The sequence below is a fragment of the Macaca thibetana genome, chromosome 12 (assembly GCF_024542745.1).
Source record: "Macaca thibetana thibetana isolate TM-01 chromosome 12, ASM2454274v1, whole genome shotgun sequence".
Classification (NCBI taxonomy): Eukaryota; Metazoa; Chordata; class Mammalia; order Primates; family Cercopithecidae; genus Macaca; species Macaca thibetana.
Genome location: NC_065589.1, coordinates 36,230,857 through 36,296,145, shown reverse-complemented (window position 1 = coordinate 36,296,145; position 65,289 = coordinate 36,230,857). Strand labels below are relative to the sequence as shown.

At 40.5% G+C, this 65,289-nt stretch overlaps 1 protein-coding gene across 1 annotated transcript; it reads left to right on the top strand.

Annotated features, from left to right (window-relative positions):
* Window positions 1-38,991: 38,991 nt before the first annotated feature.
* Window positions 38,992-40,342, top strand: LOC126932271 (PRELI domain containing protein 3B-like). Its single transcript, XM_050751019.1, is given in 2 exon segments — window positions 38,992-39,067; window positions 39,069-40,342. Coding segments are annotated over 2 exon segments (582 nt in total). The 5' UTR covers window positions 38,992-39,020; the 3' UTR covers window positions 39,604-40,342.
* The last annotated feature ends 24,947 nt before the right edge of the window (window positions 40,343-65,289 follow it).

The window sequence follows — 65,289 nt, the reverse complement described above, 5'->3', positions numbered from 1 at the left end:
TATTTAGGTGAGTGAGTGAGGTAGCTTTGATGCCTTAATAGAACCAGAGAAACCACTTGGCCATAATAACTGATAGTTTTCGGGTTTTCATACTGTGCTTACTACTTAACACATCTGTAACCTAGCAGAGCTGCAACGTTCCTCTTCTTTTTGTTCCTACAGAGAAAGGATCTCAAGTCTAACTTAGAATGTGGCATAACAATGTGTGACAGTCTTTTGAGGAACAAATCACAGTAATCCCAAATTGCCCAGGGTAATCGATAGCAACTGCCAGATTGCATTTGGAGCCAGGACATTTCTTTGGCTATACTGGATGATCATGTAAGATCTGGAAGAACATGAGGATGGTTATAAGTGGCTGGATAAAAACAAAATGAAAATATATGAGTTCCTGTTGCGCTAAAGATGTTGATGAGAATTATTCTGAAGAAAAATGGCCACTACATTTTAAGTGCTAATTTAAGAATGGCTGCTGCTGCTTAGAGATTGTTGAGTATACTGATTCTAAATTACGTAGTTTAAGTTGTGTAAATTTAAATTCTGGAGTAGGTTTTTTTTTTTTAATACCATATCCATCATAAAACAGCTGTTTTCACTTGCCATAGGTGAAACTATGGGCAAACATTTATGTGCAGGTGTGTTGTAGCAACAGATCTTGTTAACAGTGTAAGTGCTTAAGGAATTTTTAGTACAGATTCTGTGAGTTAAAATTACAGTATGGAATGGTCATGAAGCCTGATTCCCTTCCTCAGCCCCACTGTCCAGTAGAAAAACAATCCTGATTTAGTCTTCAGTATGTAATCTATCTTCTTCTTGGACATACAGAAGGGTTTGTATTATATAGTATTTAGGGCTTAACATCTTGTGCCAAGTAATTTTGGTTTTCTTCTGAATCACAGTAAAACTATGTGGAAATCAATTCAAGAAAAATTTGCTTGATGCTAGTGCATGACGGTAAGTGGGGGCATTGGGAGTTCATCCTGAGTAAAGGAAGAGAGCCTGTTCCTTAAGCAGAGTCCATTCTGCCAGTGAATTGCCCACATCTCCAAATGAACATAATGCAGTTGGGTCGGGGAGAATGACACAGGAGGCTCAGCATCATTTCTGTCTCCTCACTTTTCTTGGCACCATATCCTAACACAAAGTTTTATTGAATATTTACCTAAAATTTCTCCCACATTGGTTATTTTCACTTCTGTGGTTTGACACTGTGATAACAGATGGAACAAACAAGAGCCTGGTCAAAACTTCAAACAAAAAATCTGGGGAACAAGCTGTCCACAGGGTCTTTGAAAAGCTCTGATACATTCCCGGGGATCTAAAAGGTTGCATAAATGTGCAAAGCTGTGGGCATGCCTGGGAAAGACCTGAGAGGGCCCTACTCTTTCACCTCTGGCTGATTGGAGTTTCTGTGCAAGTAGGAAGTGAAGGCTAAGGCAGAGTTCTAAGCTGCCTGAATGTTGAGGGCATGTCTTAACACACATACATACATCTAGAGCTTCTCAGCAAATAATGGAATATTTATTGGTTCACAGAATTTAAGGAAATGTCTGTCAAATCATTGGCTGACCACTAAGTTAACTGAGCAGAGACTTCAGTTGCTGTACAGTACAGGGAGTAAAGACTATTGAATTAGTCCCGGAAGGTCACTATGCTAACAAATAGCAGCAGCAGAAACAACAAAACAGCAATTACAACAAACCCTAAGGGTGGGGGAAATCTGATTTCCAGAGTTTCTACATTATATTATCTAAAATACTTAGTTTTCAATTAAAAATATTGAAATATGCAAAGAAATAGGAAAGTATGACCTATGCACAGGAAAAGAACTGTCAATAGAAACCATTCCTGAGAGGTCTTATTGTTGGACTTACAAATACTTTAAATGAGCTATTAAATATATGTATTATTTATAGGATAAATATAAAAATATTATAGACCAGGTGCAGTGACTCATGCCTATAATCCCAGCACTTTGGGAGGCTGAGATGGGTGGATTGCTTTGAGCCTAGAAGTTCAAGACCAGCCTGGGCAACATGGTGAAAGCCCATCATGCATGCCTGTGGTCCCAGCTACTCTGGTGGCTGAGGTGGGAGGATCGTTTGAGCCTAGGAAGTTGAGGCTGCAGTGAGCTGTGATTGCACCACTGCACTCCAACCTGCACAACAGAGTGGGATCCTGTCTCAAAAAATATTTTTAAATATTAATATATACATAAAAATGAAGTCTAAAGGAAACCATGTCTAAATAATTAAAATACGAGAACAATGCTTAACCAAATAGATAATATCAATAAAGAAAAACTGGAAAAAAGAACTAAATTATAAAGTTGGAAAACTTTTTAAAATATATTTCTTGATAAAAATGTGTAAACCTTGTCCTCTTCACTAGGTTATGTAGACTTCTTAAAGGTGTTAACAGTTATTGTGTACATTACATTTTTGTGTCGGTCAATATGCCTACTGTAATAAAAGGTTTTCCTTCTTTCCACCTAGCATCACTTGTGTATATATATTTATTGTGTATATATATTATATTTATTATGTGCCTGTCTTCCCTACTAACTTGATGAGAATGGGGCCTTGTTTACTCACCAATTTCTATCCAGCATGTGTGTATTAGTCCATTTTCACACTGCTATAAAGACACACTTGAGACTGGGTTGTTTATAAAGAAAAGAGATTTAATTGACTCACAGTTCTTCATGACTGGGGAGGCCCCAGGAAACTTACAATCATGGTGGAAGGGGAAGCAGGCACATCTTACATGGTGGCAGGTGAAAGAGCATGCAAGAGCAGGGAAAACTGCCGTATGAAATCATCGGATCTCGTCAGAACTCACTATCACAAGAACAGCATGGGGGGAACCACCCCCATGATCCAATCACCTCCCTCCCTTGACACGTGGGGAGTCGACACAATTCAAGATGAGATTTGGGTGGGGATACAGAGGCAAGCCGTATCAGTGTGATTCAATATCTGGATGATAGTAAGTTTTCAAAACATATATGTGCAATCAAGAAATTACAAAATAAACATGGTATAAAATATTAAAAATATGGTATAAAATATAAAAAATAGTACACTTGTATAGGGCTCTTAGCATAAATGGAACTTGCAGTTTAGACGTTGCTCTGGGTGAGAGTGAGTGATGAGTGAATGTGAAGGCTATGACATTACTGTATAATACTGTAGACTTTAAAAACACCCTACATTTAGCTACACTAAATTTATGTAAAAATATTTTTCTTTGATAATAATCTTAGCTTAGTGTAACATTTTTACTTTCTAAGCTTTTACATTTTTAAACCTTTTTTGATGTTATAATAACACTTATTAAATACTTTGTGTAGCTGTATAAAAATATTTTTTTATATTCATACTCTATAAGCTTTTTTCTATTTCCTTTTTTTTTTTTTTTTAACTTTTAAACTATTTTGGTAAAAACTAAGACACAAACACATACATTAGCCTGGGCCTACACAGGGTCAGGATCATCAATATCACTGTCTGCCACCTCCACATCTTGTCCCAATGGAAGGTCTTCAGGGACAGTAACAAGCATGGAGCTGTCATCCCCTGTGATAAAAATGCCTTCTTCTCAAACACCTTCTAAAGAACCTGCCTGAGGCTGTTTTATAGTTAACCTTTTAACAAACAAAAGGAGCCAGGTGCAGTGGCTCAAGCCTATAATCCCAGCACTTTGGGAGGCTGAGGCGGGCAGAGCCCTTGAGGTCAGGAGTTTGAGACCAGCCTGGCTGACATGGTGAACTCCCGCCTCTACTAAAAATACAAAAATTAGCTGGGTGTGGTGGTGTGCACCTGTAATCCCAGCTACTCAGGAGGCTGAGGCAGGAGAATCTCTTGAACCCAGGAGGCAGAGGTTGCAGTGAGCCAAGATCACGCCACTGCACTCCAGCCTGGGTGACAGAGTGAAACTACGTCTCAAAAAAGAAAAAAAAAAAAAAACAGAAACAAAAATAACCTAAGTAAAAGGAGTATATTCTATTAAAATAACAATAAAAAGTATAGCACAATAAATACATGAACCAGTAGCATAGTTGCTTATTACCACTATCGGGTATTATGTACTGTACATAATTGTATGTGCTATAGTTTTATGTGACTGGCAGCACGATCGGTTTGTTTTACATGAGCATCATCACAAACACAAAATGTTATGTCGCATTACAACATTGAGGTGGCTATGACATCACTAGATGATAGGAATTTTTCAGCTCCATCATAATCTTACGGGACAACCATCATATATGCAGTCTCTTCTTGACCAAAACGTTGTTCTGTGGCACATGACTGTATTATTAGATGTCAAAATTCCTGTAACCTCAGCACTAATTTCCTTATCTTGGAAGTGGGAAAGAATATTAATTAAACTGGCACTATGTGCAGTTTAACAATCATATGGTCTCTAGATCAGGAATTCTTAGCCTCCCTGGCTGTCCCTACTGAGTATGATTGGTTGAACAATAGGTGTCCTCCTGTCCTTTGCAAGAAAGCACGCACAGAACTCCAAAAGTTATTGTCTTTACATGAGATTCCCAATGATAGACTCCCTGTGGGGTCGCTAGGGGAATGGGCTCCACTATGGCACACTGGGTGATCTTGGACATATCCACATAGGCTGTGCAGGCAAAGGCTGGAACCACAGCTAACCTGAGTCTTGGCGGAAGCACCTTATTATTCTCCCAGCACATGACAGAATGTGAGGTCCATGATTAGTGCCTCCAAGGCCATCTCTCAGGAGTCTTTCATGCCTCCTGGGTTCTGGTGAGGTATGAAGTTTTCTGCCTTAGAATACAGCTGCAGACTCTAAAACTGCCTACCTGCAGTTTAGAATGGGCTTCTCAGCAATGCGATGGCCCACAGCTCACATGGCAATCATCTGGCCCCCTTTGTTTTGGGTCATCCTTTTTGTTGTATGAGACAAGGATCACAGGGAGCTGGAACTTTTGGCTACCTTCTGTCTAGGTAAGTAATACATTGTCTAAGTCTAAAAAGGATTCGTGTGTCTCCTCTGATTGAATCTGTCCACCAGGCCTTGGTCTTGGCCCTGCTTGCTGCTCTGTGCTTTACGGGGCCCTGATCCCAGTGTGGGAGGCCTCTCAACCCAGACCTGGGGGGCCACTCTCTCACCTGGCTGCGTCTCCCCTCCTCTGTGGGATTAGCCCACAGAATTTTAAGTCCAGATCCTGGTTCTTTCTCCTAGGTAGCTTTTAATCTTCCATACTTTGTTGTAGGGGATGAGTTTTGTTTTGTTGTTTTTTCCCCTAATTTTCAAAGTTGGACAGAAGAAGGTCCTGAGATTCACGGAGGGCCATAGACTTGGTGTGGCAGCTGGCTTCTTTTTTCTTTATAATTGGCCTTGAAAAAAATTTATACATGTATAAAATTATGTATATAATTGACCTATATTAAAATTCAAATACCTAACACTGGGATTCTGGAAGGGTTAATTTCTATCATGCTACAACATGAATGAAGAAATCATGATGCTCAGTGAAAGAAACCAGACCAAAAAGCAACATTTTGTATGACTGCATTTCTATGAATGGTTCAGAGCAGGCACATTCAAGACATGGAGCAGTGATTGCTAGGAAACAGTGAAAGGGGAGATGGACAGTGACTGCTAATGGGTTTTTTTGGGGGATTAATAAAAATATTCTGGTATTAGATAGTGGTAATGGTTGTACAACTTGTGACTACATTAAAAATTACTTATTATACAGTTTAAAAGGGTGAATTTTGTATGTAAATGATGTCTGAGTTTTTTAAATTACATAAGATAAATTATAAACTTGGTGTATTAGTTTCCATGGCTGCTGTAACAAACAACCATCAACTTGGAACTTGTGGCGTAAAACAACAGAAATCTACCCTCTCACAATTCTGAGGCCAAATGTCTGAAATCAAGTTGTCGGCAGGCCTCTTCTACCTCTGGAAGCTCTATGAGAGAATCTGTTCCTTGCCTGACAGCTTTGGTGGCTGCCGGCATACCTTGGTCACATTACTCTAATCTGCCTCTGTCCTCACATTGCCTTCTCGTGTGTGTGTGTGTGTGTGTGTGTGTGTCCTCTCCCTCTGACTCTGTGGTGTCAATTCCCACACAGCTTTTGCTTCTTATTATGCAGAAGAGGGTTTGTTTCATTGAATTTCATTTAAAAATACTCTCTAATAACTTTCCATTTTAGTCAGTCTACCAAAAAAAAATGCAACAGAGATTTTACATATGGTTCTTTCTTCTATTTGTTCATAATAAAAAGCCAAGGCTGATGTTTGCACTGTCACACTGTGAAAGGCAAATCCATTGAGGAATAAAAAGCAATATGCATCTTTCTGCTGTTTTTTTTTTTTTTTTTTTTTTGAGACTGGGTCTCCCTCTGTCTCCCAGGCTGAAATGCAGTAGTGCCGTCATAGCTCACTGCAGCCTTCATCTACCAGGCTCAAGCAATCCTCCCACCTCAGCCTCCCGAGTAACTAGCACTAGGGGCGCCCACCAACATGCCTGGCTATTTTTTATTTTTGCTTTTTGTAGAGAAGGGGTCTCTTTATGATTCCCAGGCTCTTCCCGAACTCCTGGACGCAAGTGATCCTCCTGCCTTGGCCTCTCAAAGTGCTGGGATTTCAGGCATGAGTCACCGCATTCGGTCTGGTCAATTTTTAATTGTCTGTCTGCCTGTCTCATTAGAATATAAGTTTCATGAAGATAAGAACTTTTTTCTGTTTTGGTTCCTGTTGTATTCCCATTGCATACCAGAGTATCTAGAATAGAGTAGATACTTCATAAATAATTGTTGAATGAATGAATTAGTGACTTTAGGTTTATTACAGGTGCTGTAGCTAACAGTACAAATTGAGATCCTTAATGAGTACTTCAGTGTGTGCTGTTATTTAGAGGCCCATTGGTGGGGTGATGGTGAAGTAAGAAATATAAGTTAATGTTATTAGATTGGCTGGTAAGAAAAATCGATCACATGTGTCAGTTTAGGCCCTCCAGGAAGGAGACACTGGGGTGAGTTAGACATGCAACAGCTGTACTGTGAAAGACACCTGTCAAAACTGCCTGGGAATTAGAAAGAAGGCGGAGCAAGAGGAGGTGGAGGAAGTCTTCAGATGCAGTGCAAGTCTGATGCCTATGTAAGGAGATGGGGGAAAGAAAGAGGGTTGTGTGGGAACAGCCACAGACAATAGTGCCTGTCTGAGAAAGTCTCAGCCAGCCCACCAGAAAGCTCCGGTATAAAGATTTCCCATAGATGAGTTCCAACCCGGGCAGCAATGGCTCAGTCGTTAGCTGGGGGCTATCCAGGAGGATCATGGACTGAGCCCAAATACTTCAGGTTCTTGAAGGGAGATCCACGAGGTGCACTTCGTGGTTACCACGGTCCTCCCATGCCATGCAGATCCACTTCTCCACACACAATTGGGGAGCAACTTTTTCAGGGTTTGCTACAGTGTTGCCTCTCAGCTTGGGTCTTGGCAGGTCATCTCACCAGCCAGCCAGATCTAGAAGCCTGGTTGCATTTTGGATGGCATTGTGTCTGGTATAACCAGAGGATCCCATGGTCATGGACCCACTACTCTACTTCCTTTGCTATCAAGTAGGTCGACGCTATGTTGTGTGTGAGTTCATGCCTGCAGATTAGCTACTTTAAGCTCCCAGATCATGGTGCTGGCAAGAAAGGTGTAAGTAGGAAAGACAAGCCCTTACTTGAAGTAAGTGTTTATTCCTGAGAGAATAAATCATTGGTCCTTCCATAACATAAGAGGTCCAATGTAGTCAACTTGACCAGAAATGGCTAGTTGGTCCCCTTGAGGAACAGTGCCATCTCATGGGTTCAGTATTGGTCTCTATTGTTGGCAGATTAGACACTCAGTGGTAACAGTACCTAGATGAGCACTGGCAAGTAAATGCTGTTGTCTACACTGTTGGGTCCATATGTTTCCCCATCTTTGCCAGGGTAACTACTCCATTTGCATGCCATTCGTTTCAGTTGTATTTTATTTTATTTTTTGAGATGGAGTCTCACTTTGTTGCTCATGCTAGAGTGCAGTGGCCTGATCTTGGCTCACTGCAACCTCCGCCTCCAGGTTCAAGTGACTCTCCTGCCTCAGCTTCCTGATGAGCTGGGACTACAGGCATGCGCCACCACGCCTGGCTAATTTTTGTACTTTTAGTAGAGATGGGGTTTCACCATGTTAGTTAGACTGGTCTCGATCTCCTGACCTCAGATGATCTGCCCGCCTTGGCCTCTCAAAGTCCTGGGATTACAGGTGTGAGCCACCGCACCCAGCCCTTTCCAGTTCTTAAGTGATGGATAATGAAGACTGGCTAATGTCAGTTGGCTAAGCCATTTTATCTACTTGGTTGCTTATTGCCTCTTCTCTGGTACATGCTTTCTGGTGGGCATTAATGTGTGATACAACAATTTACACTTTGTGCTTATCTCCATATGTCCACCCACTTGTCCCTACTCCAGAATTCTTTACATCAGTCTCTCAGAATTTGCTTTCTAGGCTCTTGACCAGCCTCCCGGGCCATTAATTACTGCCTGTGATTCCATATGTATTCTTATGTCAGACCACCTCTCCTTCCACACAAAGTGAATGACCAAGTGTACCTGGTGAAGCTTCTGTCATTGGAAAGATTGTATCTCGCTACTGTTTTTCAAGGGCAGTCCTGAAGGGGACTGTAAAGCAGCCTCCATTTATTTTCAGCTTTTATCCACAAACAAAGCCAACACATTTATAAATGAAGCTCAGATTGTCTCTTCTGACTTCAGCTGGTCATGTGGGACCCTCTGTATACCCAGTAGGTATAAGCTAAAGAAGGAGCATTGAAGTGGGAGCCTGCACTACCGCCTCAGGCAGGTCACAGTGCTACTTGTTCTGCCTGGTCTAATCCTAGGTGTACCCTTTTCTATCCTTATGGGGGACTTCTGCTGGGCAGTTTTCTACCACCACCTGGCCTCTACTCATTGTCACCACTGCTATTAGCAAGCTACTCTCTGAGACTTCTTCTCCTTTAGTCAGCCCTGGACTATGGAAGAGGACCACTCCTGAATTCCTTAGTTATGTTGGTACTTCTCTAACCACTGCATTTCTGATGGCCTTTAGGTGTCTTCTAGGTTCTCCTATGAAGCATAATCCTCTGATTGGTTTTCTGGCCCTACATAATACATACATTCCAGCATGCCTATTTCCCTGCCTTGTCATTATTTCACCCCTACTTGATAGTAATTCATGCATTTCAAGTTCACTCAGTATGGGCCATCACTTTCTCCAGGTTTTTAAAACCACCCTTAGGCCAGGTGTGATGGCTCATACCTGTAATCCCAGCACTTTGGGAGGCCGAGACAGGTGGATCACTTGAGGTCAGGCGTTTGAGACCTGCCTGGCCAATATGGTGAAAATTAGCTGGACATGGTGGTGCATACCTGAAATCCCAGACACTCAGGAGGCTGAGGCAGGAAAATCTCTTGAACCCGGGAGGCAGAGATTGCAGTGAGTCGAGATTGCACCATTGCACTCCAGCCTGGGCAACTAAAGTGAAACTCCGTCTCAAAAAATAAAATAAAACCACCGTTTCAGTTAGTTTGTCCCATCCCCTTCCTAGGGTGTTAAATCCCGTGTTCTAAGAAAGTGCTCCTAAGTCAATAAACTCTTAAACAAACAGCAGTTGATCAGGCATACTCAAAATCCAATCCCATGGTTTCTGCTAGTATATCCTAGCTAATCCTTACAGCATCTGTCTTATCATTGCCAGTATGTGCCCAGTTGTTTTAGTTGAGATTTAACCCTAGTTATCAATCTGGCAGCCAGGTGAGAAGAGGGGTCAGCTTCTGAAGGGAAATCAGTTGTCTTGCAGAGGAGGGGTCTTTTCACATAGGGGAAATGCTAACTCAAATAGGGTCTCATGGAAGAATCACTAACTCTGAATATGGAGGGGTAGGGAACCTCAGCATGCTCTGAGAGCCAAAGTCTTTGAGGATTCATCCACGTCCCATGATTCAGGGTCCCATAGTTTCTAAACAAAGCCTCGATCTTAGCATAACAGACTTGCCTTGGCTGAGTATTCATTGTCTTTGAAGTTTGGCTACCCTGAATTTGCTCCACAGCTGTGTCTGTTCTCTCACTGCAGGAGATAAAGGCCTCTTTGTAAGCTGCCAGAGAGGTCCTTTGGCTCTCATACTTAGTTTTTAAATGTTTGTTAACTGCCTTCAATTTCTCATTATCCTATTGTATGGCATCAATACAAATTAATAACCAGCCAATTCCATTGTCCTTGTATGCATCATTCACCCTCAACTGCCTGAATTATCACACTGGCCAGAGAAGTTGCCTCTACCAGAATACTGTTCTGAGTCACCATTGGTAAAAGTTTAGCAAACAGACCCCTACATTTTGCCAGAGACTAGCCATGCCACCAGGGTATGGGGTCATCATTTCTAGCAGGGAAGTGAGTTACCTAATCCCCGAGGTCCATCTTGCTATCTGCTGTCTTGGACCACTCTCAGTTATCAATGGATTAAGTCTGGTTTCTCTAAGGGAGAGGACCCCAAACCCAAGTTGGCAATGCGAGAGATTCATGAAAGTGACCCTGTGAAATGTAAAAGGAAGAAGAAATAGGAATGGGTAGGTAAGGAGAAGAAGAAGAGAGGTAGATTAAGGAGGAAGAGCTAAATCTCAGGCAAGCCAATGGGGAGCTCTGGCATAAAGACTGCCAGGAGGTGAATTCCATGCTGGGCGAATGAGTAGCTTCTCATATATCGCCAGACTCAGTTACTGGCTTGGGACTGCTTGAGAAGAACGTAGCTTCAGCTCAAATGATGTGGCATATCCTGAAGGTAATATAGCTGGAGGCTGCCAGCTAATATACAGCTTCATGCTGACTGGCAAGTTCTTTCTTTCTTTTTCCTTTTTTATTTTACTTTAAGTTCTGGGATACATGTACCGAACATGCAGATTTGTTACATAGATATACACGTGCCATGGTGGTTTGTTGCACCTATCAACCTGTTGTCTAGGTTTTAAGCCCCGCATGAATTAGGTATTTGTCCTAATGGTCTCCCCCACCTTGCCCCCCACCCCCCGACAAGCCCCAGTATGTGATGTTCCCCTCCCTGTGTCCGTGTGTTCTCATTGTTCATCTCCCACTTATGAGTGAGAGGCAAGTTCTTTCTTGAAGGAAAATTCAAGTGGCACACATGAATGGCTGCCATACCACATCAGTTATTTATCTATAAACCCAGGTGTGGTAGGTTGATAATGACTCTCAAAGATATGTCCACTTCAGAATCACCAGAACCTGTGAATATTTGGAAAATGGGTCTTTGCAGATATGATTAAGTTGAGAACCTTGAGATGAGATGATCTTGATGGACCCTAAATGCTACAAGTGTTTTTACTAGAAAGAGGCAGAGGCAAAGGGGACACAGACACACAAACACACACACACACACACACACACATGCACAAGAAGGCAATGTGAGGACAGAGGCAGAGATTGGAGTAATGTGACCAAGGAATGCCAGCAGCCACCAAAGCTGTCAGGCAAGGAATAGAATATCTCATAGAGCTTCCAGAGGGAGTGGAGCCCTGCCGACACCTTGATTTCAGACTTTTGGCCTCAGAACTGTGAGAGAATATATTTCTGTTGTTTTAAGCCACAGGTTATACCTTTAGAGTTGTTTGTTACAGCAGCCATGGAAACTAATACACCAAGTTTATAAGTTATTTTATGTAATTTTTAAAGCTCAGACATCATTTACATAGCATTAAATTCATCACTTTAAAGTGTATAATTGATTTTTAGTGTAGTTACAAGTTGTACAACCATTACCACTATCTAATTCCAGAACATTTTCATCACCCCTAAAAGAAACTCCATCCCCCATAGCAATCCCTCAGCATCTCCTCTCACTCTGCTTCCTAGCAATCACGAATCCATGTTAAGTCTCTATGTATTTGCCTGTTCTGACCTTTCATATAAAGGCAATTGGCTGGGCGCGGTGGCTCACGCCTTTAATCCCAGCACTTTGGGAGGCTGAGGCAGGTGGATCACCTGAGGTCAGGAGCTTGAGACCAGCCGGGCCAATGTGGTGAAACCCCGTCTCTACTAAAAATACAAAAATGGCCAGGCGTGGTGGTAGGCACCTCTAATCCCAGCTATTAGGGAGGCTGAGGCAAGAGAATTGCTTGAATCTGGGAGGCGGAGGTTGCAGTGAGCGGAAATTGCACCACTAACCTGAGCAACAGAGTGAGACTCCATCTCCATAGATAGATAGATAGATAGATAGATAGATAGATAGATAGATCAATAAATAATGGCAATCATACAATATGTTGCTTTTTGGCCCAGTTTCTTTCATGTATCATTATGTTTTCAAAGTTCATCCATGAATGTTGTGGCATGAATCAGTACTTCATTCTTTTTCATGGTCAAATAATATTCCAATGTACAGCTATACCCCCTTTGGTTTGTCCATCAGTGATGGACTTTTGGGCATAATTTCTTGAAATCAAATTTCTATAGGTAAAAAATTTTTATTTGAACCATGTGTTACCCAGATGTCAATTTGAATCATTGTTCCTCTTAATATTTTGAATAAATCTCAATTCTGAATCTGGTAGAAAGTCCAAAATGCTCTCAATATATTTCCAGCAAGTCCAAGTTTGTTCTGCCTGTGAGCAGTAAATCAATCACTGTGACACGAGTTTTAGAAAAGAGAAAAGACTTATTTGCAAGGGCACTGATTGAAGAGACAGGAGAACAGCTCTTGAATGCACCTCCCCAAAGATAAGGCTTAGGGATGTTTACGCATCAGGGAAGTGGGTGGTCTAAGGTGTGGGGAAAGGTGATTGGTAGTGGGGAAAAATGAAGCAACAGGTTCATTCTGTGCAAATATAGCTGAAGTTCATGGCATTTTGGAGGACATAGGTACAGAAAATGATGGTGCTACCATAATCTAAGGATGAAGTTTTTGGCCCTCTGATGTCAAAAAACCACCCCTCAGGCACTTGCACAGGCCCGATTCAAGGGCTGGTGGTCTCCACTAGTTTGAACCGGACAGGAGCTAGCCCAGGTTTCTGAAAAACAACTGAAGTGACCATTCCTATGGTGATCTATGAATGTTATCTCTAAAGTAGCCAGTGAAGGTTAAGTTTTGACGTCCAGTGGCAAGGCCTCCAGCTTCGTGGAAAAAGAAAACAAAAAAACAAAACAAAACAAAAACACCCAAAACACAAAAAGCAAGTGAACACAAGCAAGAAGGGCAGGCAGACCTGATCAAATTGACCTCTTGGTTTCCAATGTTTTTATAGATCCTTAAGTTGGGAGAGCAAGGAAGGCTTAAATTATCACAATCACCTCTGGTTCCTATAGTTTGCATTCACTGAATTCTTGTTGTTTGTTCTGAATATTGAGGCTGATTCTTTATCTTGGCATTGGAATGTTCCCAAACTTGGAACTCAGCTCCTTTCCTCTTCTCCTATATCAGTTTTGATTTTTGTTGCAAATGGCAAAAAACTGCCTCAAACTGGCTTGGGCAAAATAAGTACATGAGCATCTCGAGTAGCAGTTCTCAAGCTTTCTGAGCTCAGGATGTCTCACACTCTTCAAAATTACTAAGGATCCCAAAGAACTTTTGGGTTACATCTATTGTTATGTATTGCATTAGAAATTAAAACTAAGAAAGGTTTAACATTTTTACTCATTAATTCAATTAAAAACAGCAATAATAATCCTAGTATATGCTACCACAAATAACACATTTTAAATAAAAGAGAATTATATTTTCCAAAACAAAAAATTAGTGTGAAGAGTGACATTGACATTTAAAAAATATTTTAGTGCTTAATTTAATAGAAGACTGCTGGATTCTTATATCTTCTTCTGCATTCAATCTGTTGTAAAATGTGGCTTCTAGATAACTATAAAGAAAATTTGGCTTCTTAGAGATATAAATTAGAATGAACAAGGAGTATTTTAATAGCTTGTCAGATAATTATTGATCTTGTTCTTTGAAATTTCACCAAAATTTGATAAGTGGTAGTTTCTTAAAGATTAGTTGCAATGTGGAATGTAAAACCATACCAGTGATTTTTTTTTTTTTTTTTTTTTTTGAGAGGCAGTCTCGCTCTGCTGCCCAGGCTACAGTGCAGTGGTGCAATCTCGGCTCACTGCAACCTCCGCCTTCCAGGTTCAAGCAATTATCCTGCCTCAGCCTCCCAAGTAGCTGGGATTATGGGTGCTCGCCACCATGCCCAGCTAACTTTTGTCTTTTTAGTAGAGACGGGGTTTCACCATTTTGGCCTGGCTGGTCTTGAACTCCTGACCTCACATGATCCACCTGCCTAGGCCTCCCAAAGTACTGGATTACAGGCATGAGCCACTGCACCTGGCCCATACCGGTGATCTTTTTATACTTTCTTACATTCAAATCCATTGCTCTAATTTGCACTTTGAACGGATCTTTTACCCATGCATGATTTTGTAACATTATGAATTAGTTGTCTGGAAAGTATCGTTTCCCTGAGTTATGTAGATATTTCAAATGTTGGCACATTTCATTATACAATATCAAAAAAAGCACATTTGTTATATTATTACCAATTTAATCATAAAAGCCGTTAAGTATGGGTAAACTGTTATGTACTCAGTGTTGGATACAAGTTTTCCGAAATCTTAAGTGTTTACTTGAAAGCTAGCATTTTATCATTAGGAACAAAATTGTCAGCTGCTTTCTTTGAAGTTAAAGTCTCACTGTGTTCATTTTCAATAAAATGTCTGCCAAATACCCATATCTGAATTAGCATTGTGCCTGTCAGTTGTTCTTTCTAGTGAAATAGTGTTACATGAAAAAGCAGCTAGTTCAGCTCATGAATCAACTTCACAAATGCTTTCCTAGAGACAAAACTATTTTATTTTAGCATGCCGTAGAAGTTCCTTATGCATGTTTTCCATTTCATCTTACAGAATATTTTAAAATACATGTTCCCAACAGTTCAAATTTAAGAAAATTAACATTTTTTTTGTGTGCTTTATGCAGGGCAGTATTAAGTGAAACTGACCTTTTCCCCCTCCAGGAAGTACATGTTGGTAAAGAATAAGAGGACCACTAGCATGGTTTGGTGCCACTATATTAAAATGTACCGAGGGGCAGCAGTTTTCTTCACTATTGCCTTGTGATATCAATAGAAACGTTAACATGGTGAGAGGCAGAAGCAGAACCCCCAAATTATGTCTTAGTAATATTATAAAATTAATTTTTTGTCTCACGGACTCCCTGAAAGGGTCTTCCAGATTCCCAACAGTCCGTGGGTCATCGTTTGGGAGCTGGTGACTTGCAGCATGCTGTTCTCGTAGGATTAAGCCTTCATCATCTCAGTCAAGGAACCCTGAGACAGGAGGCTGGGAGCTGCAAACATCACAATTTTGCATTGAAATTAGGCTTGGACAAAGAGTATTTAAATTGTTTGATCTACCAATTATCTGTTTATCATGTGACATGTTTACTTATGTACTTATATCACTTAGTTCGTACGGTTTATCTTATAAGTTAGAGCAACGAATTAATCAGTGGAATTTTATAAATATTTTATAGTTAGTAAGAAATAGTTTGATGAGATAAAAGGTAATCTTTCAGCTTGAAAAATGAAGTTATTCAGTTACTGTAGAACTCTAGATGTTCCAAGGACATAAGTCACCTATAAGAATAGAGAAAAAGGCAGAAATCAATGATAGTATTTCATACGGGGAAAGTGCATTTTCACATTCCAAAATTAATCATTATTGTATTGGAATCTAAAAGGAGAACATTTTCAATACGAATTCTGTTTCTATTACTTGCTATTGGAAATGGGTAACATTTATTGATAAGCAACTTTATAGAACACAGCAAGTTTTATATATATACACACACACACATATATACACATATATACACATATATATACACATATATATGCATACACACACACATACACACATATATTTTTTTTGAGATGGAGTCTTGCTCTGTTGCCCAGGCTGGAGTGCAGTGGCATGATCTCAGCTCACTGCAACCTCTGCCTCCCAGGTTCAAGTGATTCTCCTGCCTCAGCCTCCTGAGTAGCTGGGATTACAGGTGCACGCCACCACGCCTGGCTGATTTTTTATTTTTAGTAGAGACGGGGTTTCACCATGTTGGTCAGGATGGTCTCAAACTCTTGATCTCATGATCCACCTGCATCGGCCTCCCAAAGTGCTGGGATTACAGGCGTGAGCCACCGCGCCTGGCCAAGTTCTATATTTTTTAAGGACACGTTTTGATTGAGGCCAGTTTCAGTTTAAGCAACAACAAGATTAAGAAGTTGTTATGTGAGTGGAGAGTTATACTAAAAGGTTTTTAAAATGGTCATGAGGATATGCAAAAAGAGAATTCCAGTGTGTCTTCAGGTGATAAGAAAGGACTCGCCTTACACATTAGTAGTAGCCAGTGAGAAAAAAATAGAAATCCATAGATACTACTGCTCTGAGAGAACCAAGATATGCAGTTGTCTTGCTATGAAGAATAATTGGGAGGTTTGATCAAATCTCTGCTAAGAAAAAGTGCTATGATCCTAAGAACTTAAAAGCTTCTTGTCAGGGAAGTATCTGATGCAGTGACCTTCACCATGGTGACGCATCTCGCTTATTCAGATAACACTTTTTAAAAATAAATTGAGGATCTCTTCTATTCAAGGCACAGAATAATTGCTCTGAGAAAAAATTGTAAATACGTGTCAAACCTGCGTGTTAGAATTAACCAAAAGCTTAACAATAGTTTAGTAACATGGTGATATGATACAAGAAAATGGAAACACGGCACAAGATTGGACGCACATATATACAGTCCTCCATCCCTTATTCATCTACTTTTATTCCGACTAACTTACACTTTATCCTTTCCTAGTCTTTCATCCTGTGAGAGAGTCCCAGGCATTACCCTCCTCCTTCCTTCTCTCTTCGTTCATTTATTCAGCAAATATGTATTGATCATTGCTTGTGTGCCAGGCTCCCTGTTAAGCACAAAGGATACAGCCGTGCACAAGGCACATAGGTCCATTTGACACTTACAGTCTCGTTGAGAAGATAAAAATTAAACAATGACATAACCAATACTTATAGTTGTGATAAGTCCTACCCAGGAAAAATAGAGAGGGCCACGAAAATGTAAAGCAGATCTGACCTAGACTTGTGGGTTTGGACTGAGATTCAGTCCTGTGTACAGGTCAGACAGCCAGAGTCATCAGGCCAGTAACTAATTGTGTAAGCCCAAGGGACTAGGGGACATATGAAGCTACAGTAGGGTGACCAGTCAGATTGAGGTGCTTCCAGGGCCATGGGACTATTAGTGCTAAAATTAGGGAGGTCCTGGGTAAACTGATATGAGTTGGCCACCTAGGACTGTATTCATCCCAGAAAATTTTCTATCCAGTGACAGGCTCTAAGCACCTTTGAAATTGATGAATTTTAAAGAGGCACCTAGTAATGATACAGAATTTTCCCACCTTGTCATATAAAGGGATGGGTTGTGAAATGTATGAACTGGATCACAGGAGGTGAGACCCAAGGGCAGGTCTCTGCCACTGCAGAACATTGTTCAATGCGGCACTGGAGATTCCTGGTGGCCCCAAGCCCATTCAGTCAGACTGCTTCATTTACAGAGGGAGTGGTGATTAAGTGACTTTACTGTGGTCAACATCACTAGCTGACAATAGAAGTGATGCAGATCTGGTTTCCCTGGAAACAGACTCTGAGATGGAGATTCTATTGCAAATGATTTATTAAGGCTTGTTCTCAGGAGTGAGGGAAGCAGGATTGGGCAGAGAAATTGAACTCTGATGCAGCCTTAGCCTGGAAACAAAAGCTGGAGGAATCTTCAGAGATGTGCAGATAAAGATGAGGGGGCTGAGCCCCCCAGTCATTGCATGCAGACTGACTCCTGGGGGAGGCATAACCTTTTGGCTGAGGTCCCTTTTAATCAGCTGAGGCCATGAGTACTTAAGTCTTGAGGAGAGGACCTGGGTGGCACACAATCTCACACACCAGGTCTTCCAATTTCAGGTCAATGTTTCCATTTTATCAAGCGTCGACATTTACCAAGATTTGCCCAGAGACATCTTTCAGCTCTTGATTTAACATATAGTTAAATAAATGCCCTGGCTTCAGAAAGATACCGTTCAATAATGTAAAATCATAAAGCTGTTAATAATGAATTAATCTGTAGATAAAAATGGGATATAATTACTGTATAATACTTTCACTGAAAAGACACTGATTATCTCAGGTGGAAGCTGACTTTTACAATATAAATTATGATGTGCCTATGACTAAAGAACCAGATATTTCTAGAATGCCAGCATTTGCCAAGATAAAATATGAGATGACATTTCTCTGATAGCTTAGAAAGTATTTCATGGACCTCTGAGAAGTTTCAACACAAAGTTAACAGAGTTGATAAAATATATCTAAAGACATAATTTTCAAAGATTTACATTAATCAATTATTTTTAAAAACTGTCAATGAAGCCAAGATTTCAGACCTTGATTTAATAGACTTTGGGCTTTTCCTCAATATTAACATAGTGTTATGTAAAAGCATAACCAAAAGTCTACATTTCATCATATAAAATTAGGACTTTTGGGATTGAGTCGGTTAAAAACAAAAAAAAATCACATTTTTGCCTTGAAATCTGATATGGTGAAATTGCAGAATAATAGCCTTCAACGCAGGTTGCGTATTAGAATTGCCAGAGGAACATAAGAAAATGTTCAGACCCCACTCATTCTAGACATTTTGAGTTAGAATATTGATGTGGGTCCCAGAGTTTGGATTTTAGCCAAGCTCCCAAAATAATTCCCAAACAGCTAGCCAGGCACTAGTCTAGTGTCCTCATTTACTTTTGTGAACTGCTGGCATAGAGTACAGCTTCTTTTCCAGGGCCATGTTTTGTTGTAGTTGCCTTTTTAAAAACAGTGGTAAAATATGCATAACATAAAATTTACTGGCTGGGCGTGGTGGCTCATACCTATAATCCCAGCACTTTGGAGGCTGAGACAGGAGGGCTGCTTGAGCCCAAGGGCTTGAGACCAGCCTGGACAACATAGCAAAACTCTGTTTCTAAAGAAAATGAGCCGGGCATGGTGGTGCATGCCTGTGGTCCCAGCTACTCGGGAGGCTGAGGTATGTGGGTTACGTAAGCCTGGAGGCTGGGGATCAAGGCTGCAGTGAGCCGTGATTGTGCCACTGCACTCCAGCCTGGGTGACAGAGCAAGACCCCATCTCAGCCCCCCGAAATCTATACATCTATACCATTTTAACCATTTTTAAGTGTACAGTTCAGTAGCATTAAGTACCTTCCGTACATAACTACATCGCTGCATAGCCATCACCACTATCCATCACCAAAACTTTATCATCTTCCCTAACTGAAAATTTGTACCCATTAAACAATCATTCTCCATTCTCTGCCTCTTCCCAGGATCTAGTAACCACCATTCTATTTTCTTTGTGAATTTGACTTTCTGAGTTTCCTTATATAAGTGGTACTATACAGCATTTGTCCCTTTGGGACTGGCTTATTTCACTTAACATAACATCCTTAAGGTTCATCTATGTTGTAGCATGTCTCAGAATTTCCTTCCTTCTTAAGGCTGAATACTATGCCTTCTCACCACATTGTAGATGGACACTTGTCTTGCCTCCACTTTTGGCTATTGTGAATAATACTGTTACGAACATAGAAATATAAATATCTGTTCAAGTCCCTGCTTTCATCTCTCTCGGATACATACCAGAAGTGGAGTTGCTTGATCAGATGATAATTCCATTTTTAATTTTTAAAGAAATCACCACAGCATTTCTCACAGCAGCTCCACCATTTTATCAACAACAATGCACAGGGTTCCAATTTCTCCATATCCTCACCAATGATAATTATTTTGTTTTTTAAAAAATAATAGCCATCCTAAATGGTATGACATATCTCATCGTGGTTTTGATTTACATTTCTCGAATGATTAGCGATGTTGCACATCCTTTCTGTGTTTATTGGCCATTTGTATATCTTCTTTGGAGAAATATCTATTCAAATCCTTTGCTCATTTTAAAAAGCACGGTTTTTTTGTTGTTGTTGAGTTGCAGGGGTTCTTCATTTATTATGGGTATTAACTCCTAGTCAGATATGTCAGTTGTGGATATTTTCTCTTATTCTGTGGGTTGCCTTTTAACTCTGTTAATAATGTCCTTTGATGCACAAAATTTTTATATGTACAGTCCAACTTAATCTGTTTTTTTGTTGTTGCCTGAATTTTTGTTATCATATCCAAGAAATCATTTCCAAAATCCATGACACAAAGTTTTCTTCTATGAGTTTTATAACTTTAGCTCTTACATTTAAGTCTTTGATCTAGTTTGAGATAATTTTTATATATGGTCTAAAGTAAGAGTCCAACTTCATTTTATAAAAAAATTTTTGCATGTGGATATCGGTTTTCCCAGCAGCATTTAGTTGAAAAGACTGTCTTTTCCCCACTGAATGATCTTGGCATCCCTGTTGAAAATCATTTGACTATATATGCAAAGGTTTATTCCTGGGATCTCTTTTCTATTCTATTGGTCTATATGTCTATCTTTATGCTAGTACCACACTGCTTTGCTTACTGTAGTTTTGTAGTAAGTTCTGAAATCAGAAAGTGTGAGATCTGAAACTTTGTTTTCATTTTAAAGATTTGTTTTGGCTATTTGTGACCTCTTGAAATTCCATAGATGTAACTGACTTAACAATTGCTTCTTTTAAAAATGATTTTAGATGAAGTATATTACATATAAAGAAACGTACAGGCCAGGCTCACACCTGTAGTCCCAGCACTTTGGGAGGCCAAGGCAGGCAGATTGTTTGAGCTCAGGAGTTTAAGACCAGCCTGGGCAACATGGCGAAACCCCATCTCTACAAATAAATACAAAAACTAGCCAGGCATAGTGGTGCATGCCTGTAGTCCCAGCTACTCAGGAGACTGAGATGACAGAATCACTTTTAGCTGGAGAGGCCGAGGCTGCAGTTAGCCATGATTGTGCCACTGCACTCTGGCCAAGGTGACAGAGTAAGACCCGATCTCAAAAAAGGGGGAAAGGGAGACAGAGAGAGAGAAAAAGAAGTGAAAATGAATTATCAATCAATTATAACAAAGTAAATACCTGGGTAACTATCACTTGGTTCAATAAATAGAACATTGCCAGGACACCAGAAGCCCCTTTTGTCTCATCCCAATTTCTATTACTTTACCCCCTCAAAATTTGGCCTTCCAATGCTATAGTTTAGTTTTGCCTGTTTTTGAACTTTATTTTAATGGAATTGTACAGTTGTCCTCTTTTTATTTCTGGCTTCTTTTGTACAGTTGTTTGTGGGAGTCATCTGTTTTTACGTATAGTTGTAGTTTCTTCATGTTTCATTTCTGCAAGATTTGATTATTCACAAACAGGCTTACCTTTAATTTTTAAAAGAGCTAAGAGAACTGGGAACCTGTTTTACTTATATCTCTCAGGAGTCACATATTTAACAGTATGCATACTATTTTGTCTTAGTCATTTGCAGACCAGCCAGAATCTGTAGGCTTTAAAAATGCATAAAGTTAGCTTGGACAGCTGGGAAAGACTCAGTAGTGCTCTGTAGAAGGAAGTCTAGGCAGTAGGCAACAAAGTGGTCTGGTAGTAGGTACTAGGCAGAAGTGCTATGTCAAGCTGGAAATGCAAACATTTAGGATCAAATGGACCTTCCAATATCTTTTAAATCACAGCATATAGATAGATGACTGCCAATTTTGTATTTATGAACAATTGGTTCCAAATCCGATCAAGCAACAACTTGCTGGGAGTTAAAGGTACTTCTTACTTTATGAGGCACATTGAATTGAGACTATGTCGAAGAGTCCATGGTGCTGAAGTAATGCCAGTGAAATGACATGTGAATAGAATTCTACTTCCCATCCACGGCCCTAGCCTTTCTCTCAACTAATCTCTCCTCCCTTCCTCCTTTACTCCCTTCCCTAATTGCTTTCACATCTGCTGGAACTATTTTCAGAATTCGTTATTCAGGCCAATTCATTTTGACATAACTGGCAGGTTAATCATGTGACTGGTTAAATTAATCATGGGTTAGAAATCTGTCATTATGGTACCATATTGGAGCTATCATAACTCAAGTGTTATCTTTTGAACTAATTTTCCTCCCCCTTTCCTCAGCTTAACATCTAATTTCCATTTTAAAGGAGAGCTCCCTGAAACTGTCTTACTCACTGTTCTTCTTTAATTCAATATCTTCATTGCTGACCTAATGAGAGTTGGAATGTTATTTCTTCTATTTTGGAAGGGACACACAAAATGGCTGGAATATGATTCAGAATTACAGAAGTTTCCACAGGGTGTACCTGTTTTACAGTAAATGCAATTATTGTAATACAAATTGTGCATATAAACTGTTCAGAGCATGATTGGGTCACAGGTATTCAGAGCTCAAAGGAACTCGGTTATAATTTAGCTAAGAGACTGGCCTGCTATAGAGTATAGTAATTTGGTCACATTGGAAAGTATTTTAGTAGCTATTTAGCAGCTACACTCTTTTTGTTGTTGTTGTTGTTGTTGCTGTTGTTGTTGAGACAGGGTCTCACTCTGTTGCCCAGACTAGAGTGCAGTGGTATGATCTCGGCTTACTGCAACCTCTGCCTCCTGGGTTGAAATGATTCTCCTGTCTCAGCCTCCAGAGTAGCCGGTATTACAGGCGCATGCCACTACCGCCCAGCTGATTTTTGTATTTTTAGTAGAGACGGGATTTCACCATTTTGGTCAAGCTGATCTCTAGCTCCTGACCTCAAATGATCCACCCACCTCGGCTTCCCAAAGTGCTGGGATTATAGGCATGAGCCACAGCGCCCAGCCGCAGCTACACTCTAATATGAGAATAAAACAAAATGAAAAGGGATGGATGTGTAATATACGGTTCTTGAAACTGGGATCTAGGTTTGTTCATCTTTGAATGCCTACTAAGTGTTTACCATATATATGGCTGAAGGCATTTCCTTTATTAACCTCCTTTATTTATCTGTCATCTACGTTTGTGGTATAATTTAAGAGATATTAAAAGGTCCATTTGCCCTCCAATTTTTGCCATTCCAGTTTGATATGAGACTTGAAATCCTCACCATGATAGCTGTTCCTCACCATGATAGCCATCCCATTCAATTAAGTCATCCTATTGAAGGTCCCCAGGACTACGCAAATATTAATACTTCTGCCAGGTACCTACTGTCATTCATCTCCCTAGTAAAACTGCTCACTATTTTAAAAAGACGGTGTCTCACTCTGTCATCCAGGTTGCAACCTCAAACTCCTGGGATCAAGAAATCCTCCTGCCTCAGCTCAGCCTCCCAAGTAACTGGAATTAAATGTGAGCCACCACACTTAGCTAATTAAATTTTTTTTTTTTTTTTTTTTTTTTTTTTAAGAGATAGGAGCTTGCTATGTTGCTCAGGCTGATCTCAAACTCCCGGCCTCAAGCAATCCTTCTGCCTCAGCCTCCTGAATAGCTGAAATTACGGGCATGAGCCACCATGACCCACACTCACTATTTTTGATGCTATTCTCACTTTACCCATTCCAACCTTCCTTACCTCCTTCCTGAGAATTTCCCTAACTCCTTAATATTTAACCAGTTAGTGGCTGTGGGAAAACAGCTTGCTGTATGGCAAGAGTGATGCCATCTTGAAGTGAAACCTCCATGATGATTGATGTTTGAAACCCACATATCAAAGTGTTCTTTAAACAATGCCTGTAGCATAGATAACCCCTCATAAAGATGTTTACCTAACCTTCCCAGTGGTCATGAATTTCACAAGGAAGTCTGAGGCATAACTAGCTGCACATGTTTTACCCTAAAATCTTGCTATACAAAGAGTACTTTCTGGAGGACGGGTGTGGGGATCCATTATCTTGTGGCCACCAGAGAAATGGCTTCTATTGGTAAGTCCCTATTAAATATTTCTTTCTGAGAAACTAGATTTGTCTGCTTCTTTCTTTGACCTCTCAGCACCCTTGGCCTTTGGGGGTAGGTTTGCATAGACTTGCTTACCTCGGAACAGTGGTTGTCTCTGCCTCTGTCATGGTCCCCACCAATCTTGAAGTAGGATTTAGTGAGTCTTTGCATTTCCGCAAATATAGTACATACCTGCTATAATGCAGGTATGTACAACCCCTTATCTCTACAGATAAGGGGTTCTCTGTGTTTCTCCCATCTGCTGGCTGAATACCATATTGTTACTGGACTTTCTGTCAGCCCTCACGGGCACTGCTCTTCTCTCATGGATCTGTGAGTAATAAAATGCTTGGGTTATTTCATGTGTTTTGGTATGCCCACTTCCTCTGTGTCCCACCTGACCAACACACCTGAACCCAACTCTCCTTATAGTCGGGGCTGTCCTAGAGAGTGGCTATCTTGGTAAGAATAAACTGGACACAGGTCAGACACAAGCTACAAGGGCATCTGTCAGTGTAAACAAGCTTCCTGTGAGAGGTACACGTGGTTACGGGTTGGAAATGTAGGCATTAGGCCAAGATAGATAAAGGAGTATTCTGTGAAGTGTATTGTAAATATCCACAACCACCTCCCTGGAGCCCTGTTAGGGGAGGGCTAGACTTTATAGCTACTCTCCCGGGAAAGATATTTTTCAAGACCAAATCCCATGAAAAGATCAAATGAGGGGAAAGTACTATTGGTACAGTGAGTAGGGGGTGTGGTCACAGCTGTGAGGGACACAGCAACATAGCTTTAGCCTGCTCTTGGCTTACTAACTGGCTCTCCCATGTGTCTGACACCATGTGGGAAGACCCCCTATTGCTGTGTGCTGCTGCCTGCTGTCTTAGTTGAGTGCTGCCAAAACTCCCCTCCCTGTGTTGGATGGGTCCTAGAAAGTCCAAGTCCTCCCTGGGAACCATAAATTGCCAACCTTAGTAGGGTAAGAGGGGTGACCATGGTCATTATCACTCCCCAGAATAGGAATTGCTGATCAGACTGAAATGGACTATATTCCAAGGCCATGAATGGCTCATTCTTATTCATTACTGGGAGGCAGAAGCAGGTGACATGGCTTGGATGTTTGTCCCCTCCAAATCTCACGTTGAAATGTAATCCCCAATGTTGGAAACGGGGCCTAGTGGGAGGTGTTGAATTAGGAGCGGATCCCTCATAAATGGCTTAGGGTCATTCTCATGATAATGACTGAGTACTTGAGATACCTGGTTGTTTAAAAGAGTGTGACACCTCCCCAATCCCCTTGTTCCCTCTCTTGCCATATGACATGTCTGCTCCTGCTTAGCCTTCTGCCACAATTGTAAGCTCCCTGAAACTTCACCTGAAGCTGAGCAGATGCTAGTATCATTCTTCTTGTATGGCCCATAGAACTGTGAGTCAATTAAACCTCTTTTCTTTATAAATTACCCAGTCTCAGGTACTTCTTTACAGCAATCCCAAATGGACTAAACAGAACATTGATAGCAAGAGTGGGGTGTTGCTATAAAGATGTTTGAAGATGTGGAAGTGGCCTTGGAACTGGGTAATGGGCAGAAGTTGTAGGAGTTTGGAGGGCTCAGAAGAAGATAGGAAGACAACAGAGAGTTTGAAACTTCTTAGAGACTGTGAGATGGTTGTGACCAATATGCTGATAGAAATACCAGCAGTGAAGGCCAGGCTGACCAGGTCTCAGATGGAAATGAGGAAGTTATTGGGAACTGAGTTAAGGTCACCTGTGTTATGCCCTAGCAAAGGGCTTGGCTGCATTGTGTCCATGTCCAAGTGTTACCAGAAAGGGGTCCTGATCCAGATCCCAAGAGTGTTCTTGGATCTGACGCGAGAAAGAATTCAGGGGGCTGGGTGCGGTGGCTCATGCCTGTCATCCCAGCACTTTGGGAGGCTGAGTCGCGTGGATCCCTTGAGGTCAGAAGTTTGAGACCAGACTGACCAACATGGTAAAACCCTATCTCTACTAAAAATACAAAAATTAGCCCAGTGTGGTGGCAAGCACCTGTAGTCCCAGCTACTTGGGAGGCTGAGGCAGGAGAATTGCTTGAACTTGGGAGGCAGAGGTTGCAGTGAGCCGAGATCACACCATTGCACTCCACCGGCCTGGGCGACAGAGTGAGACTCCACCCCAAAAAAAAAAAAAAGAAAAAAGGCCAGATGCAGTGGCTCATGCCTGTAATCCCAGCACTTTGGGAGGCTGAGGCAGGCGGATCACCTGAGATCAGGAGTTTGAGACCAGCCTGGCCAACATGGTAAAGTCGCTGGAACCCGGGAGACAAAGGCTGCAGTGGGCCGAGATTGCGCCACTGCACTCCAGCCTGGGTGACAGAGCAAGACTTCATCTCAAAAAAGAAAGAAAGAAAGAATGTGCAAAGTGAAAACAAGTTTATTAAGAAAGTAAAGGAATAAAAGAATGGCTACTCCTCAGGCAGAGCAGCCCTGAGGGCTGCTGGTTGACCATTTTTACGGTTATTTCTTGATGATATGCTAAACAAGGGGTGGATTATTCATGCCTCTCCTTTTTAGACCATATAGGGTAACTTCTTGATGTTGCCAGGGCATTTGTAAACTGTCATGGCACTGGTAGGAGTGTAGCAGTGAGGACGACCAGAGTCACTCTTGTGGCCATCTTGGTTTTGCAGGGTTTTGGCCGGCTTCTTTACTGCAAACTGTTTTACCAGCAAGGTCTTTATGACTTGTATTTTATGCTGACCTCGTATCTCATCCTGTGATTTAGAATGCCTTAACCATCTGGGAATGCAGGCCAGTAGGTTTCAGCCTCATTTTACCACGCTCCTATTTAAGATGGAGTTGCTCTGGTTCACACGCCTCTGACACTAGGGGTTTGTGGAAGGTTGAACTTAAGAGTATCAGGTGGAAGAAATTGCTAAGCAGTAAAGCATTCAACATGTATCCTGGCTGCTATAAACAGCCTACAAACAGATATGAGAGCAAATAAATGACTTAAAGTTGGAACTTATGGTTAAAAGGGAAGCAGAGTGTAAGAATTTGGAAAAATCACAGTCTAGCCATGTGGCAGAGAAGGAAAAAGCATTTTCCGAAAGGAAAACAAGCAGGCTGTGGAGCAATTACTTGCTAGAGAGATTGGCATGACTGAAAGAGAACCAGGTGAAATATCCAAGATAATGGGAAAAAGGCCTCGAAGGCATTTTAGAAATCCCTAAGGCAGCCCCTCCCATCCAAGGCCCAGAAGCCTAGGAGCCAAGAAAGGTTTCGTGAGCCAGGCCTAGGGCTCCAATGTCCTGTGCAGCCTCAGGACACTGCTCCCCACATCTCCGCTGCTCCAGCTGTGGCTCAAAGGTCCCCAGATACAGCTTTGCGCTGTTGCTGTGGAGAGTGCAAGCTTTAAGGCTTGGCAGCTTCCACACGGTGTTAAGCCTTCAGGTGCTCAGAATGCAAGAGTGAAGGCGGCTTGGCAGTGTCCACCTAGATTTCAGAGGATGTGTGGGAAAGTCTGTGTGCCCAAGCAGAAGCCTGCCACGGGGGCAGAACCCCCACAGAGAACCTTTACTAGGTGAGTACCTAGGGGAAATGTGGGGTTGGAGCCCCTAAACGGTCCCCACCAGGACACTGCTTAGCACAGCTGTGGGAAGGGGGCTGCTATCCTCCAGACCCAAGAGCGGTACAGCCACCAGCAGCCTGCATTCTTAGTGTGGACAAGCTGCAGGCAATCAACTCCAGCCTACGAGAGCAGCCATGGGGCTAGCACTCTACGAAGGCCTTGTAAGTCGACCCCTTGCATCAGTGTGCCCAGGACGTGGGACATGGAGTCAAAGGAGATGATTTTTGAGTTTTAAAATGTAATGCCTATCCCCCTGGGTTTCAGAATTGTGTAGGAATTGTAGCCCCTTTCTTCTGGCCAATTTCTCCTTTTTGGAATGGTGATGTTTACTCAGTGCCTGTACCACCGCTGTGTCTTGGAAGTAAATAACTTGTTTTGATTTCACAGGCTCATAGGTGTAAGGAACTTGACTTGCATCTCAGATGAGACTTCGGGTTTTTGATTGAGTTGATGCTGGAATGAGCTAAGACTTTGGGGGATTATTGGGAAGGGATGATTGTATTTTGCAGTGTAAGGAGGACATAACATTTGAGGGGCCAGGGATGAAATGATGTGGTTTGGATGTTTGTCTGCTCCAAGTCTCATGTTGAGATGTAATCCCCAGTGTTGGAGGTGAGGCCTAATGTGAGGTGTTAAATCATAGGGGTGGGTGCCTCATTAATGGTTTAGTTCCTTTCCTGTGGTAATGAATGAGTTCTCGCTCTGAGTACATGTGAGATGTGGTTGTTTAAAAGAGGATGGCACCTCCCCCATCTCTCTCGTTCCCTCTCTTCCCATGTGATGTGCCCACTCCCCATTTGCCTTCTGCTGTAAATGTAAGCTCCCTTACCCCTTACCAAAGTGAAGCAGATGCCAGTGCCATGCTTCCTGTCCAGCCTGCGGAACTATGAGCCAATTAAACCTCCTTTCTTTATAAATTACTCAGCCTGGTGTTTCTTTATAGCAAAGCAAAAACGCAGCAACGCAGGGAGTAACCTCCACCAAGGGCCTGTCAGGTAGATACTGGGCCAGTGCATAGCTTAGCAGAATAAAAGTGAAACTCATTTTTATTACATTGTGGAGTAAGGTTTTTGGACCATTCTTTTAAAGTGTCAAGGGAGGCAATAACCTATGTTGTGTCAAAATTGTGAAATACAAAGATTGCTTTTCTTGGTGAAGTACACTAAGGGTCACACTTTACCAAATAACAATTGTATCATTGCCCAGGATCCTGTGGGGAAAATTTCACTTTAAAAAGAGAGGTTTTTGTCTAAGACAGGAATAGAAGCAGAACTGGTCAGCTACTATTGAACAACTCTACCTACAGTCTTAGAAGTGCAATTTGCCTGCATCCTTCTACAGACCCCTCTCACCCCACTGCCCTTCTGAAACACCTCCAATCTGTAAAGCATGTGTCCTATCAGCTGTGACTGCCCAGCACCACTCTTTCACCCGACTTGCTCCCCCTGGGAACTCACCAGTGCCATTCCCAAATGAAAATTTATTTTTTTTTTTTTTTTTTTTTGAGACAGAGTCTCGCTTAGTCGCCCAGGCTGGAGTGCAATGGCGCGATCTCGGCTCACTGCAAGCTCCGCCTCCCGGGTTCACGCCATTCTCCTGCCTCAGCCTCCCGAGTAGCTGGGACTACAGGCGCCCGCCGCCTCGCCCGGCTAATTTTTTGCATTTTTAGTAGAGACGGGGTTTCACCGTGTTAGCCAGGATGGTCTCGATCTCCTGACCTCGTGATCCGCCCGCCTCGGCCTCCCAAAGTGCTGGGATTACAGGCGTGAGCCACCGCGCCCGGCCCCAAATGAAAATTACTTTCTTATTTAGGATAAAGAGGAAAGAAATGAAGAAAAATGGTTTTTAAAACCAGTCTCAAAATTTAGCAGAAAGAGTAGATTCGGAGGAAGAAAGATCTAATCTACGGGCTCTGTCTTAATGATGGGTCTCTGCACCCCTCCATACTCTCACTGCTCTCCTAGTCCAGAGAGGCTGGCAGTGGCTAATAAGTGCCTTTGGGGGATCCAGGAGAAAGGGGGCCAGCAGGAAGGATGAGTTAAGAAATGTGTGAAGTCCTTAGAACAGTGCCTGGCACATAGTAAGCACAGTATGTTAGCTGCTTTCATCATCAGGGTTATTATTGCTGGTCTTATTCTTACTAGGAAATGGGGGATAAGTCTTATTTCTTCTCAATACTCTGGGATGTTCTGGAAATGCCAATGGAGGAGACCCCAGAATGTCTCATTTCAGGTAGGTTCACAGGGTCCTCAGGTGCCCCTGATGTTCTCCATCAGCAAGGCAGGGCCTCAGGTGGTTTCTGTTTTCTCCAGATAGGCCGTTACAGCTCTCTTGCAGCATCTGTGGCACTGGCATCACCTGCAATGTGCTCTGCGACAGCGTGATCCCAGTTAGCAGGTGCAGCACCCATCACAGCAGCCACTTCCATCCACTACTGCTCATATTGCCTTTGTCATTTCTGTTGAGATGGCAAAGGGTGGTCTCATCGCCATCAGATGGCTCTTCGTGGCTCATTAAAGCTCTTTTATAGGTTATATTCTCAGAGAACTAGAGATACATGGCCTTAGGTTTGGAGCAAAGACGTTTTTTGTGACATTGTGGACATTATGTGGTGCCTCTCTCCCCACAACCCACAAATCTTAACAGTTAAATCCCCAAACCACTAATGAACCTTCCTGAAAAATAGAAGTGCTGGTGGCTTTTTATGGGATAACATTTCTTCCATCATTATGCAGATTACATTTCTCCCCTTCTTCCTTAGGAATGTCTTTACTGCATTCACAGCTTGTTTTATAATCTAAGTGGGAAAAATGACTGAGAATGAAACTCAATGATTATATGAAAGTATGAGCAGGAATGAAGTGACAGAATGTGACAAATGAAAGCGTACGTTAGAATAGGAGGCCGGGCTCGGTGGCTCAAGCCTGTAATCCCAGCACTTTGGGAGGCCGAGACGGGCAGATCACGAGGTCAGGAGATAGAGACCATCCTGGCTAACACGGTGAAACCCCGTCTTTACTAAAAATACAAAAAATTAGCCGGGCGAGGTGGCGGGCGCCTGTAGTTCCAGCTACTCTGGAGGCTGAGGCAGGAGAATGGCGTGAACCCGGGAGGCGGAGCTTGCAGTGAGCGGAGATCCGGTCACTGCACTCCAGCCTGGGCCACAGAGCGAGACTCCTCAAAAAAAAAAAAACAAAAAAAAACCCCCCCAAAAACACAGATTTGTTAGTTCTACATCTTAAGGCCCACTGAAATTATCTCATAAAAATCATAGTCCGACAATATTAGATATTTTATGACAAAGTATGCCTCATGGTTTTTATCTCTCTGATCAGACATTAGAAGCCTGTGGGAGGCTGCTTCTCAAAGCCTGTGAATCTCCCTTTTGATTCCCAAGGAAACGCTTAATTCTGAAAAGCACGGTTGAAAATGAGTCTGGCCATTGAATATAAAGCACTATTGTGAATAAATGATATTCTCTACTTCCTGGAGTCCTGAATAGAGTTCACTTTGGTCTCAAAATTTCTGCTACTGACAAGTCTGATTCCATATAAACTTTTTTTCAGTTGCTATGTCATTAGCACCATCATGCATTACAGGAAAAAATGTTTCTCTGCTCTCTACTTTGTCCACCTGCTTGAATTGATGTGGGCTTCAGAATTTGCCATGTTTGGTTGAAACAGTAGCTTACTAGAGGATTTGGGCCTTTGGATTGTAAATCAACGAAAGCACCAAAACCAGTAGTAATAAGACCAACATTTAGTAGAATGGTGTATAGCTGCACCTGAAAGGAATTTTTGTTTTGGGTGGAAGTTTAAGTTTGAACAGGCCCTGTATCTGATAAGCAGCTGCCTGGCCTGTGGGATAGTCTATGGTGAATGAGTTCCAGGACAAGAGTGCCCTACTGCTGGCCTCCAGCCCTTAGAGGATGGGGGTGAGATTGAAAATTTGTAAAGATAAGGCCAGACGCAGTGGCTCATGCCTGTGATCCCAGCACTTAGAGAGGCTGAGGCAGGCAGATTGCCTGAGGTCAGGAGTTTGAGACCAGCCTGGTCAACATGGTGAAACCCCATCTCTACTGAAAATACAAAAATTAGTTAGGCATGGTGGCACGTGTCTGTAATCTCAGCTACTCAGGAGGCTGAGGCAGGAGAATCACTTGAACCCAGGAGGTGGAGGCTGCAGTGAGTTGAGAACACACCACTGCACTCCAGCCTGGGCGACAGAGCAAGTCTCCATCTCAACAACAACAACTAAAAAAAAAAAAAGAAGAAGATGAAGAAAAGAAAATTTACAAAGATAAGCTAAGATCTAGGGGAAATTGGAAATTTATTTGGGGGTTTATTTGTTGAATTGGAATTTGAAAGGAGTTGTTTGCGATCATTATGTCTTTCAGTTAAATTGGATATCAGACACCTATCAGGGACATGAAAGTTCAAATTTCTTTTTCAAGAGCCAAGCAGTGTGTATTTTAAAGAGTGAAGTGTGTGTCTTGGTACTTATTATCTGTAATGTCTGTAACTCGTAGGGGAATTAGGAGTGTCCTGGCCTATGCTTGTAGTGTGGCCTTAGTGTATGTGGAGACCTATATGATTTTGATTTACATTTTGGGTGTGTGTGAGGCAAGAAATTCTGAGAGTTTTTTTTTTTTTTTTTTTTACCTTATGGGGACAATTTTTAGGTTATGGCCCAATAGCTTATAATAAATGTGAAGATAGGGCCATTTGTTGACCAGGGTATCCAGTGCTAAGGGGCCTGCCAGAAGTTTGGCCAAGTGTGTTGTTTCTGGGTCCTGTCCTTTATTAGGGACATCTTGGCTAAGGGATGAAGGCAGCAACATCCCACCAAGCTCCATCACATCTGAAGGTTAGCAGTGCCATCTGCATAGCCTACAAACTCCCATTATTTGTCACCCAGTTAATCCCAAAGGGCTTTCTATGTAGTCAGGGAGTCTGAGGATGGGGTGACCTCCTCTAGCAACCTGGCATCTTGCAAGGGACTGAGAACAAGGGAAGCAGTAGCTTCCTGCAAGTGGAATATGCCAGAGGGCCCAGGTTTGGATCTATCTGGTCTTACAGAGGCCTTGGTAGCCATGCTGTGTTTGTGGGTGCTGTTTCCGTGACCCAAAGGATAACAGGCAGCTGAATATGGAGGGTCACAGGCTCAGGTTCTGTGAGAGCCTCTATTTCTAGGACACCCTAGTAGGTAGTTAGGCATTTGTTATTCTCATGGTATATAGAATGAGGCTGAGAAGGGCAGTCTTTTTGCATCAGAAACCCTGGGGCAACTAATGGCCATCATAAGTGGTCCAGAGATTCTAGGAAGCATGAGAAGAGATTGCCTAAGCCTATACAGTGAAGGAGTTATTTGAAGGCACTAACAGGAGTGCCTGTTGATTATCATTTGTAAGTATAATTTGCAAATGCAGTGTCTGTTGCCCCCATGACCTACAAAGGGATAAAAGACTTATATGTCCTTATTGAGTGTGGCAAGTTGATCTCCTTGAAAGAGGACGTTATCAATGTAACGTTTTACTTGTGCTCCTGGAGAAAGGTGGATGTCATCAAGATCTTATCTGAAACTATTGCGTGTGACAAAAAAGCTGCTAGGGTACCCCATGGATAGCCTGAAAAGGCATATTGTGTCCCTTTGGAGGTAGAGGAAAACTGTAGCTGAGAGAGTGTTTAAATAAGTACTGAACAGAACCTCTTAGCCAATCTTTAATAGCAAACTATTTACCAGTTGTTGATTGGATAGAATCAGTAATCTTAATAACATTGGATATTGGGTCTAGGACCTTGATGGATGAGAGCACAGCATTAAGGTTACAGCAATCCATCACGAACTCTCCCACTACCTTTTTAAAGGTTTAAGAACAAAGTAAAATTGAGCTGTTGTATTAGTCTGTTTTCACACTGCTGTAAAGAACTCCCCAAGGTGGGTAATTTATAAAGGAAAGAGCTTTAATTGACTCACAGTTCCGCATGGCTGGGGAGGCCTCAGGAAACTTAGAATGATGGCAGAAGGCAAAGGAGAAGAAAGTGCCCTTTTCACAAGGCAGCAGGAGAGAGAAAGAGCACAGGGAAAACTGCTACCTTTAAACCATCAGATATGATGAGAAATCCTCACTCTCACTAGAACAACATGGGAGAAACTGTCCCCATGATCCAATCACTCATCACGTCCCTCCCTTGACGTGTGGGGATTACAATTCGAGATACAATTTGGGTGGGGACACAGAGCCAAATCATATTATTTTGTCCCTTGCCCCTCCCAAATCTCATGTCCTCTTCACATTTCAAAACCAATCATGCCTTCCCAACAGTCCCCCAAAGTCTTAACTCATTCCGCCATTAGCCCAAAATCGTAAATCCAGCATCTGAGACAAGGCAAGCCCCTTCCACCAATAAGCCTGTCAAATAAATAACAAGTTAGGTACTTCCAAGATACAATGGGAATACAGGCGTTGGGTAATTGTTCCCATTCCAAATGGGAGAAATTGGCCAAAATAAAGGGGCCCACAGCTTTATGCAAGTCCAAAAGCCAGTGGGGCAGTCATGAAATCTTAAGCTGTGAAATGATCTCCTTTGACTACATGTCTCACATCCAGGACATGCTGATGCAAGAGGTGGGCTTCCAAAGCCTTGGGCAGCTCTGCCCCTGTGGCTCTGCAGGGTACAGCTCCTGTGGCTGTTTTCATGGCTCATGTTGAGTGCCTGTGGCTTTTTAGGTGCATGGTGCAAGCTGTCAATGGATCTACAATTCTGGGGTCTGGAGGACAGTGGCCCTTTTCTCACAGTTCCACTAGGCAGTGCCCCAGTGGGGACTCTGTGTGGGGGCTTCAACCCCACATTTCCCTCTGCATTGCCCTAGTAGCATTCTCCATGAGGGTTCGGCCCCTGCAGCAGACTTCTGCATGGATATCCAGGCATTTCCATACATTCTCTGACTTCTAGGCGGAGGCTCCCAAAGCTCAACTTTTGTCTTCTGTGCACATGCCCAGTGCCACGTGGAAGCTGCTAAGGCTTGGAGCTTGCACCCTCTGAAGCAATGGCTCAATCAATGGCAAATGACTTGGCCCCTTTTAGCCACGGTTGAAGCTGGAGTGACTGTGATGTAGGGCACCAACTCTTAGGGCTACACAGAGCAGTGGTGCCCTGTGCCTGGCCCACAAAGCCATTTTTCCCTGCTATGCCTCTGAGCCTGTAACTGGGGAGGCTGCCGCAAAGATCTCTGACATGCCCTACAGACATTTTCCCCACTGTCTTGGCTATTAACTTTTGGCTCCTTGTTACTTATGCAAATTTCTGCAGCTAGCTTGAATTTCTCCCCAGAAAATGGGTTTCTTTTTTCCACCTCATCATCAGGCTGCAAATTTTTCTAAGTTTTATACTCTGCTTTCCTTTTAAATAAAAGTTCCAGTTTTAGATAATGTTTGTGAATGCATATGACTGAGTGCTTTTAGAATCAGCCAGGGCACTTCTTGAACACTTTGCTGCTTAGAAATTTCTTCCACCAGATACCCTAAATCATCTCTCTCAAGTTCAAAGTATCACAGATCTCTAGGGCAGGGGTAAAATGCTGCCAGTCTCTTTGCTAAAGGATAGCATGAGTGACCTTTACTTCAGTTCCCAGTAAGTTCCTCATTTCCATCTGAGACCACCTCAGCCTGGACTTCATTGTCCATATCACTATCAGCAGTTTGGTCAAAATCATTCAACAAGTCTCTAGGAAGTTCCAAACTTTCCATATCTTCCTGCCTACTTTCTCTTCTTTTTTAATATATAAAGGATTTTTTTTTCTTCAACTTTTATTTTAAGTTCTAGGATACATGTGCAGGATGTGCAGATTTGTTACATAGGTAGACATGTGCCATGGTGGTTTGCTGCACAGATCATCCCATCACCCAGGTATTAAGCCCAGTGTCCATGAGCTATTCTCCCCGATGCTCTCCCTCCCACTACCCCTTCATTTTCTTCTGAGCCCTCCAAACTGTTTCAACCTCTGCCTGTTACCCAGTTCCAAAGTCATTTCCACATTTTCAGGTTATCTTCATAGCAGTGCTCCTCTCCCGATACCAATTCTCTGTATTAGTCTGTTCTCACACTGCTATAAAGAACTGCCTGAGACTGGGTAATTTATAAAGGAAGGAGGTTTAATCGACTCACAGTTTTGCATGACTGGGGGCCTCAGGAAACTTAAAATCATGGTGAAAGGTGAAGGAGAAGGAAGTGCCCTCTTCACAAGACGGCAAGAGAGAGAGCGTACAGGGGAAACTGCCACTTTTAAACCATCAAATCTTATGAGAACTCCCTCACTATCAAAGAACAGCATGGGGGAAACCTCCCCCCTGATTCAATCACCTCCCACCAGGGATTACAATTCGAGAGGAGATTTGGGTAGGGACACAGAGCCAAACCATATCAGTTCTCAAATGTAGAAGTAATGCGGACCCTTTATTAACTGGGTTTTTAATATATATACATAATACATTTTAATCCTTGAAGGCCCAGTTTTAACTTATGTTGGGCATATTAACTATTTTAACTGGGGGTTCACAGTGTCACATTTTATCAAGGCAGTCTGTAACCACTAGAAACTTATTTTACTTTTAATTTATTGTATCAGAGTATATATGCCCAATATAGACAGCAATGGATACTGTGACTATGGGAAATTTAGGCAAGGCTACAGTTAAAGGGAGACATATCCATTTTTTTCTTTATATTATATTTAGTTACCTTCTCAAGATCATAGGGAAGCACAAAGTTTCAATTTCATGTGATTCCCAAGTATGACTATAATTTGAGCCCAGTGTTGATTAAATCCATGAAGTTTTGTCAACTGGTGTATTTTAACAAATGCTAAAGTTAAGTTAAAACCTGTTTTGTAGAGGCACAAAAGCCAACCAGACCTTTTAAAATCTTTTTGTTTTATAAATTCTTTAGTATATAAGTTTTGGATTTCCAACTGGGTCAAATTATGGAACTTTGTTTAGATTTAGTCATATATTATGATAGACAGATGATAGATATGAGGTATCTATTTATTATATTCCCTCCCTCCCTCCCTCCCTTCTTCCTTTCCTCTTTTCCTCTCTCCCTTCATCCCTTCCTTCTTCCTTTCCTTGTAGTGCCTGAGCCTCCAATTGTTTTCCCTCATTGCCAGTGAAGTGCCTTCCTGATACTTGACACTTTAAAAGTTTGGTTAAAAATCATACTCCTTAATGTAATAAAAACTAGAGCTGGGCTGGGCAACTCGTGCTTGTAATCCCAGGGAATCAGAAGGCTGATATGGGAGGCTTGCTTGGGCCTAGGAGTTGGAAGCTGCAGCAAGCTATGATCATGCCACTGTACTTTAGCCTGGGTGATAGAATGAGACCTCATCTCTTAAAATACACACACACGCATACACACTGTAACTATTTCTTCTAGTACATTATCACTTTGGTAGTAGTATAAGTGCAACACTACAGATATATTATGGGGGTAAATAGATTTATGCAGGCTTGCTGGGGCTAACCACTATTTTTGAACAAAAGTGTGATTTTATCGATTAAAAAAACTGGAGTTCGTAGTAGAGGAAACCCAGTTCTAATCTGCAGAAAATCAGCTGATGAAATTGATTCTGTTCTTGAAGGTGCTGGACACTCTGTATGGTTTATCCTTAAATGAGACTTACTGTATGAAGCTACTGTGGAACAGATTCCACAGTAGCAGGGACGAGGCAAGAATGAGGGAGCTGGTTGTAAAAATAATAATTTCCAATTTTTGTGGAAGTATCACATATGAAGGAACCAATTTAGACAGATACATAGAGATGAAGAAGTGCATTAAAATTTATTGTGATGAAATATTATTCCATGTTTCCCTTGTAGACAGATTTAATTTTTTAATCTCTAAGCAAATTTCCATACAAGTGAAGGATAAACCAAATTAGGTAAAACTACGTGAAATAAGCATTTTTCTTCCTCTTCATCTTTCTTTTTCTTCCCTTCCCCTTCCTCCTCATCTCACCATCCTCCTCCTCTTTTTCTCCTTGGATGATTTTATCCCATTTAGTTGAGTAAATTGCTGCTGCAGTTGATAATTAGAGTTAATATAGCCAAGAGTCAGGGTTTAGGTCAATACGCTTTGTGTATTCGGGTTTATAAAGCAAGCTTAAGAACTTTAAAATAGAGATTTAAGTTCTAGTTAGTTGTAAATGGACAATTTAAAGTGATTTATAAAAATTACCTTTCTTACTCAAGTAAAATGTAACTCTAACACTATAGCTATTTTTAGGTTCTAAAATGGTCTTGAGGGAAATTTATTCTGAGGCTGTAGGACTATCAAAAAGACGTGAAAGCTCTCTAGGATGTGAGAGAAGCAGCATGACAATTCCAAGTAGTAAAGTGAGCATGGCTCATTTTTGCAATAAGAAATGAAGTAAGGAAAGTATTTTGTTTTTAAAAAATGAAAGCTTTAATGTAAAAAATATCTGAGCCTTTCTGTGCTTCTTCCTACTTTAATATGACAGGACCTATTTATGACCTTTCTGCATTATGTATCTTCATGGAACAGAAAACATCCTCAAGGATCCTCAGATGCTGCTGTAACCTTCAAGCAAATACAGCAGACAGTACGTAATGTCTAACTGTGCAGTAGAGGGAGAAACCTCTCCAGGTTCCTTTCAACTTTGTTATTTGTTCACAGCAATTTAAAGGCTTTTCTTCTTTGCTGGTTGTCTAGTGACTACGCCTACTTAAAGAAGCATAAGTTTTTTTGTTTGTTCGTTTGTTTTTTTACATGGAGTCTTGCTTTGTTGCCCAGGCTAGAGTGCCGTGGTGCGATCTCTGCTCACTGCAACCTCTGCCTCTTGGGTTCAAGTGATTCTCCTGCCTCAGCCTCTCGAGTAGCTGGGATTACAGGTGCCCAACACCACACCCGGCTAATTTTTGTATTTTTAGTAGAGACGGTGTTTCACCATGTTGGTCAGGCTGGTCTCAAACTTCTGACTTCAAGTGATCTGCTCACCTCAGCCTCCCAATGTGCTGGGATTATAGGCGTGAGCCCCTGGGCCCAGCACCTTCCCTCTAGTTCTTACCAGGCCCTCACCTTCTGTACCTGGACTACCATAACCCCCCCATCTAATTAGGCCCAGACACGAAGTCAGACATAACCTTTAAAAAATCTGATCACATCATTTTTTTGGTTTTAAAATCACCGACATCCAGTCTCATATGTTTCTGGTAAAGGTCTAAATGTACACATATCTTTCAGAGAAAGGTGTTTGCCAATATTTATCAAGAATTTAGGCGCTACCCGGACATCGCTCAGGGTGCCGGCACCATGAAGATCTGGACTTCGGAGCACGTCTTTGACCACCCATGGGAAACTTACAACAGCTGCAATGCAGAAATACCCAAACCCTATGAACCCAAGTGTGGTTGGAGTTGATGTGTTGGACAGACATATAGATCCCTCTGGAAAGTTGCACAGCCACAGACTTCTCAGCACAGCGTGGGGACTGCCTTCCATTGTGAAGTGTCTTATTGGTGCAGCAAGAATGAAAACATATGTGCAAGAACATTCTGTAGTTGATCCTGTAGAGAAAACAATGGAACTTAAATCTACTAATACTTCATTTACAAACATGGTTTCAGTAGATGAGAGACTGATATACAAACCACATCCTCAGGATCCAGACAAAACTGTTTTGACTCAAGAAGCCATAATCACTGTGAAAGGCGTTAGCCTCAGCAGTTACCTTGAAGGACTGATGGCAAGTACGATATCCTCAAATGCTAGTAAAGGCCGAGAAGCAATGGAATGGGTAATACATAAATTAAATGCTGAGATTGAAGAACTGACAGCCTCAGCAAGAGGAACCATAAGGACTCCAATGGCAGCAGCAGCGTTTGCAGAGAAGTGATCATGACAGTTGGTAGACAACATCGAGTACTCCAGGTCTCTCCAAGCTGACTATATATTTATTTGTTATTTAAAAAATACAACTATATTTTGGGGTTTTGTTTTTTGTTTTTTGTTTTTTTATAAGTAGGTGTAAGGCTATGTGACTTGATCTAAACAGATGCAGGGCCTCTAAATAAAAGGGATCATCTGAAATTAATGTTGTTTGAAATTACTATCTTGATTTTGAGGGTTCCAGTATTTCTGTGAAAACTGAACAAGAACTTCTTGGAAACTGGTATTGATATTCAGTCTCCTTAAGGTAGAATTTTCAAGCTTTTCATACATTGGAACTCCACCTGACTTTGGACCAACCCCAGAACAGAGCAGAGCCACCTCCTATAGACATCCATTGCCCTGCTGCTGTACACTTCAACAGCTTGCACAAGGGAGCTCACTTAAAAGGAGAAATTGTGTAGTTTTAAAATATATTTTGTGTTAAATACCTTACTCTGCTATAAACCACCATTAAAAACCAGTGTTTTGATTTGGTAGTTAAATATTTTTGGAGTGAAAAATTATCACTGAAGTAACATGACTCCAACAAAAGTATGGTTTCATTATAAAAGAGTACAGTATTGATTTGCCAAAGTTTTGTGACTTAGTAAAGGTATTAACTTCCTTGGATTTGTACTTTGTGATTTAGTATGCTGTGTCGTGGGCTGGTTATGTTAACCGAAAAAAATAAAGTAATTACCTGAGTTTTGCAGCGCTCTAACTTAAACAGAAGAACAGCTGTTCACATCTTTTAGCATTTCACATTTGCCTAACTTAAAAATTGCCATGTGTCAAAATCATGGTTTTGTAATTGCTAAGGCATATGTCAGGTTATTTGAATATAATTACTCTTTGAAGTAATTGTGACCACAAAACATCTTTTTTACATGAAGGAGCTGTACCTCATTTGAAATTACTCAAATGATGTCTTGCTCTGAGGCATAAACCCCAGGTACTTAGTGCTTTTAATAATATGGTACCACTGCAGGATTTGGGGGTGGTGGGGAAGAACAAAGATAATGGTAGGGGGAGGCTTGGCCTGAAACTAACCACTACGTGAATTGCACTGCAGGTTTTACTTATGGGAATTCCTTATTTGGGATGTCAGGATGGCAGCTGCAAACTGAAAAACAATCTAGTAAATGTACTTTGTTTTATATATTGTAGCAGGCAATTAACCACTAAATAATAGCTTTGACATTTGCAATTGTTGCATAGAGTATTTTTGTTAGAAGAAGATTAGCTCTTGCCTTTATTTTACAGTGCTTAGTGTGATAAACTTCGTCATGTTTCCTATCAAAGAGACCAGTTAATATATGTACATAAACCACAGAAATAGTATAACAAACTATTTTTAAATTATCGTTTTCCTACTTAAACATTGTTTAGCTTAAGACTTCTTAGGACATTTGTAAAAGCAGGTTAAATTTAATAAGGTTTCTGATTATTTTTTTGTAACCAGAGATAGTTTTTACAAGTGAAATAACATTTCAGCTAAATAAAATATCGCTAAATAATTGATACTTGATGAAAATCTGCTTTGTACAATTTCTGCAAATTATCCTTGTTCTGAAAAAGATGTAATGCCCTAATGATAGAGATTTTAAAATCCTTATCCTTTGGTTTTTTTTTAAACTCTGACCTAATGATAAAACTCTATAAATTTTCATTTTCCAGTGCAGTTACCTTTTTAAACATAAATGCACAACAAATAAATTTAAGAGAACTAAACTGGAATAAGTGTTCATAAATGAAACCCTGGGACTATTTAATACTAAAGTTGATATGTGGATTAAGAAAAACTTTTATTAGTAAAAACTTTCTTTAAAAAAAAAAAAAATTTAGAAAACATGAAGTCCTTGCCCATGCCTATGTCCTGAATGATATTACCTAGGTTTTTTTCTAGGGTTTTTATGGTTTTAGGTCTAACATTTAAGTCCCTAATCCATCTTGAATTAATTTTTGTATAAGGAGTAAGGAAAGGATCCAGTTTCAGCTTTCTACATATGGCTAGCCAGTTTTCCCAGCATCATTTATTAAATAGGGAAATTCTTTCTCCATTTCTTTTTATCAGGTTTGTCAAAGATCAGATGGTTGTAGATGTGTGGTGTTATTTCTGAGACCTCTGTTCTGTTCCATTGGTCTATATCTCTGTTTTGGTACCAGTACCATGCTGTTTTGGTTACTGTAGCCTTGTAGTATAGTTTGAAGTCAGGTAGCATGATGCTCCAGCTTTGTTCTTTTGGCTTAGGATTGTCTTGGCAATGTGGGGTCTTTTTTGGTTCCATATGAACTTTAAAGCAGTTTTTTCCAATTCTGTGAAGAAAGTCACTGGTAGCTTAATGGGGATGGCATTGAATGTATAAATTACCTTGGGCAGTATGGCCATTTTCACAGTATTGATTCTTCCTATCCATGAGCATGGTATGTTCTTGCATTTGTTTCATGTCTAAAACACCAAAAACAATGGCAACAAAAGCCAAAATTGACAAATGGGATCCAATTAAACTAAAGAGCTTCTGCACAACAAAAGAAACTGCCATCAGAGTGAACAGGCAACCTACAGAATGGGAGAAAATTTTGCAATCTACTCATCTGACAAAGGGCTAATATCCAGAACTTATAAAGAACTCAATCAAATTTACAAGAAAAAACCAAACAACCCCATCAAAAAGTGGGCAAAGGATATGAACAGACAGTTCTCAAAAGAAGACATTCATACAGCCAACAGACACATGAAAAAATGCTCATCATCACTCACCATCAGAGAAATGCAAATCAAAACCACAATGAGATACTGTCTCACACTAGTTAGAATGGCAATCATTAAAAAATCAGGAAACAACAGGTGCTGGAGAGGATGTGGAGAAATAAGAACACTTTTACACTGTTGGTGGGACTGTAAACTAGTTCAACCATAGTAGAAAACAGTGTGGAGATTCCTCAAGGATCTAGAACTAGAAATACCATTTGACCCAGCCATCCCATTACTGGGTATATACCCAAAGGATTATAAGTCATGCTGCTATAAAGATACATACACACGTATGTTTATTGCGGCACTATTCACAATAGCAAAGACTTGGAATCAACCGAAATGTCCATCAATGACAGACTGGATTAAGAAAATGTGGCACATATACACCATGGAATACTATGCAGCCATAAAAAAAGGATGGGTTCGTGTCCTTTGTAGGGACATGGATGAAGCTGGAAACCATCATTCTCAGCAAACTATCGCAATAACAGAAAACCAAATACCGCATGTTCTCACTCACAGGTGGGGATTGAACAATGAGACCACTTGGACACAGGAAGGGGAACATCACACACCAGGTCCTATTGTGGGGAGGAACGGTGGGGAGGAATAGCATTAGGAGATATACCTAATGTAAATGACGAGTTAATGGGTGCAGCACACCAACATGGCACATGTATACATATGTAACAAACCTGCACATTGTGCACATGCACCCTAGAACTTAAAGTATAATAGAAAAAAAAAAAGAATTTAGAAAAGAAAGCCAGGCCCAGTGACATGTGACTATAGTCCCAGGTACTTGGGAGGCTGGGGCAGGAGGATCACTTGTGGCCAGGAATTGGAGTCCAGCCTGAGTAACATGATGAGATCCCATCTCAAAAACAAAGCATAACAAAACAAAACAAAAAAACCCCTACTGGTTAAAAGGTATATATATTTGTGAGGCAGAATCTTACTATGTTGCCCAAGCTGGTCTCAAACTGCTGGGCACAAGGGATCCTCTTGACTTAGCCTCCCAAGTAGCTGGGATTACAGGCACATGCTACAGCACCAGTTTAGTTGTTCTACTTTTATTTATTTATTTAGTTTTATTTAAACTGATTTTATTTATTTATTTATTTATTTATTTATTTATTTATTTATTGAGACAGGATCTTGCTCTGTTGCTCAAGCTGGAGTGCAGTAGCACGATCTTGGCTCTCCTCAACCTCCATCTCCAGAGTTCAAGGGATTCTCATGCCTCAGCCACCTGAGTAGCTGGGAATACAGGAGCACGCCATTGTACCTGGCTATTTTTTTTTTTTTTTAATTAATTTTAGTAGAGACGAGGTTTCACCATATTGCCCAGGCTGGTTTTGATTTCCTGGCCTCATGTGATCTGCCTTTGTCTGCCTCCCAAAGTGCTGGATTACAGGCATGAGCCACTGTGCCTGGCCCAGCAGTTCTACTTTTAAGCATCCATCCTCAGCAAGTAGTTGTAAGGAAAGTGTTATATATGAGAGATGTTTATTGCAGCCTTATTTAAGATAATGAAAAATTGGAGGGAAACCTAATGTACACATAGGGGAAGAGTTAAGTAGTTATTGTATATCTATTCAATGAAATATTTTGTAGCTACTAAAAATTCTATTTTATAGCATGGGAAAGTGTTTATGCTATAATGCTAAGTAAATATATTAAAATATAAAACTGTGTTAAAATTCAAAATCACAACATACAGAAGAAGAGCTGAAGCCTTCATTTTTCTCCTCTCATCTCCATCACCGCACCCTCAGGTGAGATAGAGAAGTGGTCTAAATGGGAGGATAATACATCCTCATATTGCCTTCTACTACTGACAAAAGCTAGTCTTTGAAATGCCCTAAGAAAATGATTTATTGTAATAGGAAAGAAATAAGTGTTTTCAATGCTTTGGTATTTCTATGATTTGTGTGTGTGTGTGTTTGTTTGTTTGTCTGTTTGACAGAGTCTTGCTCTGTCTTGCAGGCTTGAGTACAGTGGAACAGTCTCAGGTCCCTGCAACCTCTGCCTCCCAGGTTCAAGCGATTCTTCTGCCTCAGCCTCCCGAGTAGCTGGTATTACAGGCGCCTGCCACAATGCTGGCTAATTTTTGTAATTTTAGTAGAGACAGCGTTTCACTATGTTGGCTAGGCTGGTCTTGAACTCCTGACCTCAAGTAATCTGCCTGCCTCGACCTCCCAGAGTGCTGGGATTGCAGGCATGAGCCACTGTGTCTGGCCTAAAAATTATTATTTTTTAATCAACATGTAATAATTGTACATATTTATGGGGACAGTGTGATATTTTGATACACACTGTGTGTCATATTGATATATACAATATGTTATGATCAATTCAGGGTAATTAACGTATCCATCACCTCAAACATTTATCATTAATTTGTATTGGAAACCATTAAAAATCCTCTTCTAGCTGTTTAAAAATATACAATAAATTGTTAACTATATTCACCCTACAGTGTTACAGACTACTAGAACTTATTCCTCCTATCTAGCTGTAATATGGTATCCATTAACCAACCTCTTTTATCCTTCTTCCTAGCCTCTAGTAACCATTATTCTCCTCTATACTTAAATGAGCATAACTTTTTAAGGTCCTACATATGGACATATGGGTGAGAACAGCTTCTTTAGCTCTTGTATATGAGTGAGAACATGTGGTATTTGTCTGTCTGTGCCTGATTTATTTCCCTTAACAGAATGTCCTCCCAGCTCATTCATGTTGCTACAAATGATAGACTTTTATTCTTTTTATAGCTGAATAGTATTCCATTGTGTATATATACCATTTTTTAATCCATTTATCTGTTGATGGACACAGGTTGATTCCACATCTTGTCTATTGTAAATGTTGTTGCAGTAAACATGAGGGTGCATATATCTCTTCAATATACTGATTTCCTTTTCTTTGGATAAATACCCAATAGTGGGATTGCTGGATCCTATGGTAGTTCTACTTTTAGTTTTTTAAGGAATCTCCATACTGCTTTCTGTAATGACTCTCGTAATTTAGGTTCCCACCAGTAGTGTAAAAAGTCTCCCAGTGAAGAAAAGCCTAGGACCAGGTGGCTTCATGCTGACTTCTACCAAATCTTTAAAGAAGAACTAACACCAATTTTTCTCAAACGATTCCAAAAAATTGAAGAGGAGGGAATTATTCTAAACCCCCTGGTCTATAAGATCAGCATTACTCTGATACCAAAACCAGACATGGACATGACAAAAAAAGAAAACAACTGCCCAGTATCCCTGATGAACATAGATGTAAAAATCCTCAACAAAATGCCAGCAAATGCAATCCAACAGCACATCAACAAGATAACACATGAGGATAAGTGGGATTTATCCCAGGGATGCAAGGATGGTTCAATATGTGCAAATCAATAAACATGATACCTCACATAAACAGAATTAAGGACAAAATCCACACGAGCATCTCAATAGACACAGCAAAAGCATTAGATAAAATTCAGCATCCTTCATGATAAAAGTCCTCAACAAACTGGGCATAGAAGGAATATACCTAAACATAATAAAGTCCATATATGAAAAACCTACAGCTAACATACTGAATGGTGAAAAGCTGAAGTCTTTTTCTTTAGGAAATGGAACAGGACAAGAATACCCAATTTCACCACTCTCATTCAACACACTACTGGAAGTCCTAGCCAGAGCAAGAGAAAGAAACAAAGGACATCCAAATGGGAAAAGAGAGAGTCAAATTGTCCCTGCTACAAAAATGTTACCTAGGAATAAGTTTAACCAAGGAGGCACAAGATCTCTACAATGAAAACTACAAAACACTGATAAAAGATATGGAAAAAGCCACACAAAAAATGGAAATACATCCTATGTTCGTGGACTAGAAGTATTAATATTTTTAAAGTGACCATACTACCAAAAGCAATCTACAGATTCAATGCATTCCCTATCAAAATACTGATAACATTTTTCGTAGAAATAGAAAAAACAGTTCTCAAATTTGTATGGAACCACAAAAGACCCCAAGTAGCCAAAGAAACCCTGAGTAAAAAGAACAAAGATGGAGGCATCACACTATCTGACATCAAAATCTGTAATACTACAAAACTATAGTAACCATAACAACATGGTATTGGTAGAAAAACTTACGCATAGACCAATGGAACAGAATAAAGAAATCTGAAATAAATCCACGTATTTACAGCCAACCAGTTTTTGACAAAGGTGCTAATAATATACACTGGGCAAAGGATAGCCTCTTCAATAAATGGAGTTGGGAAAATTGGATATCCATATGCAGAAGAATAAATCTAGACCCCTATCTCTCATCACATAGAAAAATAAACTCAAAATGGATGAAAGATTTAAAGGTAGGACCTCGAACTGTGAAACTACTGGAAGAAAACAGAAGGGAAATTCCTCAGGACATTGGACTGGGCAAAGATTTTATGAATGCTTTGCTATTTCTTTGTGGCACCCAAAGCATGGCCATTGAGGCATGTGGCTGTGATGATTAAAAAAGATGCATAAATGGGACAATTAAACACCAACAGGCCTCCGGGAAGGATTTCTAAGCAGGAGTGTAAGTAATAGTTGTGGGGTGGCCAGGCTGAAGTTATTGGAATAATAAAGTCAAAGATTATCTTCAATATATATGGGAGCAATGTTAATGCACACTGAGGAAAATGTTTCTCTACATCCATGATATGTGCTTTATCTGTGAATTTCTCTCTCTTTCTCTCTTTTTCTCTCTCTCTCTTTGTGCATGCGTGTGTGTGTGTGTGCATTTGATTCAGTGGTTACCTGCTGAACTGTCAGGAAGAAAAAAAGAAGTATATGTTTATCTCACAATGGTAGAGAGATCCCTTTCCATTGTTTATGGAATGTTATTCTAGACTCAGTAACTTATATTTTGGGAAACATCCTATTAAGGGTGTGTCCTGGGGATTGATAAGGAATGAAGAGGGCAGAAAGCAGGGGTCTGGGTGATTTTTTGGGTAGTGGTGGTGATTTTTCCTTCGACTATTGAAGCAATCACATTTGGTGCCTTGTTGGCAGTTTTTATTTTGCTCTGCAGTCTCCTTTCCTTGCCTCCAATCTCCCAGTAAAACCTGCTATTCTCTTCCAGCCTTGTGGGACACTCTTGTGAGGAGACTAAGAGGTGAGTCAGTAAAGGCACTGTAGGGCCTTTCCTACCTCACCCTTCCACCAGATCAGTGGGACAAATAGCAGCATTGCCCCGGGAAGGACAGTAGACCTGAGTTCCAGGTGCTGACAAGCAGAAGAAAGAGCTATGGCAAGAACAGAGCAGGGAGTGGGGGAGCAGGACACCATAGGGAGTGGGGGAGCAGGATACCCTAGGGAGAGGGGGCTGCCAAATGGATGACTCCAAAGTGCACTGAGACCAGTGGCTTCCTTTCCAAATAGATTAAACAGAGGTTTGACCTCAGGTTGTTCATTAGAACAATCTGGAGCTTTTAAATGCAGCTAATGCCTGGGCCTTGTAACAGTTGAATCTGAATGTCTGTGAATCTGGTCTGGGCATCAATGTTTTCTTTTTTTATTATTTATTTATTTATTTATTTATTTTTGAGATGGAGTCTCGCTCTGTTGCCCAGGCTGGAGTGCAATGGTGTGATCTTGACTCACTGCAACCTCTACCTCCCGGGTTCAAGCGATTCTCCTGCCTCAGCTTCCCGAGTAGCTGGGATTACAGGCGCCTGTCACCATGCCTGGCTAATTTTTTGTATTTTTAGTAGAGACAGGGTTTCACCATGCTGGCCAGGCTGGTCTTGAACTCCCAACCTCAGGTGATCTACCCGCCTTGGCCTCCCAAAGTGCTGGGATTACAGGCGTGAGCCACCACGCCTGGCTGGCATCAATGTTTTCTAAAGCTTCCCGGGTGACTCTAATGTGCAGCCAGGTTGAAACTACCACATTAGAGGAAGAGGATCATGAGTGGGAGAAGCTAACCTTGGGTAATAAATGTATCATATAAATCTCAACAGCAATGTTGCATAAAATTTACACATATTAACAAGTCTAGAAGGAAATATGGTTGATTCTCATGATGATAGTTGTGTTCCATAAAGTCTGTGAACACTGAATTAGTGAACACTGAGTCATTGTTTCTAGGGGAAATATGTGTGTGTGTGTGTGTGTGTGTGTATCTATATATCTCACATAGATACACATATATCATATATCTCACATAGATTATAATCTTAAATCCTAAAAACAAGTCATCTTGGTATATTTTATTTTCTTTATTTTACAAAGGAAAAAAAATGAGGTTCAAAAGTGTTAAGAGACTTGCCTAAGGCTGTTGTAATAAATGTCAGCATGGGCTGCCCCTGTATTACTGACCCTGAAGCTGGAGCTTCTTGCACTACTCTCCCCTGCCCCGCTACCTTCTGCATCCTCTGATCACATCTGAATGGGAGCTGAAACAAGAAGGCAGGGCAGGCCCTTGTTTGATGTCAGTTAGGAACATCCACAGGTTGGGCAGATGACTCAAAGTTTTCATTGCTGTCTGCATGTCCATGAATGACCACAAGTTTTGATTTTTGGGTTACAAATAAATTTTAGGGGTAGGCAGAATTTGCAAATACAGAATCTGCATTTGCAGATCCTCTGTACGGTGAGGATCAATTCTATATCATAATACTGGCAGTAATTGTATTTGGATAGAATTAAGTGACTTTGTCTTCCCTGTTTCTCTATTGTTCTAAAATGTCTTTAATGAGCATGTATTACTTTTATTTAAAAATGTAAAAAAACAAAAAATCTTTTCCATGGCTATCTCTGTGTATAGCCTAATTTCTTCTCAAAGTGTGGGCTTGACATAGTAACATCAGAAGTACTTGAAGAGTTAGTAGAAAAGGTAGATTCCTGGCCCTTTCCTTCCAAAACTACTAAAATAGAACTCAAAGGGACCTGAGAAACTGCATTTAACAAACTTTCCCAGATTATTTTTATGCATACTAAAGTTTTAAAAATGTTTGCTATAATGGTCTCCAAAGAGTGAGGATGAAATAAGGGTGTTTTAGATAAAGTAGCTGAAATAATTTACCACGTACAGGCCATTGATGAAAGAACTACTAAAGGATATACTTCAATACAAGAAAGGGATTCAACCTAGAAGGAAGGATTGGGAAGCATGAAGTAATGATGAGTAAAACATTTGGTAAGCATGAGGTGAATCTGAATAATTGATTTTAGCAAAAAAAAAAAAAAGCAAAACAATTAAAAAATGAATAAAAGCAGAGGGAAATAAAAACGAGGTAAAATTAAAAGACACCAATATATAAACCAAAAAATAAAATTCTAAGCTCCCCATCCAACTGAATGGACCCCTAGAAACCTGAAAGAAAACAAAACAAAACACAACAAAAAACACAATGTCAGGTCATAATGGTAAAAGGGTCTGGACAGGCCTCATTATACTCTCCTCCCTCTGGAATTCAGGCACAACTGATCAGCATTAACATTAAAACAGAGCTCTTAAGACAAAATAGATTACTTGTAGCAATAGATACCAAATTCCAACCTGACTAGTAAAGCATCACATGACAGGGAGCAGGCCCTGAAAGTATCTCTAAGTATTTTACATCAAAATATATTTCTTTGAAGTATTTTGAAATGGCCCTGCAAAGCTGTCTCCTGTGGGGGAAATTTACATTCTGTAAAGAATCCTCTTCCCTTTCCAGGTCTTTTTCAGAGCCAGAAGAGATTTAACCAAGAATCTGGCATCTTTTAAGGTCTGATGAGAGACATTTACCATCTATTATCTCTAAAGCCTGCTACTTGAAGGCTTCCTCTACATTACCAAGAACCTTGGTCTCTACAACCCCTTATCTTAACCCAGACACTCCTGTCTATCGAATCTGGGTCTTCAGATAAGAATTCTTTTGACCAATTGCCAATCAGAAAATCTTTGAATCCACCAATGACCTGTAAGCCCTACTGCTTCTAATTGTCCCACCTTTCCAGACCAAACCGATGTGTACTTTACATGTACTGGTTGATGTCTTAGGTCTCCCTAAAACATATAAAACTAAGCACTGTAACCTGACCACACTGGGGACATGTTCTTAGGACCTCTTGGGCCATGGTCACTTACATTTTGCTAAGAATAAACTTCTTTAGATATTTTACAGAGTTTGATTCTTTTCATTGGCAATAGATAACATGGAAAAAGTGGACATATGATTTGTGTTAAAGCATTCTGATGTTTTTGTAGTTTGAGAGAAGTAAAGAGATACTGATGAAACTTTTCAGAGGGAAACCTATGCATAACCTAAGGGTAATTCATCTGAGAATAAATATATAAAATATAATTTTGAAGTCAATAGGAAACAAATGGATTTTAAAACTATATTATCCATAAAAGAGAGTAAAAAAAGAAGTCACAAAGAAGCAAAGACTGGAGAAAAGGTATTTCAAGCTAAGGGAATTATGGGTAGTGTAATAGAAGTGAGGAAAATGCTCCATTGTTGAGTCTAAGATTTATCTTTAATCTACTTACACACTATTTACCGAGCTTGTTATGGTTTCTTGGATGTTGGCAGAAGATATGAGACTCCTGGGTAAGTTACAAAGGGCTATATTATCTATATCATGGCAAGCAACATGAGCATTGTCAGGGAGGGAAAAATTCTCCTCTGTCCTCTTAATTTCTTTAAATGGGGACCTGCAAATTAATCTGACAAAAGACAGATTAACAGGAGGAAAAAAAGTTTTATTTGTATGCATATGTCAATTAACCAAAGAAGCAGCTAGCTTCATTAAATGGTTAAAGTTAGAGGTGCATATACCTAACTTAGTAAGGAAAAGTGAGGAAGGAGAAAGGGCTTCTATGGTAAAAACAAATTGGTTTCTGGGGAACAAACTGGGAGATAAGAAAGCTGGTGATAAAGCTTGTTTATGTGGGCACTAGTGGTCTTTTGCATCTTCTCCATGGCCATATAACTCCTGTGGAAAGAGTATTTATGGTAGATGTGCTCTTGGCCTTTTCTTCTGGGGGTAAAGCCCACCCCAAAGAGGGAGTTTATGGTAGCCTCATTTCCTAGAAGTTGCTGCGTTTAGTCAGATAGGGGACATTCCAACAAGGCTTTCTGCATCTATTGAATCTCCAATGTTTTCAGCTTAAAATAATCTTCATACCCACTCCAGGGTTCTGAGTGGGGCCCCACATCCTTGCTCTTTGTCCCAGAGGGAGACATTGCCTCATCCCTGAAGGCTGCTTGCTTCAGACACAACCCTGAGAAATGGCCCTGGTAAAGATTAGTCAAGGCCTTGAATTCTTGGTACACCCAGCAAAACATGTAGGAGCACAAGAGACACACATAACTAAGAACCCATGAGTAAATTGGTTTCCTGGGCCATATGCTGCCTTGGGTTGGGGAAGAGAAAAAGGAGTGGAAAAGGAGGTGAGAGAAGTAGGGTAATTGAAAGCCCTGTTGCTGAAGGCCTTGTATGGGTGACATGCTATGGCATTTGATCTTTACCCTGCATATCAATCTCCAGCACAAATTTGAATTACTGCATTCCCAACAACAAATATTTTTTGTCATTTAATGCCAACATATGTATATTTATTTATAAATCATATACCCACACCACTACATTACTCTATCATGTGCACTTTAAAACATACATAAAAGTAGATTTAAGAAGGGGGAGTTAAAATACATCAATATATTAAATATTAGGTATAATATTTTCTTGGTGATTATAACCTAATTTGGGGACCATTACAGTTTAGCATAGATAATCTTTGGAAATGTATTCATGACATCACAATTTATTTTTTACGACCCGCTTACCAGTAACTAGGGTTTCTTACCAAAAATTGCTACAGTGAACATCCTTGAGCAGCTATTCTTGTTTAACTATGTCCATAGAGGACATTTTTTTTGTAATAGAAATGTTCAGTCAAATAGTATGTGCTTTTTACATTCTGGTGAATAATCTTAAACTGCCCTACAAAAAAGCTGCACCAATTTACTTTCCAAACTATAGTCTATAAAGACCACTTTTTCCACTCTTCCAAGACTAGGTATCAATCTTAAAATTTTTGTCCAAACCAATAGGTAAGAAATAATGCCACGTCAGGCCAGGTGCTGTGGCTCATGCCTGTAATCCCAGCACTTTGGAAGGTGAGGCGTGTGGATCATTTGAGGTCAGGAGTTCAAGACCAGCTTGGCCAACATGGTGAAACCCCATCTCTACTAAAATTACGAAAAGTAGCCAACTGTGGTGGTGCATGCCTGTAATCCCAGCTACTCGGGAGGATGAGAAAGGAGAATCGCTTAAACCTGGAAGGCGGAGGTTGCAGTCAGCGGAGATTGCACCACTGCACTCCAGCCTGGGTGACAGAGTGAGACTACGTCTCAAAAAAAAAAAAAAAAAAAAATTCGAACAGCCTTCCTGACATTTCTTCTCTTTCTTTCCTCTCTCTCTTTCTTTCTTTCATTCTTTCTTTTCTCTTTCTTCTTTCTTTCTTTCTCTCCTTCTTTCTCTCTCTCTTTTTTCCCTTCCTTCCTTCCTCCCTCCCTCTCTCCCTTTCTCTCTTTTTCTCTTTCTTTCTTCTCTTTCTTTCCCTCCTTTTCCTTCCTTCCTTCCTCCCTCCCTTCCTCCCTTTCTCTTTTTTCTCTCTCTTCCTTTCTTCTTTCTTTTTCTCTCTCTTCCTTTCTTCTCTTTCTTTTTCTCTTTCTTTCCCTCCCTTCCTTCCCTCCCTCCCTTCCTCCCTTGCTTTTTGTCTCTCTTTCTTTCTTCTCTTTCTTTCCCTCCTTTCCCTTCCTTTCTTCCTTCATTCCTTCCTTCCCTCCCTTTCTCTCTTTTTCTCTCTCTTCCTTTCTTTTCTTTCTTTCTCTCTTTCTTTCTTCTCTTTCTTTCCCTCCCTTCCTTCCCTCCCTCTCTCCATTCCTTCCTTCTTTCCTCCCTTCCTCCCTCCCTTTCTCTCTTTTTCTCTCTCTTCCTTTCTTCTCTTTCTTTCTCTCTTTCTTTCTTCTCTTTCTTTCCCTCCCTTCCTTCCCTCCCTCCCTCCATTCCTTCCTTCCATCCTTTTTGAGACAAGGTCTTGCTGTGTTGCTCAGGGTGGCTTACTGCAGCCTCAACCTCCTGAGCCTAAGTGATCCTCCCATCTCAGCCTCCCAAGTAGCTGGGACCACGGGTGCACACTGCTGTGCCAGGCTAATTTTTAAATATTTTGTAGAGATGGAGACTCACTATGTTGCCCAGGCTGGTCTCGAACTCCTGGACTCTAGTGATTCTCCTGCCTTGGCCTTACAAAGTACTGGAATTGCAGGTGTGAGCCATCATGCCCAGCCCAGTATTTCTTTAACAATGAATAAGTTCAAATATTTTTCGTTGGCTTTAAGCCTCTAAATTGCCTATTATCCCTCCTATGTCACTTTCTTTTTCTTTTTTTTTTGAGATGGAATCTTGCTCTGTTGCCCAGGCTGGAGTGAAATGGGTTCAAGTGATCCTCCCATGTCAGCCTCCTGAGTAGCTGGGATTACAGGCATGCACCACCACGCCCAGCCAATTTTTGTGTTTTTGGTAGAGACGGGGGTTTCACCATATTAGCCAGGCTGGTCTCGAACTCCTGACCTCAGGTGATCCACCTGCCTTGGCCTCCCAAAGTGCTAGGATTACAGGTGTGAGCCACTGTGCCCCACCAACATTTTTTTTTAATTAATCAAATGTATCAGTGACTTTTCTGTAGGTACTTATGCCTGGAGTGGCATGAAGTGGGTGTCTCAGCATCCATAGCCTTGATGACAGATTAGGAGTCAGTGTGAACAAAGTAACAAAGTAGACTTTATTGTTTGTGATGTGGGGATGCGGCAAAGCAAAGACCAGCAAAAGGGAGGCAAGGTAGGAAGCTCTTAGGATAGCCAGGTAGTTAGATCACATGGGAAATATGAGTATGGGCTCTGGAGTCAGACTCTGGGGTGCAGATCCCAAGAGTAATATTGATAGAGTGACTTTGGGAAGTGGGGCAGGTGACTGACCTTCCTGTGCCTCAGTTTCTTCATGTAGAAATTATTAGTATTTCATTGAAAGCTTAAATGAGATAAGATATCATGGTGCCTGGCATACAGTGATTGCTTTCTAGAAAAGAAATAAAGGGAACTTGAGCTAGGTTGTAGGAGAAATGGAAAGGAATAGACATACTGAAAGACAGAGTCTTTAGGCCTGGGAGACGAGTAAATGTAGATAAGGGAGATTGAGATAAGTGAACAGCATCTTTCTGTGATTAAGGTCAGGACCATATTAATGAAAGCAACAACCAAACACTGTGACCCTGTGGCACAGAGTTTCAACAAAGAGATCCTGGAGCCAGAGAGCTTGTCCAGATTCCAGCTGTACACACCCTCACTAGCTTTGTAACATTGGACAAATCAATGTCTTGAGTTTTTTTTTTTTAGGTGGGTGGCGGGGGGATTGTGTGGACAGAGTCCTACTGTGTCACCTAGGCTGGAGTACAGTGGCAGGATCTTGGCTCACTGCAACCTCTGCCTCCAAGGTCCAAGCGATCCTTGTGCCTCAGCCTCCCAAGTAACTGGGATTACAGGTGTGGGCCACCATGTCCAGTTAATTTTTATATTTTTAGTAGCGATAGGGTTTTGCCATGCTGGCCAGGCTTGTCTAGAACTCCTGACCTCAAGCGATCCACCTGCCTCAGCATCCCAAAGTGCTGGGATTTCAGGCATGAGCCACTGCGCCTGGCCATAATCAATTAATAGCTCTCTACCTTGGCTTCTTCACGTGAAAGTGATGAATAATTATATCTATCTCATATGAAAAAACAAAAAGTGAGGAAATACATGCGAAGCACCTAGACCACTATCTGGCATAGAGTATGTACTTTAAAATATTAGCTGTTATTTGGGTATGGACCTGTAGTCCCAGCTACTCAGGAGGCTGAGGCAGGAGGATTGCTTGAGCCTAAGAGTTCAAGGTTGTAGTGCGCTGTGATTGTGCCTGTGAATAGCCACTGCATTCTAGCCTGGACCACATAGTGAGACCCCATCTCTGAAAAAAAATTAGCTGTTATTATTAATCTTTTTTTGTGCTATAACAGGTCCTTTTTTACTCTCATCTTATTTTAGTTTTCTGAGATCCTTATTTCTTTCAGTATGCATCCACCTATTGCCAAAATGCTGTTCTTGTTTTCACTGGGTCCTAAATTTGGGGGCTTTCTTAAGCCTGCCCTTCTATATTCTAGATCTTTCTTATTCTCTGCTAAGCTAATAATATTCTATGTTATTAATAGGCATTGATAGCTTCAATTTATCCCTCCCAGATGACATTTGCATTTTAACAAGAGTTTTCAAGGCCTTGACTCAAAGGAGTGAGTAATGTGGTTATTTTAGGTATCCTGGCAGAGGGAAATAGTCCTGGGGCTGGGAGAGCTTTCCTAAACTCTAAATTTATATCACGCCAGCAGCTGCCTACTCTGCTCACTCAGAATATAATGTGGGGGCTGTAGTGGTGGTCAGGGAACAAATTCAATCAATTAACTAGTATTTTTATCACCAGGAACTGTATTAGGTAGTGTGGGGAAGAAAATGAAGATTAATAATACTTGTTTCAAGAAATACATAATCTAGTTGAAGAAATCAAGATGTATAAACATTTTTAAAAAATCTGTTCTCATTGCCAAGGTCAAGACAGACCTGAGAACTTAGCCTACTGGTCAATATACTGGTGTGAGGTCCAGGGGGCCAGATCAAACCAGGGGGAAGATTACCTAGAAAGCTGCTCATAAGATTACATCACCACAGAGCTGAAGCAAGAGCAACTGCTTAGAAATGGAGCAGGGTCTGCAGTCAGAGCACACTGAAGGGGGAGATCCTGCACTGTTACGTGTCAGATGCAGGGGCTGCATGAAGAATTAACAGAAATTGAGAGCCTGGTGCAGGGCAGGTGAAAGGCAGGCGGAATCCACATAACCTGGAGGAGGATTTCTTTCAAATGAATTCTAACATGTCTTGCTTAGTGGGGGATGGGCTTCTTAAAGGAATCAAATCGGGATGAATAAATTACAAGATCTGTTTCCTCATTTGTGAAATGAGGAAGGATGAAATACATCAGCACTAAAGTGAAACTAAAGGCTAAGCTGATTAAGCCCACCAACACTAACCTGCTTTGCTTGCTTTTAATCCCTTACTTCTAGTTGATCTTAAAACTCCCACTAGCTTCCTTACAGACAACATCTCTGACTGTGGGTCATTATAGTAACGGCGTTTAACGTGGTTTTTCAGGAACTGTAGGAACGCTCTTGTTCAGCTGAAGTTGGTTGAGACCACTGACCCTTCAGCTGGGCCTGTGCAGGTGCCTATAGAGTGACATTTTGATGTCAGAGGACCAAAAATTCCACCCTCAGATCATGTTAATGCCACCATTTTCTGCACATGTGTCCTGTGAAAAGCATGTAGCTCAATTACATTTGCACAGAAACCCTAATTACCTCACATTTACTACCTGTCAATCACCTTTACCCATACTTTGGACCACCCAGATTTCTATCCCATAAGAACCCTCAAGCCCTATTTTTGGGGAAGTAGATTTGAAAGCTGTTGTCCTGCCTCCTTACTTAGCTGCCTTGTGAATAAAGTCTTTCTCTTTTGCAAAATTCTTCATCTCAGTGATTGACTTGCTGTGCGTGGGCAGAACAAAGCTGGCCAATAACCAAGTTTCTCCCAGCTCTAGGGACCTATAAGTCAATCATCCTAAAACCAGACAAGAAGGCAGTAATGAATAGCATTTAAATAAGCCATATAGACCCATGGTTTATGATTTGGTTTCCCAAACCATAGTCCACCAGGATTCTTTCATTCACCTGCTGTGAAATCTTTTAATGTTCTTACACTGTCACTTGAATCTGTTAAGAAAATGTAGATATTTTAGTTTTCCAAAACGTTAGTTGCCTGCTTTACAATTTCTTGCAAGGCAGGAGAAGGGAAAAAAAAACAAAACAAACAAACAAATTTAGCCCAATTCAATGACTTAAATTATCTTTTGGATCTTTGGTCTTTCAGTTTTTACCCTTCTTCTCCCCTCATATGATCACCTCAATGGATGCAGAAAGAGCATTTGACAAAATATGTCTCTTGGTGTATTTGTTTATATAACCTTGTAGCATCGAGGGGAGGGGAGTCCTTGGTTCATACAGTGCCTTCTGGCTCCTTACTGTACCTCGTTGATGCCAGGCCCGAAAGCATTCAAAGCTAAAGCTATTGCCTAGTGTGATTTGATGCTGTGTAAACTCCTTGAGATTTGGTTATGACTTCCGTTTACCCCTGGCCCAAGAACCCTCCTCCCCAAACAACTTCTTCCCTGACTAGCACTTTCTCTTGTAACCACCAGCCAAGCTTTCAACTATAACTGAATCTCATCCAGGTCACATTTCCCAAACCATTCTCACCACTTGATTTACTTTGAGGAACTTGTGTCCCTGATGGATTGTGGGCAATTGACCAGGTGGTGGCATTCCAGATGTTCAGCGTGAAGCAGAACAAAAGCTTCCTTCTTGCTCACAAAGGTCCCCAACCTATCTGTGTTTCTATGTTTCCTTCCTTAGCTTCTTCATCCATTCAATGAATATACATTGAGAACCTACCTTGTGCTAGGCCCTCTGCTAGGTGATGGTGACATAATGGTGAACAAGACAGATAGTGTCCTTGCCCTCATGGAGTATATGTATAGGGTAATGGGGGAAACACATGATAAAGAGGTCAGCAAACAAGTTCATAAGTACAAATTTTTAAGTGCTTTGGAATATACAAATAGGATTCTGTAGTTGAAAATAATAAAGGAGACCTATTTTAGAAGAAGTGGTTTGGTGAAGGTTTTTCTGAGAAGACACTTGATTTGAGAAGGAAGAGAAGCAGCCAACTAAGTGAAGGTGTGGAGAGTAATTCAGACTTAAGGACAAGCAAGTGCAAAGGTCCTGGATGGGAAAAAGTCTCCAGATGGATTGGAAAAGGATCCATAGATGTAAGATTTTCCTTCCATTCTCATAAGCAAATGACATAATCTTCAGGTATGACTAAGACTACCACATAGTCATGCTAAGGATTAAATAAGGCCCAGTTATTAAATAAGTTTGTAGTATATTTCAAAATTAGGTAGTGTGATGACTGGAGTTTTGTTCTTGCTCGAGATTGATTTGGCTCTTCAGGGATTTTTTTCGTGGTTCCATACAAATTTTTGAATTGTTTTATCTATTTTTGCAAAAAAGGTCATTGGAATTTTAATAGGGATTGCATTGAATCTATAGGTTGCTCTGGGTAGCATGGACTTTTTAAGAATATTAATTCTTCCAATGCATGAACATGAGATATCTTTCCATTTATTTTTGTCTTCAATTTATTTAATCAATGTTCAACTCTGTCAATTTTTACTTCATATGTTTTGGTGGTCTCTTATTAGTTACGTAGCTGTTTATAATTGTTACCTTTTGCTGTATCAAACCTTTTATTATAATATCCTTCTTTGTCTCTTGTAAACTTTTTTTTACTTAAAATTTATTTTGTATGATATTAGCATATCCTCCATTGCTCTCTTCTGGTTACTATTTTCATGGAATATTATTTTCTATCATTCCATTTTCAACCTATTTGTGTCTTTGGATCTAAAATGAGTATCTTGTAGATAGTACATAGTTGGATCATTTTTTTAAATGCATTCTTTCAATCTCTGTCTTTGGAGAGTTTAATTCATTTACATTTAAAGTAATTACTGACTAGAAGAGTCTGACATCTATCAATCAGTTGTTTTCTATTTGTCATATACATTTTTGTTCCTCATGTCTTCTTTTGTGTTTAGTTGACTTTTTGTAGTGAAATGTTTACATTTCTTTCTCTTTTCCTTTTGTGTATGTTCTATAGCTATTTCCTTTTGGTTATCAAGGGGATTACATTTAACATCCTCAAGCCATATCACTCAAATTTAAATTTATTCCAGTTTAACCTCAATAATATACAAAATTTTTACTCTTTTATATCTGTATCCTTATTCTTTTTGTTGTTGATGTCACAAAATTATACCTTTAAACAATTACAATACATTGTATTATAAAAATAAATACTTTCAAAAATGCATGTCTTAAATTATGTAGAAAACAAAATTTGGAGTTTCAAACCAAAGTTACAATAATTATAAGTTTTAGATTAATAATTGCTTTTAAAATGTATTAATCTCTTAAATCATACAGAAAACAAAAAGTAGAATTACAAGCCATTGTTACAATAATACTAGCTTCTATAATGCTCATGTACTTACCTCAACTAAGACCTTTAGTTCTTCATATGGCTTCAAGTTACCATCTAGTGTTCCTTCATTTCATCCTGTAGGACTCCCTGGAGCATTTCTTGTAGGGCAGGTCTAGTGGTAATAAACTCCTTCTGATTTTGTTTATCTGAAATGTCTTAATTTCTTCCTCACTTTTGAAGGAGAGTTTTGCCAGATACAAGAGTCTTGGTTGACAGTTTTTTTTTCTCTCAGCACTTAATATATCAGCCCACTTCTGCTGGCCTCTAGAGTTTCTCATGAGAAATCTGCTGAAAATCTTATTGAGGATTCCTTATATATAAAAGCTGCTTCTCTCTTGCTGCTTTCTCTTTATTTTTGGCTTTCAGCAGTTTGATTGTAATGTGTCTCAATGTGGGTATCTTCGAGTCAATCCTACTTGGAATCAGTTTAGCTTCTTGAATGTTTATATTTATGTCTTTCATTACTTTTGGAAAGTTCTTGGCCATGATTTTTTCAAATAGTCTCTCTTCTCCTTCTCTCTGTTCTCCTTCTGTGACTCACACAATGTGTATATTGGTTAGCTTGATTGTATTGCACAGGTCCCTTAGGCTCTGTTAATTTTTCCTCAATCTTATTTCTTTGTGTTACTCAGTCAGTAATTTCTATTGTCCTATCTTCAAGTTTGTTGAGTTTGTTGATCCTTTCTTCTGTCTGCTCAAATATTCAAATCTGCATTTGAATCTTTCTAGTGAATGTTTCATTTCAGTTATTGTACTCTTCAATTCCAGAATTTCTTTGCAGTTTGTGTTTAGGTTTTCTATCACATTGTTGATATTTCCATTTTGTTTTTATACCATTTTCTTGACTTTCTCCATGTCTTCTTTTAGTTCTTTGAGTATCTTTAAGACAGTTGTTTTAAAGTCTTTGTCTAGTAGATCTGCCATCAGGTATTTTCTAAGAACAGTTTCTGTTGGTTTATTTTTTTCTTTTGAATGAGCCATGCACTCCTGTTTCTTTATAAGCCTTGTGATTTTTTTGTGGAAAACTGACATTTTAATCTAATAGTATGTTAACTCTAGAAATCAGATTCTCTCCTTTCCTCAAAATTTGCTGTTTTTTTGTTTTGTTCTTGTTTGTTTTTTGTTGAATGTTATCTCTGTGCCAAGGATCAGACTGAAGCGTGAACTTAAGGGTATTCATAGGCCCTTTCTGAACCTGGGCCTTTCCCTGAGCGTGTACAGTGACGTTCTAATTTCCCTTATATATCCAGCTGCTTTTGAATGTCCTAGTCTTAAGTGCCTGGCTCCTAAAAAAAAGGAAAAAAAGAAAAATAAAGTGGCAGTGTTGTTGTTGAAATGGCAGCCCCTTAGTGCCCTGGAAGTCACTTCAGTCATGGGAGACAGGATTGCAATAATGGGGGGAGATGCACAAACAATGGCCACCTGCCTGTTTCTCTGCATCTCAGTGATCAGAAGCAGCAATCAGCAGGTAGAGCACAGACTCATGATATTTGGAAGACATGATCCTTTTTGCTCATCCTGGCTTCTGCAGCTTACATACAGGATCTCCAGGAACATGTACACAGCTGTCTGCTGTGGGACTACACAGTGGGGGATGGGTAGCTGTTGTTATTATAAGAGCTGAAATTGACCAAAATTAACCTCAATTTACCATCCATGCCTTTTCCTAGAAGTTACAAGCCTTTAATAGATGCCAGAGTTCAAAAAATCTTATATCACACAGATTCTGCCAGTGCCATTGTTACTAGTTGAGGAGACAGATTTATGGTGCTTCCTACGGTGCTATCTTCCCAGAATCTTCTCTTCTCTCTCCTTCTCTCCTCTTAAGAATTACTACAAATTCAAATTTATAAAAGCAGAGCAAACATGGTGGCACATGCCACCTGTAATTGTCATTAGGCTGAGGTGGAAGGATTGCTTGAGCCCAGAAGTTCAAGACTAGCCCAGGCAACATAGTGAAACCCTGTTTCAAACGAAACAAAACAAAAAAACCAAATTAATAAAAGCAAGTCGAGCATTGTGGCTCACATCTGTAATCCCAGCATTTTGGGAGACCAAGGTGGGTGGATTGTTTGAGGTCAGGAGTTTGAGACCAGCCTGGCCAACATGGTGAAACCCCGTCTCTACTAAAAATAGAAAAATTGGCTGGGCATCATGATGCATGCCTATAATTCCAGCTACTCAGGAGCCTGAGGCAGGAGAATCACTTGAGCCCGGGAGGCAGAGGTTGCAGTGAGCTGAGATCTCACCATTGCACTCCAGCCTGGGTGACAAAGGGAAACTCTTCCCCCGACCAAAAAAAAAAAAAAAAAAAAAAAAAAACTCAAAAAACCCCAAAATTCATAAAAGCAGAGTACAATGTTCTTTTTAAACTTTATTTTTTATTTTGGGTCTTACTATGTTGCCCAGACTTGTCTTGAACTTCTGGCCTCAAGTGATTCTCCTGCCTTGGCTTCCGAAAGTATTGGGATTACAGGCATAAGTCATCACACCCAACTATCAGTGTTCACTTGAATTGGTAATGGCTTTTATTGTTATGCTCATATTCATTCATATAATAATATTTATTAACATGTATGAAAAATCACCATAGGTTTTTCATTTGTTTGATTTTTTTCTTGTTGTAATCTTGATTATTCTTCTCAAACTCTTTTTTCTGCTGAAAATTAGAAATGAGTGGGATAGAAGGATTGTTGTAAAAATGTTTGATAAGTGCCAATATAGCCCATAAATCAATGGCTGGATTGATATGGAAAAGCTTTAGGGTGATGTGGGGTAGAAAAATCATGTAGAGGTTTAAGCTGCTATTTGAGTCTCCCACCACTTGGGAGAAGGCTAATCTGGCAAGAATTGTGGTTCCTGGGACTAGAGATGGAGTAGGGACTCCCAACCCAATTCAGTGGTAAGTTTGAAATCAGAGAAGGGCATAAAGCTGAAAACAGTTGTACAGTAGTACTGACATTGAAGGTGTTGTAAGGCAAGCTCTAGGGGCAGCTGAAGGGAGCTGGAGGCAGCAAGGACAGCCAGTTTTGAAACAGGAGTCATAGCTTCTGTGGTCTCACATTCTTTGCGTAGCAGTCAGAAGCTTTGGCTAGGCTGGATACTGCGAGTGTATTAAGAGTAGAACCAGACAGTATTACTTGCTTTCTTATTCTCCTTTAAAACTATCTGGGCTATCAGCTTCCCCTGCTCTGTCTCCATGCCTTTGCTTAATTGTATGCAGAAAGTCAAGTTATTGTGATCAAACTAGCTGACATAAGGGTAGGTAGACTTCCTTGTGTGTTCTTTGCTAACCTCACCATCTGACAGTCAGCATGCTGTCAACTCCCCATTATCCGGACTGCTGAACCACTGCAATTGAGCAATCATAAATCCTGAAATATCCCCATAGAGTAAGACTTTGGATATCCTGGTCAACCTCTGGAGAAGCAAGACTAAAGACAGGCTACTTCCTTGATCCTGGGTGTCCATATGCAACTGTATTTAGCATAGAAAGTCTTGGAGTTTGCTAGTTTTCTCCTGGAAACACAGCTGCAGTCTCTCCACTCTTAATTTTGAATGTTGTGCTTAGAGCAGAACCACCTGTCTCTGTATCTGTATTTTCTTTCCAAAGAGCTGAGTGATTGCCTAGAACAGCTGTGGGTATTTGTGTTTTATTTTTATAAACCCTAAGCAACTGAGTGAAAAGCAAAGCCGATTATGTCATTGAGTCCTTTAATATGTATGAACAGGAAAGCAGAAAACTGAGTTAGCCATAGCAAATACAACGTTTACAAAGAAGAAGAAACACTGAATTTTGCTGGGGAATCAATGAACAAGAGGCAAAATGTTTGCATTTTGGGGAAAGACTTTTTATTTTATCTTCATTCAGATAAATGATCTTTACACGACGTCTTTTTAAATCCTGCAAACACTGAATTTATCACAAGATGTAAGAGAAGTATAGTGGAGAACATGCTACATAGAAGTCTGGCAAAGAGAGTCAGGTTTTTATGTGCACCAACCCCTACACATTTGTTTGTTCCTCTTTGCTCTGTTTAAAATAACTTCCTCTTTGTCTTTGAATTGTATAGCGTTTAAATGCCACTGTAAAGTTAAGCCTCCACTCTGAAAACTTATTTGTGCTATCAAAACATTGTCAAGAATCTAGATATCGCAAGAACAGAAAACCAAACACCGCATGTTCTCACTCATAGGTGGGAACTGAACAATGAGATCACTTGGACTCCGGAAGGGGAACATCACACACCGGGGCCTATCATGGGGAGGGGGGAGGGGGGAGGAATTGCAGTGGGAGTTATACCTGATGTAAATGACGAGTTGATGGATGCTGACGAGTTGATGGGTGCAGCACACCAACATGGCACAAGTATACATATGTAACAAACCTGCACGTTATGCACATGTACCCTAGAACTTAAAGTATAATAATTAAAAAAAAAAAAAAAGAATCTAGATAGCTAGAGCCAGATTTCTGGCATTTATGCCAAATGCCAGAGGATCTTTGGCTACTGACTATCACTGGAGAGTCTTTAGGTCAGTGTAAGTGAGAAGATCACCTTATTTAGTATTGTGTAGCAACTTACTTGGAATTACAAGTCTTTTGGATCCTTGAGGGCTACATTTTGGTGGTGGTGTTGTTGTCGGTGGTGGTGGTGGTAACATTTCAATAAGTCAACCAAGTGGAATTTCTAATCTTAATATGGCAACCCATAGAATCCTTCTACCTAAAAAATTGTCACAAAATTTAGGGTATTTTATTCTCTTCTTTTCCTTACTTCCCTTCTTATTTTAAGGTGAATCCAGTTTATCTCAGTTGCATTTTTTTCTCCTTCAATATAAAAATGCTATAAAATTATTATTTCTAAAACTTTGGAAAATATAGAAAAACTAAAAATAAGAACAATCCTATTCCCAAGGGCAGGTGTTGTGAGTGTCTCTCTCAATCCTGGCCCAGGTTTGTTTTTATTTTTGTTTTGTTTCATAATTGTGACCATATTGTATGTATGATTTTGTTTTTGTGAAAATTAGCACTGTCATAGGATTTCTCCAATATTATTAAAATTATGTAAACAATTCTTACTCTTCCTGTTTCATTTCTTCTCTTCCCTTCCCTTCTCTTCTTTAAAAGTGTTTATTGCCTTCCCTCTTTCCTTAATCAAATACCATTAAGAAGACTTCTGCTTTTGGACAAGACAGAATAATAAGAACGGGGTTTTTCCTCTAGCGTATTAGGAGGTGGTGGTGTGAGTTCAAGCACGTCATGGCAATTAGAGTTCATGAGACATAATACCAAAGAAGAGAGGTCTGCACAGAGAGAAGGCTCTGGAGATCTGAAGAGCATCCCCTTTGAGTTTTCATCTGAGAACTGAACAGCATGTGTGTGTGTCAAGAAACTACTCAAGTTTTCTAAGAGGAAGAATCACTGGGGTTCACATAGGGCTTGGAAGAGTTTGTATTCCCACATGCCAGAGTGGATAGAACTCATAATTTGTGAATGTTAGATAGTATATTCAGAAGGATAATGTCTCAACAGTGGGATGAAATTAATCCTAGGTTAAAAGCTGCTCGGATCCTGGGTAAAACAAGTATAAAAGCAG